This window comes from Rhinoderma darwinii, chromosome 3 (genome assembly GCF_050947455.1).
Source record: "Rhinoderma darwinii isolate aRhiDar2 chromosome 3, aRhiDar2.hap1, whole genome shotgun sequence".
NCBI classification, from domain to species: domain Eukaryota; kingdom Metazoa; phylum Chordata; class Amphibia; order Anura; family Rhinodermatidae; genus Rhinoderma; species Rhinoderma darwinii.
The window spans coordinates 193,487,280-193,555,132 of NC_134689.1; the positions used below are offsets into that span (position 1 = coordinate 193,487,280).

Below are 67,853 nucleotides of genomic sequence, written 5' to 3' on the forward strand. Positions count from 1 at the left end.
AAATCAGTGTCTCTGTGAGGAGCTCTGGGATCAAGCGACAATCACTCAGCACGGCTAGCTCCGCCCCCAATCTAAAGTTTCTTGATGAGGGAGTAGTCAAGAATTTTTCCGCAGCTCCAGAGATCACAAAAGCTAGACAGGATTCGTTAAAGGACCTGAAACCCATGGTGGCAAAAACTTGTCATCGGGGAAAGGAGGTGTCAGGCCTAAGGTGATCTCCCCACCCTTACCAAGGCCTTGACGTTTTCTGGCTTCACAGGACGAACAGGACAGTTGGCACGAGGATGACCTTTTTGTCCACAGCAGAGATATTCTAATATTGGGTCAATGATTTCTGCCTTCCTGAGATAAGGCTGTGCGACTCAATTGCATGGGCTCCTCTGCAGTGGGAAGGTTATTAAAGTTTGGAGCCAAGAGAGGATACCGGTGGATTATCTACCTTTTTTGAGACCTTTCCAGGAATTGGAGATCCACTCTGGATGTTAGAGAAATTAGGTTAGGGCTTGGGGAAGATCACGAACGGCCAGTTCGTCCTTAATGTGGCCTGACAGTCCTTTTAAGAAAGCTGCTACTAAAGCGTCATTGTTACATGCCAACTTAGATGAGGGGTGTGGAACACTGATGCTGCCAGCTGAGAAGAGAAGGAAAGCCGTGTCTGTATCCAAGGGCGCCCGTCTGCATTTTGGAGCAGTGGAGGAAGTGTCCGGTTGACTAGCAACTGGACACAACCGTCGCTAGAATCCGTGGCCACGTGCCAAGATGTGGCGCTGGAACGTGTGAGGTGAGTAACACCAGTTTTTAATTCCTTCATTTTGCAAATCCACTATTTTAAGGATTGAGAAATTAACATTTGTCCACAGTGGCATAACTTGAAGTTCTTTAAGCCCCAAGGCAAAATCTGTAACAGGGCCACTACTATGTGCCATTTATAATACTGGTGTCTTATGTGGCAGAAGGGCTTTTGGGCTCCTCCAGACACAAAGACCTGTGTGTGACTGCTATCCTATATATACGCCCCTAGTTAGGCAGCACAGTTACAACTAAACCAGTTATCCAGCATGAAAACCCTGACAGACCGATCCACTTATCTCAGCTTCCTAGACCTCTATCAGTAAATTTTGTGGCCAATCTTTCACTGTTCTCTGATCGTTCAAAAATGATAGGTTATTAATAACTCTATTTCCTGAATGAAGTCCACTAGAATAATTTAAGGTCGTAATTTTTACACAGAACTATGCAAGAAAAAAAGCCACCATCCTCACTATAAGGAGAGAATAATTAGTTTAATTACAAGAACAGAGGAATATCTTTGTAAATGTACTATGGTTATTGAGATCTCCAACAAAACTGATTTTGAGGCAAGATTTAGCAAATTCATATAAAAATGTCAATTGATTGGCTTACTATGAATAGATTAGACAATGTGTGTGTGTGTGTGTGTGTTCCTATTTCTCTTCACTTTGATTTTACATATAAAAATGCTAAAATGACTGTACGAATTTGGCACAACAAACTAATAGCAATGGTTATTACATTTCAAAGGCCCTTCAGTTGCCATAAAAATACCCCTACAGGTAGCATACATTTGTATATCAAGCCTAACCAAGTAGCACTATTGTAATGTTAATCAATTATGTGTGGATATCCTGGCCAGTTTGAATTTAGCCCAGTGTTTGTATACTGCCTGAGTGTCATGCTGCATTTTCTAATATAATCACTATAACTTGTGCTTTACACTGCTGACTACATGGAAGAACCTTTACATCACCATCAGTGGTGACTAAGTTGTGTATGAAAGTTGCTGGTTGCATATTTAGAATATAGCTCATTTTTATTTTCCATGCTCATGCAGTGAGTTTGCATGGTGGTGTAATGCAGCTTATCAAATCTAATAGTCCACTGAACTTATTATAGCCCTAGGCTCTTCATAAGGGGCTAACATGACTTGCTTTGGTGGTATGACTGAAATGATATCTTCTGATTCAGGTGAGGATCGATCCCTATCTATAAGAGTAGTTACATGTTCCTCTCTGTCCTCATATAAAGTGCTTATGTGGAGCAAGGGATGAGTCGGGTTACGGTTGAATACACTCATTGGCTCAGGCTTCACCTGACTTAGGGTTACACTTGACGTGGAAACTGCACCGCTCCCCATGTGACTGCCACACGTGAGAAATGTCCCAGATACTGAAACATCTATACAGCTTTCAGATAATGGCTGGTTTTCTTTCTCAAGAATTTTAGTAGCTTTTAATGCATCTGTTAAGATAAGAAGAAACACATACATTTTAGAATGCAAAATACTCATTTTTACTCATTGCAATGGTTTCAACAATATAGAACACATCTGGTTATGAGAGATTATAAGTAGTTCATCATCCTTGTTTTTTGTAGTTTCCTCCATTAAAGTGGGCCTCATTTAGAATAGTTGCCCCGAGGAAATCTTTTAAACTGCTATATGGAACATCTTATTCTTTTGTTTTATCTTTTTTTCTTACCTAAATAAATTGGGACTAATACATAAAAACTAATCTAACCACAAGCATGCATGTTATCCATAGCAACCAATCAAATGTCAGAATAATGTTTTTAGAGTAGGTTTGAAAATCAAAGCAGTGATTTGATTGGTTGCTGTGTATTTATGCCAAGGAAACGTCACTTGAAAATATGATTTAAGCCAGTGCAATATGTCAGGTGCCAGTTGGCTTCCGTCCCCAGGAGTTCCTGTGGTGCACTTGTGTATGCTCATGGCGCAATTAGGAAATCACAGACACCTTACAGTTTAATAACCACTGACTAAAAATGTTGTGCAACATTGTTATAGTGCAACCATGCAGTAGTTTGTCAAGAAAGTTTGGAAAGCAGTCGTTACTACTATCGCTTGTCCCCATACGTTATCATGTCGGCAGCGCGTCACCCTGCTTACACAGGGAGATGTGCTACCGACAACGATAATATTTTTCACTTTTAAAATGATATGATCAGCAGATGAACGAGCGTTTGCTCGCTGCCCTAACCGTAAGAGAGCAATAATTACAATGTTAACACCAAGTCAGCAAGATTATGGAAAACCCTATTTTCTGTGTGAATGTCATTCAAGGTTCAAGACATTGCTACATAAACCTACCAGCATCATTACCAATGATAACACCACAATTAGAAGATACTTTCAGAAGTTATATGCATAGAAACATAAACATATACAGCAAGGAAAGCATTATCAATAACATTCAATTAAGCAATAGGGAAGATTAGTTACAAAGAATGCAAAGGGGTGGAACAATTAACGTGCACCTCCAATGATCTACTTAAAAACTTATAGTCTATGCAACCCATGTAAAAGTTAAAATATCAAAAATTTTGAATCTGGAAATTAAGTGCTCTATGCTGTTTTGTAGCTTCATTGATTTGCAGACTGCACACTGTCAATTTAAATATGGGGCAGAGTAGGAGAAGACTTGAAAAAAGCACTCCTTTTTGGCTTCATGGCAATGCATTGAGAGCCTGAGTTCTAGTTTTCTCAAAAGCAGTGATTCCAGACCAGGTCAGCATAAAGATCACATGAGCGGCGCTGGAACCGAAAATGGCGTGATGCACGGATCGGTAAGTATTTCTGCACACAGCACCCCATTGAAACACCAATGTACAAATGGAGGGGGAAATAATAAAAAAAGTGGAGTGCTTCTTGATGTACCAGCCCCACACACTCCAACTTGTAGACAGCGCTACACCCCCTCCCTGTAGATAGCTCCATTGGGGCTCCCTCTATGAGTAGAATCCCCCAGCCAGAGCATTGCCGACACTCTGGCCGGGAATTCTGCTCCTAGAGGTGGCCTTTGACGTCACTGTCCATATATGGACAGTGACGTCAAAGGCTTCTACAGGAGAGAAATCTCTGGCCAGAGCGGTGGCAATGCCCTAACCGGGGATTCCGGTCCAGGAGGAGCCCCTGACGGGATAGTGATAGTGAGGGCACTGTGGCATTATCTACAGAGGGCACTGTGGCACTATCTAAAAAGGGGCTGCTCAATCTTGACATACTTGTGTCTGCCATACGCTGCCAACTTAGCAGCCAGACTGCATTTAGCGACACTTACACTGGAAAACTGGATTGTTAAAATAAGCACGTGACGTAAACTCGCAAATTTCCGGTAAATTTAAACCTAGCGGTATTATTATGGTAATGTAGTATTGTTATAGTAGATTAAATAACGAATTAATTAACATTAATATTGTATTGTATCAAATTTGAAAGGAATGCGGCCCGTCAACTTCAAACTTTTTCTATGTGCGGCCCATTTACCCGGCCAAGTTTGAGACCCCTGATATAAAGATATATAGGTAAAATAATTTAAATATCTTAGGCTCTTTTAACATCTTGTCAAAGCCTTCTGTCAGAGGTATATGTCGGTAGTATTCTTGACGTATACCTCTGACAGAAGGCTCTGACGTATGCTACTATATGGTCATACAATGGAATACATTGGCCATAGGCTCCAATGTTATAAAAACGTCCACCATGTGTATATATTCTTTTACTATAGTAAAAAAAAATGGTATGCTGATGCAGACCAGTCCGACAAAGGACACTTTTTTTGGCCTCTGTCAGGGGAAGGAGGTCCATGGATATATCCGGCGCTTTCCCGGTGTATACGCTATATGTGTTCACATCAAACAGGGAATTGCAAGCTGTTTGTGTGTCCATAGAAAGAACTTGCTAATTAATAAAATCCTGTGATTACAGCAGCCTCCACACTGATTCCAATAGTGTGCAGTGGTGTGCTAACAAGGGATGAGGGGGAAGTGTAATTTGAGCTAGCAATCTTGTAGACAGAGCGACCATGATTGAGCTGCAGCTCCACTGCATATTATGTTGCACGTACAGTCATTCGAAGTAGTGAAGAGAATAGAAATTTGTGTCCCAAAATTGTCTGTACATATAGAAAGGATTAAAATAAATAATTTCCTCTGAAATTTGGTTACATTAATTAAAATCCAGGCAATAAGCTGCTGACAAATAGCGGCTCCGGCTCTGATGGACCTAAATAGTTCATGCAGTACATGTATTCTCAAATTTTGTGCTCTTGTGTTACATATACACTACCGTTCAAAAGTTTAGGGTCACTTAGAAATTTCCTTATTTTTGAAAGAAAAGCAGTTTTTTTCAATGAAGATAAGATTAAATTAATCAGAAATACACTCTATACATTGCTAATGTGGTAAATGACTATTCTAGCTGCAAACGTCTGGTTTTTAATGCAATATCTACATAGGTGTATAGAGGCCAATTTCCAGCAACCATCACTCCAATGTTCTAATGGTACATTGTGTTTGCTAACTGTGTTAGAAGGCTAATGGATGATTAGAAAACACTTGAAAACCCTTGTGCAATTATGTTAGCACCACTGTAAACAGTTTTGCTGTTTAGAGGAGCTATAAAACTGACCTTCCTTTGAGCTAGTTGAGAATCTGGAGCATTACATTTGTGGGTTCGATTAAACTCTCCAAATAGCTAGAAAAAGAGAGCTTTCATGTGAAACTCGACAGTCTATTCTTGTTCTTAGAAATTAAGGCTATTCCATGCGAGAAATTGCCAAGAAACTGAAGATTTCCTACAATGGTGTGTACTACTCCATTCAGAGGACAGCACAAACAGGCTCTAACCAGAGTAGAAAGAGAAGTGGGAGGCCCCGCTGCACAACTGAGTAACAAGACAAGTACATTAGAGTGTTAGGGATCTGCCAGGTACTTCATCTAGCTATACTCCTGGGATTAATCAATCCACACCTGAGGCCAGACCTGCTCGACTGACACCATCTCCCACCAACCAGGGTGGCAGGCTCAGGAGTGGGAGAGCCTATCGCGGCCTGGTCTCTCGGAGTTAGCTCCGCCCCCTGCCCTTTATTACCTGCCCTGTGCTCTCCCTCAGTGCTTGTAATTCTTTTGGATTCCTGGCCCCACTGCTGCTTGCTCCAGCCTGCTTCTGCCGTGCTTCTGCCTTGCTGCAGTTCTGCTTGACCTGCTTGCTTGCCCTGGCTTGCTTCTGTCTCCGTGCCTGCTCGGGTGTACTCACTTCGTCCTGGTCCTGACTGTTCGTTCGCCGCCCCGTTTCCTCGTGGCGTTCCGTGGCTACTGCCCCTTCCCTTGCGTGTTCCCTGTTTGTCTTCCTGTGCACTTAGCCAGCGTAGGGACCGCCGCCCAGTTGTACCTCGTCGCCTAGGGCGGGTCGTTGCAAGTAGGCAGGGACAGGGCGGTGGGTAGATTAGGGCTCACTTTCCCTTCACCTCCTTCCTGCCACTACATAATTACAAGCCCTTACCTAGTCTACCATTTCTCCTACGCTGACGCTATCATGGACCCCCTTGAGACCCTGACCCAGCAGATGCAGGGCCTCTCCCTACAGGTCCAGGCCCTGGCCCAAAGGGTCAATCAGGGTGACGCTGCTTTAGTAGTACCCCTCACCTCACCTCTAGAACCCGACCTCAAGTTACCTGACCGGTTTTCAGGGGACCGTAAGACGTTTCTCTCCTTTCGGGAGAGTTGCAGACTGTATTTCCGCCTAAAGCCCCACTCCTCAGGTTCCGAGAACCAGCGGGTGGGTATCATCATATCCCGACTCCAGGAAGGGCCCCAAGAGTGGGCCTTCTCCTTGGCTCCTGACGCCCCTGAACTTTCCTCTGTTGATCGTTTTTTCTCTGCCCTCGGACTCATTTACGACGAGACTGACAGGACTGCTTTAGCCGAGAGTCAGCTGGTGACCTTACGTCAGGGTAGGAGACCGGTTGAGGAATACTGTTCTGATTTTAGGAAGTGGTGCGTAGCTTCTCAGTGGAACGATCCGGCCCTAAGGTGCCAGTTTAGGTTAGGATTATCTGACGCCCTGAAGGATCTGCTGGTTAGCTACCCCTCGCCTGACTCCCTTGACCAGGTTATGGCCCTAGCAGTACGACTTGACCGACGTCTCAGGGAACGTCAGCTAGAACGCTTCAGTGTGCTCCCCTCTGACTTTTCTGCGATTCCCCCCGAGGTCCCGTCTCCTCTCCCCTCCACGGAGGACTCGGAGGTACCTATGCAACTCGGGGCCTCCATGTCCCCTCGACAACGTAGAGAGTTTCGCAGAATGAATGGTCTCTGCTTCTACTGTGGGGACGACAAGCATCTACTGAACACCTGTCCCAGGCGCAAGAATAAGAAGCCGGAAAACTTCCGCGCCTAAGTGATCATCGGGGAGGTCACTTGGGCGCACAGGTATTTCCCGTTAATGTGAAACGCAATAAAATTTTGCTTCCCTTTCAGGTCTCGTTTGCTGGCCGGTCTGCCACGGGCAGTGCTTTCGTGGATTCTGGCTCATCTGCTAATATCATGTCTGTGGATTTTGCTATGTCTCTAAAGATGCCTTGTATTGATTTACCTTATCCCATCCCTGTAGTAGGAATCGACTCAACCCCCCTTGCTAATGGTTATTTTACTCAGCATACTCCTGTTTTTGAACTCCTGGTTGGCTCCATGCATTTGGAGCAGTGCTCTGTACTGGTGATGCAGGGATTATCGTCTGATCTGGTATTAGGTCTTCCCTGGTTGCAGTTGCATAATCCCACATTTGATTGGAATACTGGGGATCTCACCAAATGGGGTAATGAATGTCTTATGTCATGTCTTTCTGTTAACTCTATTTCTCCCCGGGAGGAGGTAAACACGCTTCCTGAGTTTGTTCAGGACTTCGCCGATGTGTTTTCTAAGGAGGCCTCCGAGGTGTTGCCCCCCCATAGAGATTACGATTGCGCTATCGATTTGGTGCCTGGTGCCAAGCTTCCTAAGGGTAGGATATTTAATCTTTCATGTCCTGAACGTGAAGCGATGAGGGTGTATATCCAAGAATGCCTGGCCAAGGGTTTCATTCGCCCCTCGACTTCTCCTGTAGGTGCTGGCTTCTTCTTCGTGGGGAAGAAGGATGGTGGTCTTAGGCCGTGCATTGATTATCGTAACCTGAATAAGGTCACCGTAAGGAACCAGTACCCACTTCCTTTGATTCCGGATCTTTTTAATCAGGTTCAGGGAGCCCAATGGTTTTCTAAGTTCGATCTACGGGGGGCATATAACCTTATCCGCATCAAAGAGGGGGATGAGTGGAAAACTGCGTTCAACACACCCGAGGGTCATTTCGAATACCTGGTCATGCCCTTTGGGTTGTGTAATGCCCCTGCTGTCTTCCAGAATTTTATTAATGAAATCCTGAGAGAGTACCTGGGTAATTTTCTTGTTGTGTACCTTGATGACATACTGGTCTTTTCCAAGGACTGGTCCTCCCACGTGGAGCATGTCAGGAAGGTGCTCCAGGTCCTTCGGGAGAATAATCTGTTTGCTAAGACTGAAAAATGTGTCTTTGGGGTACAGGAGATACCATTTTTAGGGCAAATCCTCACTCCTCATGAATTCCGCATGGACCCTGCCAAGGTTCAAGCTGTGGCGGAATGGGTCCAACCTGCCTCCCTTAAGGCGTTACAGTGTTTTTTAGGGTTCGCCAACTATTACAGGAGATTTATTGCCAACTTCTCGGTCATCGCTAAGCCTCTTACGGACCTTACCCGCAAGGGTGCCGATGTCCTCCATTGGCCCCCTGAGGCCGTCCAGGCCTTTGAGACTCTCAAGAAGTGCTTTATCTCGGCCCCCGTGCTGATTCAGCCCAACCAAGAGGAGCCATTTATTGTGGAGGTTGACGCTTCCGAGGTGGGAGTGGGGGCCGTCTTGTCCCAGGGTACCAGCTCCCTCACCCATCTCCGCCCCTGTGCTTACTTCTCTAGGAAGTTTTCGCCCACGGAGAGTAACAATGATATTGGTAACCGCGAACTTCTAGCCATTAAATGGGCTTTTGAGGAGTGGCGGCACTTCCTGGAGGGGGCCAGACACCAGGTAACGGTCCTTACGGATCACAAGAATCTGGTTTTCCTAGAATCGGCCCGGAGGCTTAATCCTAGACAAGCTCGGTGGGCACTATTCTTTACCAGATTTAATTTCTTGGTTACCTATAGGGCTGGGTCCAAGAATATTAAGGCTGACGCTCTGTCACGTAGTTTCATGGCCAATCCTCCTTCCGAGAAGGATCCCGCTTGTATTTTACCCCCTGGTATAATCGTCTCTGCCACGGATTCTGATTTAGCTTCTGATATCGCGGCTGATCAGGGTGCAGCTCCCGGGAACGTCCCTGGGGACAAACTGTTTGTTCCCCTGCAATACCGGCTGAGGGTACTCAGGGAAAACCATGACTCCGCTCTATCTGGTCATCCTGGCATCTTGGGCACCAAACACCTCATTACCAGAAACTATTGGTGGCCTGGGTTGCCTAAAGATGTTAGGGCTTACGTCGCCGCTTGTGAGGTTTGCGCTAGGTCCAAAACCCCTAGGTCCCGACCTGCGGGCCTACTACGTTCCTTGCCCATTCCCCAGAGACCTTGGACCCATATCTCCATGGATTTTATCACCGATTTGCCTCCATCTCAGGGCAAGTCGGTGGTGTGGGTGGTAGTCGACCGCTTCAGCAAGATGTGCCACTTTGTGCCCCTTAAGAAGCTACCTAACGCCAAGACGTTAGCTTCTTTGTTTGTGAAACACATCCTGCGTCTCCATGGGGCCCCAGTCAATATCGTTTCTGACAGAGGGGTACAATTTGTTTCCTTATTTTGGAGAGCTTTTTGTAAAAAGTTGGAGATTGATCTCCTCCGCCTTCCATCCCGAAACTAATGGCCAAACGGAAAGGACCGACCAATCCCTGGAACAATATTTAAGGTGTTTCATCTCTGACTGTCAATTCGATTGGGTCTCATTCCTTCCCCTTGCTGAATTTTCCCTGAATAACCGGGTCAGTAACTCGTCAGGGGTCTCCCCGTTTTTCTGTAATTTCGGGTTTAACCCAAGGTTCTCCTCCGTCTCCCCTGGTTGTTCCAATAATCCTGAGGTAGAGGAGGTTCATCGGGAACTGTGCACTGTCTGGGCCCAGGTTCAGAAGAACCTAGAGGCGTCCCAGAGCGCACAAAAGATTCAGGCGGATAGTAGACGTTCTGCTAACCCCCGGTTTGTCGTCGGGGATTTGGTCTGGTTGTCGTCCAGGAACTTGCGCCTTAAGGTCCCGTCCAGGAAGTTTGCTCCCCGATTTATTGGACCTTATAAGATCATTGAAGTCCTCAACCCTGTATCCTTCCGTCTGGAGCTCCCCCCATCCTTTCGCATACATGACGTCTTCCATGCCTCCCTCCTTAAACGCTGCTCCCCGTCCTGGTTCCCCTCGAGGATACCTCCTGTTCCCGTTCTCACCCCTGAGGGGGTGGAATTCGAGGTGGCCAAGATTATGGACAGTAGGATGGTCCAGGGCTCCCTCCAGTACCTGGTCCATTGGAGAGGATACGGGCCGGAGGAGAGGACTTGGGTACCTGCCCGTGATGTTCACGCTGGGGTATTGATCAGGAGGTTCCACCTCCTCTTCCCCACTAAACCGGGTCCCCTTAGTAAGGGTCCGGTGGCCCCTCATAAAAGGGGGAGTACTGTTAGGGATCTGCCAGGTACTTCATCTAGCTATACTCCTGGGATTAATCAATCCACACCTGAGGCCAGACCTGCTCGACTGACACCATCTCCCACCAACCAGGGTGGCAGGCTCAGGAGTGGGAGAGCCTATCGCGGCCTGATCTCTCGGAGTTAGCTCCGCCCCCTGCCCTTTATTACCTGCCCTGTGCTCTCCCTCAGTGCTTGTAATTCTTTTGGATTCCTGGCCCCACTGCTGCTTGCTCCAGCCTGCTTCTGCCGTGCTTCTGCCTTGCTGCAGTTCTGCTTGACCTGCTTGCTTGCCCTGGCTTGCTTCTGTCTCCGTGCCTGCTCGGGTGTACTCACTTCGTCCTGGTCCTGACTGTTCGTTCGCCGCCCCGTTTCCTCGTGGCGTTCCGTGGCTACTGCCCCTTCCCTTGCGTGTTCCCTGTTTGTCTTCCTGTGCACTTAGCCAGCGTAGGGACCGCCGCCCAGTTGTACCTCGTCGCCTAGGGCGGGTCGTTGCAAGTAGGCAGGGACAGGGCGGTGGGTAGATTAGGGCTCACTTTCCCTTCACCTCCTTCCTGCCATTACATAGAGTCTCTAGTTTGAGAAATAGACGCCAACTGGCAGCTTCATTAAATAGTGCCCGCAAAACGCCAGTGTCAACGTCTACAGTGAAGAGGCGACTCCGGGATGCTGGCCTTCAGGGCAGAGTGGCAAAGAAAAAGCCATATCTGAGACTGGCTAATAAAAGGAAAAGATTAATATGGGCAAGAGCACACAGACATTGGACAGAGGAAGATTGGAAAAAAGTGTTATGGACAGACGAATCGAAGTTTGAAGTGTTTGGATCACACAGAAGAACATTTGTGAGACGCAGAACAACTGAAAAGATGCTGGAAGAGTGCCTGACGCAATCTGTCAAGCATGGTGGAGGTAATGCGATGGTCTGGGGTTGCTTTGGTGCTGGTAAAGTGGGAGATTTGTACAAGGTAAAAGGGATTTTGAATAAGGAAGGCTAACACACCATTTTGCAACGCCATGCCATACCCTGTAGACAGCGCGTGATTGGTGCCAATTTCATCCTACAACAGGACAATGACCAAAAGCACACTTCCAAATTATGCAAGAACTATTTAGGGAAGAAGCAGGCAGCTGGTATTCTATCTGTAATGGAGTGGCCAGGGCAGTCACCAGATCTCAACACCATAGAGCTGTTGTGGGAGCAGCTTGACCGTGTGGTACGCAAGAAGTGCCCATCAAGCCAATCCAACTTGTGGGAGGGGCTTCTGGAAGCATGGGGTGAAATTTCTCCCGATTACCTCAGCAAATTAACAGCTAGAATGCCAAAGGTCTGCAATGCTGTAATTGCTGCAAATGGAGCATTCTTTGACGAAAGCAAAGTTTGAAGGAGAAAATTATTATTTCAAATAAAAATCATTATTTCTAACCTTGTCAATGCCTTGACTATATTTTCTAGTCATTTTGCAACTTATTTGATAAATATAAGTGTGAGTTTTCATGGAAAACACAAAATTGTCTGGGTGACCCCAAACTTATGAACGGTAGTGTAGATGCACTTGGAAATAATGTTGTCATTAACATGTGATTAGGCTCTGGCTGTTGGTGCTCCCACAATTCTCAAATACAGGCGGTTTCTACTTCCCATAGTTCTGCATACTTGCACAGCAATTGAAGTTAATGGGAATAATGGAGGTTTCTCTGCTATTTTGGAGGTTTCTGTAGCTCCTATTTATTTCAGTGAATGAACAAAAATGCACTGCCACCTGTCCCCTGAGAATGAGGAAAAAGCCCCTTACATTTTTGCGATCCCTGGGCATTCCTATAATTGGACCCCTTTTACTTGACATGCTATAAAAACTTTCATGCCTGGAACATTTATCGTGAATGTTAGCTTGATGCCAAGGCCCTTAACAATCTTGAGAACGGGGGTCCTGTGTTAACCCTACATGTCCATGTAAGATACAGATTGGTGATCTCGTGGTTAGTGGGGTCCCATAGACCAGACTCTTACCAGTCTAATGTGTATAATCTATCCAGGGGATGGGTAATGAATATTTCAAGTTGGACAATTTAAGAATTTAAGAGGACATTTTTATAGTTTAATTGCGTTCTTGTTTTTCATTTCCTTAGATAGGAAAGAAGAATTGCAGATATAATGTTCTCCAAAGCATATACATTTTGAAAGTACCTGTTAACATGTTAAATAACTAACTTTTTCAAATCTCAATGTAATTAAGAAATCTAAACAGAATTTTTTAAACATAGCTGTCAGAAAATATAAATATTAAAAACTTTACCAGTACTTAGGTTTTTAAATGCTAGTTAGAATATGCAAATAATAGTTCCTGCTTACCTTCAAAAATAAATAAATCCAGTTAATAGGCATGTAAGCCGATTGGCATAAGTGTAGCCTTCAAAATACCCTGTATATCTTATTGCTAAACAGGACCTGTCACCTCTCCTGACTTGTCTATTTTAGTAAATACTTGTATTCCTCATGAAATAACAATTCTGGAACCTATTGTCTTACATATCTAGGTTGTGCTGTTCCTCTGCTATTCCTTCTAGATTTCTCATAGCTTCCCGAATTGACAACTGGGTGTTACCATTCCGCTTGCCAAAGGAGCGTGCCCCTGCACAGTGTCACTTCCAGAACTGATCGGACAGTGTCAGACTGTGTAGGAACACACCCCTAACTGGTAGCACCCAGTTGTCAATTTATTAATACATTTCTAGGAGGAATAACAGAAGAACCGCACAACGTAGAGTAATAAGAAAAGATGCTCTAGAAATGTTATTTTATGGGTAATACAATTATTTACTAGAACAGACTTGTCCGGAGAGGTGATAGCTCCTCTTAGCCATGATACTGGCAGTCAGACTGCAAGCACAGTCTAAGAAAGACCAAGACACAAGATCTTCATATATGATTTTCAGCATTATGATATATTTGTGTTGGCATTGGCATTTTGCACTACAATATGACACAAATGGTTTGAAGCCTGGAGCCAATACACACAACCATTGTAACAACTGTTGCAATGCTACTATCTTGGGCCTCATGCACACTAACGTAAAAACGCCGTAATTACGGGCCCATAGACTTCTATTGGCTTACGGGAAGGTGCCTGGGCCGTTGAAAAATATGGAACATGTCCTATTTCAGGCCGTAATAACGGCACGGGCAGGCCCATATAAGTCTATGGGGCTCCCGTAATTACGGGTGGCTACGTGTGTGCACCCGTAATTACGGAAGCATTGCTAGGCAACGTCAGGGTGCTGAAAGAGTTGACTGATAGGCAGTAACTCTTTCAGCACCCGGGACAGTGACTACCGCTGGAGTTAATAGTATTAAAAGTTAACTTACCTGCTCCTTCCACCAGTCCGGCCTCCCGGGATGACGTTTCATCCCATGTGACCGCGGCAGCCAATCACAGTCTGCAGCGGTCACATGGACTCATCCAGGGAGGTCGAACTGGATCTCAAAAGAGGGACGCGTCACCAAGACAACTTCTTTTACTTACAATCGCTGCATTCCGCTGCGGAAACTCTGCCCGAAATGGGTGCCCCTTCTCTCTAACCACCACTGATAGAGAGAAGGGGCTGATGATTAGCGCAATACAATTTTGCATAAAAAACAGGTCCATAAATACGGGTGGAATACTGGTGACAAAGTACCCATATTTACGGGAGGAAAAAAATACGTTCGTGTGCATGAGGCCTCACGTGTTATTTTTTATGACATTCTTGATTTGTGTAGTTCATTGAGTATTTTAGTGCTATGAGGTCTGCTTTGTTCGTACTCATCAATATGTAGTAAGAACTCTGCATATCAAGAATCAATATAGCAGTGTTTTATGCTTGTTGTATGTAGTTACTGAAAATTAACTTACTGGAAGTAGTCCACAAGCAATCACAATATATGACTATGAAGGCCTTACCTTTGACAGAGACCAACACATGTGTCATCACACCTTCACTGTGGGTTAAGAAACCATTCTCTTGGCTTTCAGATGTTGCAATAGGAGCCGTTTCCTGTGTCTCTGGTTTAGGCTTTTTATTGCTAAGAACATATGGTTGGACATCTAACGAGAAGTGCCGAGAATGTTTCTTTTCACTGATAATGCTTGACATGGTGCTGGCATCACTCTTATGACATAAAGGCTGGGGTGAAGACTTAGATGAAGCTTCTAAAAGTGGAACAATTAAAGTGTCTGTAGCCGTTTTCCTCCTAACTGGCTTTGGCTTTTCCGGCTTACTATTTTCAATCTTCATTATGGCTAATTGTTCCTTAAAGGGTTGGGGTAAAGGGTTGCTACTTGGGATCCACTTCATTTTCTTTCTAGGTCGCTTTATAACAAGCTGTTCATTGACATCAATATCAGCTGGATCTAGACTAGGGTCCACAGTTTGAATCCCACAATCTCGCATTGTGGGTGTAGCATCATAATTAGACTGAGCTAGTGCTGCAAGTAGTTGGCGAACCACATTGTCATACATAAGGTCGCTTTCATTGGTTATGAAATCAAGGCGGTTCAAAGATTTGATATGGTCACGGTTTTCATTACAAAACAGGGCAAGAATATTTATATCACAAAATTGGGATTTTTGCCATTGCTTTTTAGTCTTTATTCCAACTTTATTTAATTTGTCAAAAATAAAGTTGGACTTTCTCACAATGAAAAGGTGTATTAAATTTATAAGAATTATTAAATTCATGAAACTAAGAAGAAAAATATCTACTGCAGCAATAATTCTTTGGAGTTGAACAGATGGCAACTTGCAATTTACCCTTATATGTAATTTTGAGCTACTGGTTTTTAGATGGGGCTCTCCAAGTGCACATGTGAACTCATTCTGCTTCTGCGTAGCATAATAGGTACTTAAGTAAGTCATTGGTATGATACTTAAAAATATAATGAGCAAATGTCTTGCTAAATATAGCTTAGCCAAAAAGTTACTCCGACCTCGTCTTTCTAGATATTTTTCAAATAGGTTTTGTTCAGGGCTCTTTTCCTTTTCTGCGTTTTCTATAATCTCACGCTTCTCTCTTTCTGTAATACCTGGACCCTTTGATTGAATTTGCTTTTCGATTTTGGGTGCTCTTCCCTCTGCTGCTCGGTGGTAGCAGTTGTCAATTTCTTGAAGTAGGAAGTTCAACTCTGAAGTCAGTCTTGTTGAGGCAAGGAACTCCCATCCTAGGGCAGGAATATACATAATACCAGCAAAGGCCAGAAGAGCATATGGCAGGAACTTGTGTTCAAACAATGAAGGCCATTGACTGGCATTCACACCTGGAAGTGCATCTTTAAGTTCTGTCCAGCAATATCCCCTGGCATATAATGCTTGGTCACGGGTGAAGTTGTGAGGTGTGTAGCAATATATAGGTTCCTCTGTATAACAGAGAGAAAAGTCACTGCTGTAGTTTTAACCTACAAAAGAAGCTCTGAAAAATAAATACATGTATAGTGATAGAATGTGATACTATGTGAATAGTATATGTGAACATGTCCTGACGCATGAAAGTGCTGAAGAAGTAAGGAGTAATCATAATACCAAATACTGATAAATCAGAGCGCAAATATACACCTTTGTACTAATAATAAATAATATACTGGAATATGTAGGTAAAAGATAAAAAGATACATTTAAAGTTATGTTGATAGACATAAAAATATGTAAGTAAATGGTTTGAATGCTGCAGTCCCATAAACAGAAATCATATTAGAACCATTTTGCCCAATATCATTTAAAATAATAATGAATTAATGTGAATTTAAGATTATTAAAAAAAAAGGTGAACAGTGAAAAAACAAAAAAACAAAAACATTTTATTCCCCAAAAAGTGGTTTTATTTTGTAGAAGTGTAAAAAATAAATAAGAAATACATTTATATCGTATCGCGATTGTAATGACCTGAACAATAAAGCTAACATGTTAGTAAAACCATAAATAGAATGGCATAAAAAAACAAAAAATAATGAACAGAAATTATATTTTTCCACCCCCCCAAAAAAATAATAAATGTTGATAAATACGTTTCATGTACCCCAAAATGGTGCCAATGAAAACTACATCTCGGCCCGCAATAAAAACCAACCTCATATGGCTACACTGGAATGCGGCGATGCAAAAATAAAATCTTTTTGTTTAAAAGTGTTTTTATTGCACAAAAGTTGTAAAATGTTAAAAAAGATACATATTTGGTATCGCCGTAATTGTACCAAGATGGTACAATATGTTGTTGATGGTAAAGGTCAATGTTATTTACGATACACGGTGAACTACTTAAATTGAAAACACAGTGAACAATGGCAGAACTGCTATTTTTTTAAATTTCTCCTTAAAATTTGTTAATAAAAGTTAATAAAAAAATTATATGTAACCCAACATGGTGCCATTGAAAAATACAACTCATCCTCATACAGCTGGCTGCTGACACAAAAATAAAAAAAAGTTATACCTCTTTGAATACGATGATGAAAACACAGAAAAAATTGCTTGGTCATGGAGGCATTGAATAGACTGTTTACAAAGGGGTTAAGGGCTGCGCCTCTTTTACAGATTTTCCCTGTGCAGGGAACTATAACACAGCCCTATTCACTAAGTTGGAGCTCTGTTAGGGCAAAGCCACACGTGGCGGAATTGCTCTTGAATTCCGCTGCGGACACTCCGCAGCGTTAATCCGCAGCGGAGCCGTTTCTCCATTGACTTCCACTTCTATTTAGTAGGGTTCGTTTAGACGAAGCGGAAAATTCCGCTGCGGAGCATAGGCTGCGGTGCGGAATTTGGTGTCCGCAGCATGCGATGGATGTTGCGGAGTTGTGGCGGACTGGTTGCGGACTCATGGCGGAATTTCTCCATTGACTTCAATGGAGATTCTAATTTCCGCAATGAAGTCCGCAGCTGTCATGCACATGTTATGTGTGCTGCGGATGCGTCTTGCTTTTTTGACATGACATTTCTTCATTCTGGCTGGACCTATGTATTTCTAGGTCTACAGCCAGACTGAGGAAGTCAATGAGGCTCCCGTAATTACGGGAGCGTTGCTAGGAGACGTCAGTAAATAGTCACTGTCCAGGGTGCTGAAAGAGTTAAGCGATCGGCAGTAAATGTTTCTGCACCCTGGACAGTGACTACCGATCCCAATATACATCAACCTGTAAAAAAAATAGAAGTTAATACTTACCGAGAACTCCCTGCTTCTGTCTCCAGTCCGGCTTCCCAGAATGACGTTTCAGTCTAAGTGACGGCTGCAGCCAATCACAGGCTGCAGCGGTCACATGGACTGCCGCGTCATCCAGGGAGGTCGGGCTGGATGCCGAAAGAGGGACGCGTCACCAAGACAACGGCCGGTAAGTATGAAATTCGTTTACTTTCACTAGGGAAAGTGCTGTCCCTTCTCTCTCTCCTGCACTGATAGAGAGAAGGGAAGCACTTTTACCGCAGTCCGCAGCAGCTAGTCCGCATCAATTTACTGCACATTTTGGGCAGATCCGCCGCAGAATCTGCAACGCAGATTCTGTGCGGCATTGATGCGGACAGTTGCGGAGGAAATCCGCCACGTGTGGGCATGCCCTTACAGTGGATCTCTGGGAGTACCGCTATGCAGGAGAAATACTAAAGAGACCCATGTCCCTTCATTCTCAGGATTGAGGGGGATGGGTCCCACCTTTATGCTATTTCATTATCAGATGGGAATACCCTTTTAAGCTTGACAATCAAAGAGTAAGGGCCCTTTTACACAGGCCAATTATCGGGCAAATGAGCATTCACAAAATGCTTGTTCCCGATTATTGCCTTGTGTAAACGGCAACGATCAGCCGATTAACTCATCGGCTGACAGTATCGTTTACGCAGCCTAAAATATTATCGTTGTCGGCATCACATCTCCCTGTGTAAACAGGGAGATGTGCTGCCGACATGATAAAAATGTATGGGGACGAGTGATCGGAGTAACGAGTGCTCGTCCCCATACATTACTGATAATAGCTCAAAAACAAGCGCCAATCAACAAGCTGTCTCCTTGATCGGTGCACATTTACACGGCCCCCGTCAGGCTGTGTAATAGGACCCTAAGTTACATCACAATCATTATAGCGCATCTGGAAAAGGAATGGTATAAGATAATGAAATAATTCAGTACTTGCCATCACAAGCAGTGTCACCGGTCCGTATAATACACTACTGAAAGCTCTGAATATGTAGTTCCCACATTCACAGTATAAATAGACCAAACATCTTCCGGATGAAACAGACCTAGCTGACATCAATGGATTTGTGGTTCTCAATCTTAGATTTTGATCAGGCATCACAATGAGTGCATGTTTTGTAGATCTTCTAACGTGAACATAAGAGTAAATCATTATTTTAACTTTGTGTTACCATGATTAGCTCTATAATGTAATACCGTGCTGTAGTGATGGTTGTCAGGCTCTTGTTATACTGCTTTGACGTAATGTAGTGTCACACAAATGTATGCGTTGTTGTAATCAGATAAGACATACTAGACCTATAAATATGTCGCATGGCCAAAATGTAATTATAACCAGACACAGATGGTGGAGAATTCATTTGTCAATCTGTACATAAAAAAGAGACAAAAGGGTATTTATTTTCAACAAATAATATACATGCATGAGAAGTGTGCCATCTGCTCAACTAATGAAGGCTTTTCGTTTGGAAATATAAAAAGCATTTATTTGTTTATGTTATGAATTACATCAGAATCTTTAACCCCTTCCCGCAACAGCCGTTTTGGTCTTTCTGACGCAGCGGTTTTCTAAGAACCAGAAAGTTTTTTTATTTTTCCATTAAGGTAGCCATATGAGGGCTTCTTTTTCCTGGAAGAGTTGTACTTTCTAATGGCACCATTTTGGGGTACATATAACTTCATTAGTTCTTTTTTTTTTTTTATTAAATGGGGCATATCACATGATTTTATTTTTCTTAAAATAATTGAAGGGGTTGTACATGATTAAAAAACATGGCTGCTTTCTTAAATAAATAAAAAAGTGCCACAAATGTCCACAGGTTGTGTGTGGTATTGCAGCTTAGCCCAATTTACTTCAATACAGCTGAGCTGCAATACCAGACACAACCCATGGACAAGTGTGGCACTGTTTCTGGAAGAAAGCAGCCGTGTTTTCTAATCTTGTACAACCCTTTTAGGAAAGCTACCACCTCTACATTATAACTTATCTATTTCATCATTTTGTTTGCTTTGGAGTACCAGGTTGTAACACTAATGTACATGCCTGTGTATTTTATCACTGTAGATATATATTGTATATCTACAATACCTACTTATTCAATACAGCCATACAACATTTAGATCATTGATTCAAGTGTGTCCCCAGGTATTCAGTGTAAGGCTGGATTCACACGAGCATGTTACGTCCGTAATGGACGGAACGTATTTCGGCCGCAAGTCCCGGACCGAACACTGCAGGGAGCCGGGCTCCTAGCATCATAGTTATGTACGATGCTAGGAGTCCCTGCCTCGCTGCCGGACAACTGTCCCGTACTGAAAACATGATTACAGTACGGGACAGTTGTCCTGCAGCGAGGCAGGGACTCCTAGCATCGTACATAACTATGATGCTAGTAGCCCGGCTCCCTACAGTGTGTTCGGTCCGGGACTTGCGGCCGAAATACGTTCCATCCATTACGGACGTAACATGGTCGTGTGAACCCAGCCTAAGGGCAGTATTGTTGAAAAGCGTGCGATAAAGGCCATAACCTTCTATTTAAATCAAGGCTATTGAAATAGGAGTGTATTTACTGAACACTTGTTCAATACAATAATTCCAATAAAAAAAATATTAGAAAATGTTGAATAAACATAGAGAATATGTATATACTGAAAGATTAGTACCAGACCACTTAGGCTGAGTTCACACTGAGTTTTTCGCAGGCATAAAATTCTGCCTCAAAATTCCTTTTCGAATTTTGGGGCAGATTTTGATCTGCCTGCACGCCTTTTGCCGCGTTATTCGCTGCGTATACGCTTACGTGAAATACGTTTTCTCTGCCTCCCATTGATGTCAATGGGAGGTCAGAGGCATAAACGCCCGAAGATAGGTCATGTCGCTTCTTTTTCCCGCGAGCGTTTTTTACTGCTCGTGGAGAAAAAACGAGTCCGCCTCCCATTAAAATCAATGGGAGGCATTTTCACCCATTTTTTGGCGCGTTTTCCGATGCGGTTTCCGCATCAAAAAACGTGTGAAAAAACTCTGTGAACTGGGCCTTAGGCTTCGTTCACATCTGCGTCAGGGCTCCGTTCTGGTGTTCTGTCGTAGCCAATTATGGTATTGATTCCATCAAAATGATGAAACCCTTGCACAACGTAGACAAACGGAAACCATTTGCACCGGATCCGTCACCATTGAAAGAAATGATGATGCAAACGGTTTCCGTTTGTTTCAGTCAGGGTTCCGTTCTGATGGGGAGCTCCAACGGAACGCCTGAACGGAGCCCCGACGCAGATGTGAACGAAGCCTAAGGAAGCAAACACTATCACAACACACATAAATGATATACAGCTAAAAGAAATGCATGACGTTCCTTTTCATAAATCAATGAACTGATGCCACTTCATACTGTAGATGAATGGTACTGGAGATGTCTGGCAGCTGCTTACCCCTTCTCCATTCATATAAATAATGTGTTGTTGTTGTTATTAATATTATATGATTACCATCATATAATCTGATAAAGTGGTACTTCTCTATTCCTCTTTTTGCCAGATTATAAGACTGTTTCCAAGCATTCCTATATAAATATAGCATTAGAGACCCTATCATGGCATTTGGACATCATCTATTATTCGAGTGAAGAGCCACTGATAAAAGACTCGTTGTGAACATGTATTATATGGTCACCCATTGTTTTCAACTGGAGCCATGTAATAGTATATTTCCCTTTGAGCATTGCCAGCAGATTTCCCCATCCCCCTGATAACAGCGATTTGCAGCGGTGAAAGCAGCAAAACCCTTAGCAATCGGGGTAGGGGCTGCATTTGCAAGGACTGAACCCAAAATAAAATTATAACTAAAATGTTATACCAATGTAAAGATAGTAAAAATGTTGATAGAGTCTGAAAATATTTGACCTTAAAGTGTGGATAAACATTTGACAAACTTCTGAAATGTCATAGTGACATGTCAGAAGTTTGGATTGGTGGGTGTTCGAGCACTGAGACCTCCACCAATCGCTCGAACTAAGAAGCTGAAGCACTCGTGTGAGCGCTCATGCGCTTTGTGTCTGTTCTGCTTTTTCCAGAAAGCCGATGTATCAGAGTACGGGCTCATAGACTTTCTATTGAGTCCGTACACCGATACATTTATTTATTTCCGGCAAAAGCCAGACACAAAGTGGAGCGCTCACACGATCGCTTCAGCTGCTTTGTTATAGCGATTGGTGGGGTCTCAGTGCTCGGAGCCCCACCAATCCAAACTTCTGACATGTCACTATGACATGCCAGAAGTTTGTGAAAGGTTTAGCTACACTTTAAAGGGGTAATCTGGGTTTTCAAAATTGATGGCCTCTCCTTAGATAAAGTAAACTCCTACACCTGATTCCCCCCCCCCATTTCAAACCCCCTCAACTGTCAGCCTATCTCTTTAACCAATGCCCTTCTACCTTTATTCACCCAAATGCTCTCTCTATTTTTCCTCACCTTACCCTCACAGACACCCCAGTGTCAGTGGCAACGTGGCCAGCACCATCTTCCCTATCCCTAAACCTGCCACCACCATTATTTTTAGCTATTCCTAAACTAACTCTGACCTCTGTACCGGAGTCCACATGGTCCTTTCTATGGCTTTTCACAAGAATTAATCCCACTTGTGGCGCTTTTCGCTAATTAGAAAATTGAGAATGCACAAGATAATTTAATTTTCTCAGTCCATTTTATACGACAGTATGTTTAAACTTGAGAGTTTTAAAGAAAATGTGCTTGTCATGCCTTTTTTGTTTTTATCATGTTGCTATCTCAACCATATTTAGCTGCTGACATTGTAAATATTAGGGACAGTACAGTAGTGGCCTGCATAAAACATAAACAAAGGTGTTCAATAAAACCTGGTGAGTCCGCAGTAGGATGACAACACTAATGTGATTATTCTATCCATTTGTTTGTCTTATCTTCCCCCCACAAACATCCTTCGATCATGAGATAGCAACCGAAGTAACCTTAGGCCTTATTCACACGACAGTGAAAAACACATGGCCGTCACATGGCCGTTTTCAGAACAATGATGTTCTATGGGTGTATTAACATTGCCATTTTTTTAACGGCCCATGAATAATGGCCGTCAAAAAATAGGACATGTCCTATTTTTGTCCGTTTTCACGGCCAGACGGCCCCATAGGAGTCAATGGATCAGGTTTTATGTCAATACATGTAACAACCGTTAAAAACTGATCTGTGGCATGGGGATTGGCAAGGGAACTACTAGTTCCCTTGCTGGCTATCAGCGGCATACTCACCGATGCAGCGCTGTCTTCTACAATTGTGGTCTCTCATCTTCACGGGTTCTGCAAAGGCTATGCGAGAGACCACACGTGAAGAAGACGAGAGACGGCGCTGCATCAGTGAGTATGTAGGGCATTGTTGCGCTCACAACAATGGTAGTGTGGTGCTAGTACAGAGGGCATTGTTGTCAACTGTAGTAAATTTTTCGGGACTGTCCTGAATTTACAGAGACAATCCTGGAAGATTACTACAGGGAGGGGAGAGGGGAGTGTGGTGCTTTCTCCAGAGAGGTGTGTGTGGCATAATCTACAGGGGGGCTGTGTGCTATCATCTACTGGGGGGTTGTGAAACAGTCATGACAATGACCTTCCTTTGGGTGTTTTCAGGGGGTTGGGACAAAAAAAGCCTGACAAATGAAATTCATCTGGTTTTTTTAACGGCCATGAAAAACGGATGCAAAATGGATGTCAAACGGTCATTAAAAATGGACAGACGGACTGGAAATGGATGAAAATTTGGAGACACGCTGATGCAAAACGGCCATGAAAAACTGACCGTTGATCAGCTTTTAATGGCCATTTTTTTTCATTGTCGTGTGAATATAGCCTTATGAGAAAAATCAGCAACAATTGAAGTTATCATAGTGTTGCTATCTCGTGATAAAGAGCAGCACTGGAGGTTATCTATCATTGATCTCTTCTACCAGGACAGATGTCTGCCATTTTGGGACAAAACCAGGAATCTGGTATTATTATTTTTGTAGTGCATCTCATCATCCAGTGGTCTATCTGTACTTATACCAAGGTCCTGGTGCTTGAGGATGTTCAAAGTCACCTTCACCAGATTAGAGCACGGCAGTACTATGAGCAGTGCAGATGTAAAGGATCTGCCAGGCACAGCTTCGGGGTTAACTCCCAGAACTAATCAGTCAGCACCTGAGAATACATCCCTGAGACTGACTCCAGCTTCCACCATTCAGGCTGGCAGGCTTAGGAGTGGGAGAGCCTATCGTAACCTGGCCAGACTCAGCTAGCTCCCGCCCTCGGTCTATTTAAGCCTGCCCTTCCTGTCCCTCGGTGCTTGTGATTTCTTTCCTTGTGGTTTCCTGGCCCAGCTACAGCTCCTGCTATTTTTGATCCTGCTCCATACAGACCCTGGCTTACCGACTACTCTTCTGCTTTTCGTTTTGTACCTCGCACACTCCTGGCTTGACTCGGCTCGTTCACCACTCTGGTTGCTCACGGTGTTGCCGTGGGCAACTGCCCCTTTTCCTTGCTTGTGTTCCTTTGTATGTTTGTCGTGTTTGTCGTGCACTTACTGAGCGCAGGGACCGCCGCCCAGTTGTACCCCGTCGCCTAGGGCGGGTCGTTGCAAGTAGGCAGGGACAGAGTGGCGGGTAGATTAGGGCTCACTTGTCCGTCTCCCTACCCCTGCCATTACATAATCACAAGCCCATACCTAGTCTACCCCTGGTCCCTGACACCACTATGGATCCCCGTGAGACCCTGGCTCAGTAAATGCAGGGTCTCTCCCTACAGGTCCAGGCCCTGGCTCAGAGGGTCAACCAGCCTGATGCTACCCTGGTAGTTCCCCTTACCGCACCTCTTGAACCCCACCTCAAGTTGCCCGACCGGTTCTCAGGGGACCGGAGGGCTTTTCCCTCCTTTCGGGAGAGTTGTAGGCTTTACTTTCGTTTAAAGCCTCATTCCTCAGGTTCTGAGAGCCAGCGGGCGGGTATAATTATGTCCCGGCTCCAGGAAGGGCCCCAAGAGTGGGCCTTCTCCTTGGCTCCTGACGCCCCTGAACTTTCCTCCGTTGACTGTTTCTTTTCTGCTCTCGGACTTATTTATGACGAGACTGACAGGACTGCCTTTGCCGAGAGTCAGCTGGTGACCTTAAGTCAGGGTAAGAGACCTGTTGAGGAGTATTGCTCTGACTTTCGGAAGTGGTGCGTAGCTTCTCAGTGGAATGACCCTGCCTTAAGGTGCCAGTTTAGGTTGGGTCTGTCGAATGCCCTGAAAGACCTGCTAGTTAGCTATCCCTCTTCTGACTCCCTAGACCAGGTTATGGCTTTAGCGGTACGACTTGACCGACGTCTCAGGGAACGACAACGTGAACGTTTATGTGTTTTCTCCTCCGACTCCCCCATGATGCCTCCCGAAGCTCCGTTGCTTCGTTCCTCCCCGAAAGATTCAGAGATACCTATGCAACTCGGGGCCTCCGTGTCCCCCCAACAACGTAGAGAATTCCGCAGGAAGAATGGTCTCTGCTTCTACTGTGGGGACGACAAGCATCAAGTGAACAACTGTCCTAAGCGTAAGATTGCAGCCAGAGAACTTCCGCGTCTAAGTGATCATCGGGGAGGTCACTTGGGCGCACAGGTATTTCCCGTAAATATGAAACGTACTAAGATCTTGCTTCCCTTTCAGGTCTCTTTTGGTGGTAGGTCTGCTACCGGCAGTGCCTTCGTGGATTCAGGGTCTTCTGCTAATATCATGTCTGTGGAATTTGCTATGTCCCTTGCTATGCCTCTGATTGATTTGCCTAAACCTGTCCCGGTAGTGGGTATCGACTCCACTCCTCTTGCTAATGGTTATTTTACACAGCATACCCCGGTTTTTGAACTCCTTGTTGGCTCCATGCATTTGGAGCAATGCTCTGTACTGTTGATGCAGGGATTATCGTACGATTTGGTTCTAGGTCTTCCCTGGTTGCAGTTGCATAATCCCACGTTTAACTGGAATACTGGGGAGCTAACCAAATGGGGTAATGAATGTTGTACGTCATGTTTTTCTGTTAATTCTATTTCTCCCCCTAAGGAGGCGAATACGCTACCCGAGTTTGTTCAGGACTTCGCTGATGTTTTCTCTAAAGAGGCCTCCGAAGTGTTACCTCCTCATAGAGAATACGATTGCGCTATCGAATTGGTACCAGGAGCTAAGCTTCCTAAGGGTAGGATATTTAATCTTTCTTGTCCCGAACGTGAAGCTATGAGAGTGTATATCCAGGAATCCCTGGCCAAGGGTTACATTCGCCCCTCTTCTTCTCCGGTAGGTGCTGGCTTCTTCTTCGTGGGGAAGAAGGATGGTGGTCTTAGGCCATGCATTGACTACCGTAGCCTGAATAAGGTCACGGTAAGGAACCAGTATCCCCTTCCTTTGATTCCTGATCTCTTTAATCAGGTTCAGGGGGCCCAATGGTTTTCTAAATTGGATCTACGGGGGGCGTATAACCTTATTCGCATCAAAGAGGGGGATGAGTGGAAGACTGCGTTTAACACGCCAGAAGGCCATTTCGAATACCTCGTCATGCCCTTTGGGTTGTGTAATGCCCCTGCGGTCTTCCAGAATTTCATAAATGAGATTTTGAGAAATTACCTGGGGATTTTTCTGGTAGTGTACCTTGATGACATACTCGTGTTTTCCAAGGACTGGTCCTCCCACATTGAGCATGTCAGGAAGGTGCTCCAGGTCCTTCGGGAAAACAAACTGTTTGCCAAAACCGAAAAATGTGTGTTTGGGGTACAGGAGATTCCATTTTTGGGTCAAATCCTCACTCCTCATGAATTCCGCATGGACCCCGCCAAGGTTCAGGCTGTGGCGGAATGGGTCCAACCTGCCTCCCTGAAGGCGTTACAGTGTTTTTTGGGGTTCGCTAATTATTACAGGAGATTTATTGCTAACTTCTCGGTCATCGCTAAGCCCCTTACGGACCTCACTCAAAGGTGCTGATCTCCTCCACTGGCCTCCTGAGGCTGCCCAGGCTTTTGAGGTCCTTAAGAAGTGCTTTGTCTCGGCCCCGGTGCTGGTTCAGCCCAACCAAATGGAGCCATTTATCGTGGAGGTTGACGCATCTGAGGTGGGAGTGGGGGCTGTCTTGTCCCAGGGTACCAGGTCCCTCACCCATCTCCGCCCCTGTGCCTACTTCTCCAGGAAGTTTTCGCCAACTGAAAGTAACTATGATATTGGCAACCGCGAACTCTTAGCCATTAAATGGGCATTTGAAGAGTGGCGCCACTTCCTGGAGGGGGCTAGGCACCAGGTAACGGTCCTTACCGACCACAAGAATCTGGTTTTCCTAGAATCTGCCCGGAGGCTAAACCCGAGACAAGCTCGATGGGCGTTATTTTTTACCAGATTAAATTTTTTGGTTACCTATAGGGCTGGGTCTAAAAATATTAAGGCTGATGCACTGTCGCATAGCTTCATGGCCAGCCCTCCTTCGGAGGAAGATCCTGCTTGTATTTTGCCTCCAGGTATAATCATTTCCTCGATCGATTCTGATTTAGTCTCTGATATTGCTGCTGATCAAGGTGCAGCTCCCGGGAACCTTCCTGAGAACAAGCTGTTTGTTCCCCTGCAATTCCGGCTAAGGGTACTTAGGGAAAATCATGACTCTGCACTATCTGGCCATCCAGGCATCCTGGGTACCAAACACCTCATTACCAGAAATTATTGGTGGCCTGGGTTGCCTAAAGACGTTAAGGCCTACGTCGCCGCTTGTGAGGTCTGTGCTAGGTCCAAGACTCCCAGGTCCCGACCAGCGGGCTTACTGCGTTCGTTGCCTATTCCCCAGAGACCTTGGACACATATCTCCTTGGATTTTATCACCGATTTGCCTCCATCCCAAGGCAAGTCGGTGTGTGGGTGGTGGTGGACCGCTTCAGTAAGATGTGCCACTTTGTGCCCCTCAAGAAACTACCCAACGCCAAAACGTTGGCTACCTTGTTTGTCAAACACATCCTGCGTCTCCATGGGGTCCCTGTCAATATTGTTTCGGACAGAGGGGTACAATTTGTTTCATTGTTTTGGAGAGCCTTCTGTATGAAGTTGGGGATTGATCTGTCCTTCTCCTCTGCCTTCCATCCTGAAACCAATGGCCAAACGGAGAGGACTAATCAATCTCTAGAACAATACTTAAGGTGTTTTGTCTCTGACTGTCAATTTGATTGGGTCTCTTTCATTCCCCTCGCCGAATTTTCCCTTAATAACCGGGTCAGTAACTCGTCAGGGGTCTCTCCTTTTTTTTGTAATTTTGGGTTTAATCCACGGTTCTCCTCCGTTTCACCTGGTAGTTCCAACAATCCCGAGGTAGAGGTCGTTCATCGGGATCTGTGCACAGTCTGGGCCCAGGTTCAGAAAAACCTAGAGGTGTCCCAGAGCGTACAAAAAACTCAGGCTGATAAAAAACCTTCTGCTAACCCCGTTTATGGTCGGGGATCTGGTGTGGTTGTCGTCTAGGAACTTGCGTCTCAAGGTTCCGTCCAAGAAGTTTGCTCCCCGGTTTATTGGGCCGTATAAGGTCATTGAGGTCCTCAATCCTGTCTCCTTCCGGCTGGAGTTACCCCCGTCTTTTCGGATACACGACGTGTTTCATGCCTCCCTCCTCAAACGCTGCTCCCCGTCCTTGGATCCCTCGAGGAGACCTCCTGTTCCCGTCCTCACCCCTGAGGGGGTGGAATTCGAGGTGGCCAGGATTGTAGACAGCAAGATGGTCCAAGGCTCCCTCCAGTACCTGGTCCATTGGAGAGGATACGGGCCCGAGGAGAGGACTTGGGTACCTGCCCGGGATGTTCACGCTGGGGTATTGGTCAGAAGGTTCCACCTGCGTTTCCCCAGTAAGCCAGGTCCACTTAGAAAGGGTCCGGTGGCCCCTCATAAAAGGGGGGGTACTGTAAAGGATCTGCCAGGCACAGCTTCGGGGTTAACTCCCAGAACTAATCAGTCAGCACCTGAGAATATATCCCTGAGACTGACTCCAGCTTCCACCATTCAGGCTGGCAGGCTTAGGAGTGGGAGAGCCTATCGTAACCTGGCCAGACTCAGCTAGCTCCCGCCCTCGGTCTATTTAAGCCTGCCCTTCCTGTCCCTCGGTGCTTGTGATTTCTTTCCTTGTGGTTTCCTGGCCCAGCTACAGCTCCTGCTATTTTTGATCCTGCTCCATACAGACCCTGGCTTACCGACTACTCTTCTGCTTTTCGTTTTGTACCTCGCACACTCCTGGCTTGACTCGGCTCGTTCACCACTCTGGTTGCTCACGGTGTTGCCGTGGGCAACTGCCCCTTTTCCTTGCTTGTGTTCCTTTGTATGTTTGTCGTGTTTGTCGTGCACTTACTGAGCGCAGGGACCGCCGCCCAGTTGTACCCCGTCGCCTAGGGCGGGTCGTTGCAAGTAGGCAGGGACAGAGTGGCGGGTAGATTAGGGCTCACTTGTCCGTCTCCCTACCCCCTGCCATTACAGCAGATATGTGATGGCATAGGATGATAATTGCTTAATAATGTAGTAACACAAGCAAGAGGGAGACGGAAAGCAATAGAGAAAGGGAGAGATGCTATACAGTGTGAAGTCATTGGGCATAAAGATTGTGGAGACCTTAATGCAGATTTTGCATTGGGGACTCAATTTTCATATTACACCTATCTTATCAGTAGTGAACTACAGCTGTAGTAACGTTGGGAATTCAAACCTACTACCACCTACTATGTTTTTGTTTAATTGGGTTATTTGCAACTGTTTTAAAATGTTCTTTAACCTGTAAATAGCTTATAAAAGCTAGATTACGAGTCAACTTTGAGAACCCTCAATAAATAATTACAAAATGAATATTTTCCCCTCTAGCATAATATGTGATACATATACATAGTCGAGTCACATTATTATGACCACCTCCTACCTTTGACATTGATGTGAGGTGAACGTTGGCTATGAAAGTGCAAAAGGGCTGAACGACATGCTACAGTGGAGCAGCTCACTGTGAAAATCGGCCAGGGGGCTACCAGATGTGTGTCTAAAACAACAGTTCAGCGAACCCTACTGCGTATTGGTCTCCGAATCAGACGGATGGTCACTACTTCTATGCTAACAAAGGTGCACTGGAAAAAAGGCTTAAATTTGCACGGCATTATTGGACATGGACCACCGATGATTGGCAAAGGGTTGCCTTCTCCGATGAGTCACAATTTCTGCTTCATCAAACAAATGGCTGTTGGCGTGTCAGGCGAGAAACATCAGAGAACAAACAACCTGCAACCTTTGCTGGAAGAACACAAGCTGGTGGCGGCAGCGTTATGGTCTAGGGAATTATTTCATGGCAATCTCTGGGCCCACTCATCCATGTGGAAGGCACTCTGAACCGATTTGGGTATGAATCCATCGATGCAGATCGCGTTCACCCATACATGCTGTTTGTCTTCCTTGGGGCAGATAGAATCTTCCAGCAAGACAATGCGACATGTTACATGGCTAGAAATGTCCGACAGTGGTTGGAAGAGCATGACCAAGACTTCCAAGTACTTCCCTGGCCCCCTAATTCGCCAGACTTGAACCCAATTGAGCATCTGTAGGACCACCTCGATCGTCTTGTTTGCTCTATGGATCCTCCCCCACGCACCCCCCAGCGAATGTAGGATGAACTGCAGTCAGCATGGCTTCAGATACCTGAGACAACCTACCAGCACCTTATTGAGTCACTCCCAGCCCGTCTAGCTGCTATCAGTGCTGCACACGGTGGTTACTCCGGATATTAACTGGTGGTCATAATAATGTGACTCGACTGTGTATATGTATAACCCCAACTGCATATGACTTTGATCTATAACACAGTGCTGCATGACAGTGCGCTCTACCATTATTGAACTCTGCAGAATTAAATTGCTTGTTTAAAATATCAATTCTAAATAATGCAATATTGTGCTTTGAAGGAAAACTTTTATATCACTGCAGGAAAATATAAACACTGAAAAGAAGATTAGCGGCAGATTGGGCCATGCAGTCAGAAGATGTGCCAAATTTATCACAGTAGTGCACGTTGTATGATAAATATGGCGCATCTTGCTTGGCGATAGGCCATTTTCACTTCCTTATACTACCCCTTGGTCGACTTACTTAATTTTTTCGTTTTTTTGCGTCAGATTTCGGTTCAGGTTTGGCGCACGTCAGCATGCTTAAAGCCACGTTTACTTCCTGCTAAGCCAGGCTCTTTTTTTAGACTGTAATTCCTGTGTGCAGGTTGGCTCTCTGATCGGGATTATCATCCACGAACCCATTGACTTACACTTGTGCACTTTATATTTATTATCAATGGGAAGAAGGAAAGAGGCTGGCACTACCAAAACCGCACAGTCGGAATAGGAGTTGAAATATGGCTTGCTTACTGTTGGATAATTGCAGGTAAATTGCCACGGAGTTGCTCTTCGAAAGAATAGCACAAAAAGCTGGATATATATGTAGAAGAATGATCGAGGCACTCACCGAAGCTGGCAAAAAATTCGTTCTTTATTACAAAAGAGGATCTAGGTCAGGATGTGGAAATGCCTACGGCCGTTTCACGTGCTGGTACACGCTTTCTCAAGGCCCTAGCGTCACTTCCTTCACCTGCCTTTTTATACACAAATTAGTACACATTGTTACATAACAAAAAATTAAAAAAGACAGGGAAATGCACAGTATACTTAGATGGTTCATACAATTAGTACATTCTAATCTTAGAATATCAAAATTACAATACAAAAATTCTCTAAAAACAAATAAGGTTCATGTTAAAAACGAACTCAGATCATTCCGATCATTGAGACCGAGCGGTCCTAGTGCACCTGTCAGAGAAATAATCTCTGCCTCTCTCTGCAGCAGAGATTTGTGTCTGTCTCCTCCTAACACCAATGGCTGAATGTGAACAATACCCACAAATCGCATACATCGAGCGTTATTTTCATGTTTCTCCTGCATATGTTGTATCAACCTAGGGCATCCCTCACATGTATTTAGTGATCTTATATGTTCACGAAATCTTACATACATAGGTCGTATAGTTTTTCCTATATAAAATCTACCACAATCGCAAATTACTGCATAAACAACATATTGAGTCCTACAGGTTATTAATCCATTAATTTCAAACGTAATGCCCCCTAAATTCAGGTTCCTTGTACGTATTATGGAATTGCAATAATTGCATTGACCACATCTGTGGTTACCCTTTGGACTATTAGCTGTCAGCCAATTTTCTTTGCACTTCTCTTTTTGGGAAAAACGTCCCCTGACTAAAATATCTTTTAAATTTTTACATCTACGAAAGGATACAATTGGTTTCCTAATTGCGACTTCCATAAGTAATGGATCATTCTCAATTAGGTGCCAATTGTTTCGAATACTTGTTCGAATAACATCACTCATTGGGCTATAACCGAAGGATAGAACAAATCTCTGATCTTTTTTCATAGGAGTTTTTCGACTATGTTTTTTATGATGGAATAACGATGTTTGTTTAATTACACTAGCTCTATTTAAAGCATCTTTTACCAATTGTACCGGATAACCTCTTGCTTCCAACTTTTGACTCATATCATCTGCCTGTTTATAAAATGTCAAGTCACTACTATTAATTCGTCTTAGACGCAAAAATTGAGCATAAGGTAAAGATTTAGTTATATGTCTAGGGTGATAACTATCATACCGCAACAATGTATTAGTGGCTGTTGGTTTTCGATAACCTTTAGTCTGAATTACTCCCTCCTCTATTGTTACATATACATCCAAAAACTCAATTTCTTGATTACCAAATTTATGTGTAAAGCTCATATTTGACGAATTTGCATTGAGGTATTTTACAAAGTCTAGAAACTCCTGCTGGGTACCAGACCACACTACAAAAATGTCGTCTATATAACGTAGGTATAACTGTAGGTATTTGGCATAGGGATTCGAAAGATTGTATATCATTTGTTCTTCAAAATCCGCTAAAAATAAATTCGCAAAAGTCGGAGCTACGGGAGTACCCATCGCCGTTCCTGACTTTTGTCGATACCAGATGTCATCAAATTGTGTATAAAAAGGCAGGTGAAGGAAGTGACGCTAGGGCCTTGAGAAAGCGTGTACCAGCACGTGAAACGGCCGTAGGCATTTCCACATCCTGACCTAGATCCTCTTTTGTAATAAAGAACGAATTTTTTGCCAGCTTCGGTGAGTGCCTCGATCATTCTTCTACATTTATATTTATTATAATGATCGTGGGTCTGTCCTGGTTTTTGATGGTCCTCTTATTACTTTGGGTTTTACACGTTGTTATGTTTAATATTGGTATATCTACGGTAATTATTCATATTTAGTCATTTTATATGGAACAATAGGTGATGTAGTGTTTAATGATGGTTTTAGTTATGTATGTATAAAGATTTGGACATAGTATTTAGCTATTGAAGTATTTATACAGTCATGGTGTAATGATAGGGGTAGGGAAACGGACAAGTGAACCCTAATCTACCCGCCACTCTGTCCCTGCCTACTTGCAACGACCCGCCCTAGGCGACGGGGTACAACTGGGCGGCGGTCCCTACGCTCAGTAAGTGCACGAGACAAAACATACAAGGGAATATAAAGCAAAGGGAAAGGGGCAGTTGCCCACGGCAACACCATGAGCAACAGAGTGGTGAACGAGCTAAGTCAAACCAGGAGAGCACGAGGTACCAAACGCAGAGCAGAAGAGTAGTCAGAAAGCCAGGGTCAGAATGGAGCAGGATCAAATTGTTAGGAGCTGTAGCTGGGCCAGGAAACCACACGGAAAGAATCACAAGCAAGGAGGAAAAGGAAAGGCAGGTATAAATAGACAGAGGGCGGGAGCTAGCTGAGTCTGGCCAGGCTGCGATAGGCTCTCCCACTCCTAAGCCTGCCAGCCTGAGTGGTGGAAGCTGGAGTCAGTCTCAGAGAGATAGACTCAGGTGAAGACTGATTACCTAAGGAAGTTAACCCTGAAGCTGTGCCTGGCAGATCCTTTACACATGGATTGGATATTTATTTATTTATGCATTTTTCTAGAGCTCTTTTTAGCATTCCCATATTATGGGTAGATATACAGTGAAGGAAATAAGTATTTGATCCCTTGCTGATTTTGTACGTTTGCCCACTGTCAAAGACATGAACAGTCTAGAATTTTTAGGCTAGGTTAATTTTACCAGTGAGAGATAGATTATATTTTAAAAAAAAACAGAAAATCACATTGTCAAAATTATATATATTAATTTGCATTGTGCACAGAGAAATAAGTATTTGATCCCTTTGGCAAACAAGACTTAATACTTGGTGGCAAAACCCTTGTTGGCAAGCACAGCAGTCAGACGTTTTTTTGTAGTTGATGATGAGGTTTGCACAAATGTTAGATGGAATTTTGGCTCACTCCTCTTTGCAGATCATCTGTAAATCATTAAGATTTTGAGGCTGTCGCTTGACAACTCGGATCTTCAGCTCCCTCCATAAGTTTTCGATGGGATTAAGGTCTGGAGACCGGCTAGGCCACTCCATGACTTTAATGTGCTTCTTTTTGAGCCACTCCTTTGTTGCCTTGGCTGTATGTTTCGGGTCATTGTCGTGCTGGAAGACCCAGCCACGAGCCATTTTTAATGTCCTGGTGAAGGGAAGGAGGTTGTCACTCAGGATTTGACGGTACATGGTTCCATCCATTCTCCCGTTGATGCGGTGAAGTAGTCCTGTGCCCTTAGCAGAGAAACACCCCCAAAACATAATGTTTCCACCTCCATGCTTGACAGTGGGGACGGTGTTCTTTAGGTCATAGGCAGCATTTCTCTTCCTCCAAACACGGCGAGTTGAGTTAATGCCAAAGAGCTCAATTTTAGTCTCATCTGACCACACCACCTTCTTCCAATCACTCTCAGAATCATCCAGATGTTAATTTGCAAACTTCAGACGGGCCTGTACATGTGCCTTCTTGAGCAGGGGGGCCTTGCGGGCAGTGCAGGATTTTAATCCATTACGGCGTAATGTGTTACCAATGGTTTTCTTGGTAACTGTGGTCCCAGCTGCCTTGAGATCATTAACAAGTTCCCCCCGTGTAGTTTTCGGCTGAGCTCTCACCTTCCTCAGGATCAAGGATACCCCACGAGGTGAGATTTTGCATGGAGCCCCAGATCGATGTCGATTGACAGTCCTTTTGTATGTCTTCCATTTTCTTACTATTGCACCAACAGTTGTCTCCTTCTCTCCCAGCGTCTTACTTATGGTTTTGTAGCCCATTCCAGTCTTGTGCAGGTCTATGATCTTGTCCCTGACATCCTTAGAAAGCTCTTTGGTCTTGCCCATGTTGTAGAGGTTAGAGTCAGACTGATTAATTGAGTCTGTGGACAGGAGTCTTTTATACAGGTGACCATTTACGACAGCTGTCTTTAATGCAGGCACCAAGTTGATTTGGAACGTGTAACTGGTCTCGAGGAGGCTGAACTCTTAATGGTTGGTATGGGATCAAATACTTATTTCTCTGTGCACAATGCAAATAAATATATATAATTTTGACTATGTGATTTTCTGTTTTTTTTTTTTTTTATAATCTATCTCTCACTGGTAAAATTAACCTAGCCTAAAAATTCTAGAATGTTCATGTCTTTGACAGTGGGCAAACTTACAAAATCAGCAAGGGAACAAATACTTATTTCCTTCACTGTAGGTATAATGATATATATTAAGTTATTTTGTATCCATGTATATGGGTTTTTGGCGCTTTACAAATCGATATCACAGATGACACTTTACCTCTATTGATAATATGCTTCTTGTTCTACTCACTGGGTACTTGATGTGAGCGCATGCGGGTCGCGTGATTTCTTATGCGCCGGACCGGAAGTTGTCAATCAGGTTTGAGAACGAGTCCTGGTTTCCAGGTAAAACTTCCGGCCATGACGCGGATGGTCTGGCGCATGGAGATGGGCGTGATCTGTCATGCACCAATTAACATCATCTCATTTGAGCCTGTACTTAAAGAGGGGAAACAACTAGCATATTCACCTCCTGACGAAGGAAGCGAAACGCGCGTCGAGGTGGTCCTCGGATTGGGTAGCTTTCATCATGTCCACCCTAGGTAAATAAATAGCCAATTCAGATATTGATGTGGCTCTATATATCCACATATGTGAAATACTCATGCCATAGCTAGTTGATCATTCCAGATTTCTGATCTTCAAGCAATACTTTATAGCTTTACACATTGTAACATTTCATGGCTATTGTTATGGGATATGTTGGACAACCCAATCTGGGGTGTTTTTAATTTTCTGTGTTTTAAATGTATGTATTTTGGGGGTAATGTTTCCCTTATGGGATAATAAAGATTTATATTTGTTATTTCGTTGTCTATCGACGTTATTTTATATCAGGTATATTTTTGGTATTCTGTTTTTTTAGACACTTTAAAAAAAAAAATCTGTTCTTTTTGACACATTCTTGTAATAAATGTCTAAAACGAAGTGTGACATCGTGCGCCAAAAATGCACTACATTTTGGCACAAGATACGACAGAAAACAGCCACAATAGCAAATCTACCCCAATATGAAGTATTAAGCCAGTATGACTTACACAGTTTTGGTGCAGTTTTTGGCTTTGGCTCAGGAAACAGAGCAAAAAGATGCATGTAAACTGTGTGTGTGTGATCCTGGCCATATAGTGTTTATACTTTGCAACATGTGCCACTCTTTATTCAAAACACATATGAAGACTGTGAGGGTGCCCGACCGATCGCCACACATCACACCTGATGAACCGACGGACCCACTCGTTCCCAGTTCTTGCTCTGTTGGCAGTCAAGCACACACATTCGGCTCTTCTATAGGGCCAGCTGTTGCTGCTTGCACCAAGTACCCCACCATTTAGCCGTTGGTCGTCCAGACTAACCTTCATGACAATCCAGGCTCAAACAATCCTGGGGGACCTGCAGTACAGTTTGAGTCCACCCACTGTTGAGAAACCCAACTGCTCGCAATGACTACAACAACATACAATATCGGGTGGCAAATATGTGCCACATTTTGGTGCAAAATACGACAAAAAACAACCTCAGCCACAATAGTAAATCAGCCCCAATATGTAGTATTAGGCCAGGATGCCACACAGTTTTGATGCATTTTTTGTTGCTCAGTTTTTTGAGCCAAACACAAGAGTAGACACGAAAAAAAAGGAAATGCATCAGTCTTTTCTTCATACTTTCCTTGTTTTTGGATCCACTTCTGGCTTTGGCTTATAAAACTGTGCAAAAAACGATATAAAAACCTGTGTGTGTTTGATCCTAACCTTATAGTATTTATGTTTTGTACCATGTTAGCATTAGGTATCGTGCAGATGAGTGGTAAAAGTACATCAATTAGGACTATCACTCAGGCCTTGCGGTCATCTATTAAACCACTGCTCAGATGAACAGTGGGGTGGGTGCTTAATTATTTCATAAATTTGTGTTTATACAGTGCAGTTTTGCTGCAGTTGTTCCATGGATTTATTTATTTTTATCAACAAAGGATATATATATCTTTTTTTTTTTTTTTTTAAAACCATGAGTACCTTATTTTTTGAACTATAGGATGCACCCATCTATAGACAGCAGAAAATATATATAAAAAAAAAATTAAAAAAAAAATCCTGGTAGCCTGAAATAGTGGATAAGGTTACTCTCTGGTGGTTTAGGGTAGTGCCCCCTTTCTTAGTGGTCTAAAGTAGAAGAGGTGTTCATATTTTATTCCCTGGTTGTCCAGGGTAGAAGTCGGGTGGTCAATATTTTATTCTGGATTAAAAGTTCATATCCTGTCTAAGGTATATAAGGGGGGTCAATATATTGTTCCCTTATGGACTAGTGTAAAAGGGGGGGGGGTTTATACTTAGCGGTGTAGTGTATGGGGGAGTTAATATATTATTCCATAGTAGTCTAATGTAAATAGGAGGTTTAGACCTGGTGGTCTGGTGGCCAGCAATGATTCCTGCTGTGTCCTGTCAGGAAGCTGAACGTGATGTGATGTGCAAATTGCATTCAACTTTCCTTCCCGCACTGCTCTGGTCATACACATCAGTGCTGACGAGGGAGAACTGTGCTCTCTATGATTAGGCAGAGAGCTTTATGAGCAGTCACACATTTCTTTCTTTAATAGGAAGATGAATGTGATTAGTTAAATTGTTCTCTGCATAATCCGTAAGAGCACTCTGCAGGATCATTAAGTAAATGGTCAGGTCCGGTACCGCAAAGCCCCCAAAGTGCAAACTATGAGGGTCCTTTTACACTGGCCGATTTTGGCCGTAACAGCGAGCACCGACCAACGAGACAACTCGTTGATTGGCGCTCGTTTGCTTCTTTAATAAGGAGCCATGTATGGGGACGAGCACTTGAAACTAGGATCACTTGTCCCCATACATTTCTATCATGTCGGCAGCACGTCTCCCTGTTTACATATATATATATATATATATATATATATATATATAGGGTCTTATTAATACATAATGCTCAGATTAGGCCGAGGCCAGTACATCTGGATTAAATTCAGAGAATTCTCTAGTAGTTTATACATGGCGCACGCTGTATTATAACTACTGTTTAGACAAAATACTAAAACAAACAGTTTTAAGAGGGGCATGTTTAGAATGCTAAACCCCAGCAGTATATTGACATTCCGGTGGTTTAGTGCCCTAAAATCTAGTGGCAGGATCCCTTTAAGGAATATTTTCTCATAGTGGTTCAACCGTCTCAAAGTAAAGTATTGTGTTACCTACAGGCTGCTCAAAGCTTCTGGAGGCTGAAAAATGCATACACTGCACTCCTTCCCGCTCCACATCAGACCCATGCACCATGATAGTTTTTCTAACTGTTTTAGACAGCCAGTATAGAACATTGGAAAGGCAATGACATGAGTTTGCATGTTAGTTACATTGTCATTATTTTACCTTCACATAGCATTTGCCATTCTATTAGTCAGCATTTGAATTTTAGACGTTCTTAGGATAGATATCTATCCGTGCAACGCTTGAAGTTGATGTTGATATGAAAGAGAAATATATTTTTTTAAAACTAATTCAAAACGAATTAAAAAAGATTCCCACCAAAAACGTCAAAATGACCATATATTAGTAAATCAGTAGTTAGAACAATATAAAGTTTGGTAATTATGTTATAGTTACATACTGAAATATTGGCTTTTTTTTAAAATTGAGTTGCGGCAGCCATTTTAGCAGAAGTGACAACAGTAAGTGCAGCCATATTGTTTGCCACTCATGAATTTGCTTTTTAGAAACTGATCAATAAGATAATGACAGTTTTAACATCAGTTTCTAAGAAAATCCACCCTGCAATTATCTAGTATCAGCTAGTCATTGGGCTATCTATCTATGGCAAAGTGGTCATCCAAATTGGAGGATCCATCCCGGCATATTTCTGCACAAGTCTTGACTGTGAGCTTGTTTAATGATTTGTACCTCAAAAACCTATCTAATGATAAGCAGCTTGGCTAGAATGCATTTTCCTATGCCACTGCATTACCATCCAAGCGTCTTTTTTCATAGGATTACCAAAAATAATGAAAACCATGATAATATTTTCAAGGAACACTAAATACTTATGCTGAGCTACTCTCCTGATCACTACTCTTTATTTCTCCATACACTCAAGGCCAGTTCACACACAGACATTTTTAAAACATTGACGAACAATCCATTATCTGAGGCTGCTGCGGACTGTCATTGTTGCCTAGCAAAGACTCTTTCAAGAGCCATGACCTCAGCAACAATAGCTATTGCAATTGTCACTACGGGCAACATTTACAGATCATGCCACCGATCATTTTTACAGTCTTATAATTTATTGTTGATCTTTCTCTGCATGCACACCTGCAAATTATTGTTGAGATTGCTGAGAAACAGGCGAATCATGATGATAATAAACTCATGGGCTGCTGATTTACCCTTATCTCTATTCCTCCTGCTCCTGTCTTCTTCCTGGCTGACAGGTGACATTCTTATGACCCAAACACGGATAAGAAAAAGCTTTCAACCATACACATTAAAGCATGTCAGGTTCTGATTTCCACTGCCTGACTATCTGTAAATATATAGATATTAAAATGATGATATTAGAAAAAAATCATTAGGGCGGGTTCACACATAGCGGAATTTCACTTAAATTCCGCTGCGGACACTCCGCAGCGTTAATCCGCAGCGGAGCCGTTTCTCCATTGACTTTCACTTTAATTTAGCAGTGTTCGTTTACACGATGCGTACAATTCCGCTGCGGAGCATAGGCTGCGGAGCGGAATTTGGTGTCCGCAGCATGCTCTGTCTGTTGCGGAGCAGTGGCGGACTGGTTGCGGACTCATGGCGGAATTTCTCCATTGACTTCAATGGAGAGTCAAAATTCCGCAATGAAGTCCGCAGATCTTATGTGTGCTGCGGAGCGTATTGTTTTTACTACCATGACATTTCTTCATTCTGGCTGGACCTATGTATTTCTAGGTCTACAGCCAGACTGAGGAAGTCAATGGGGCTCCCGTAATGACGGGAGCGTTGCTAGGAGACGTCTGTAAATAGTCACTGTCCAGGGTGCTGAAAGAGTTACGCGATCGGCAGTAACTGTTTCTGCACCCGGGACAGTGACTACCGATCTCAATATACATGTATCTGTAAAAAAATAGATAAGTTCATACTTACCGAGAACTCCCTGCGTCTGTCTCCAGTCCGGCCTCCCAGGATGACGTTTCAGTGTAAGTGACGGCTGCAGCCAATCACAGGCCAAGCACAGGCTGCAGCGGTCACATGGACTGGAGCGTCATCCAGGGAGGTCGGGCCGGATGCCGAAAGAGGGACGCGTCACCAAGACAACGGGCGGTAAGTATGAATTTCTTTGACTTTCACTAGGGAAAGTGCTGTCCCTTCTCTCTATCCTGCACTGAATAGGGAGAAGAGAAGCACTTTTCCTGCAGTCCGCAGCGGCCAGTCCGCATCAATTTTCTGCACATTTTGTGCAGATCCGCTGCAGAATCTGCAACGCAGATTCTGTGCGGCATTGATGCGGACAGTTGCGGAGGAATTCCGCCATGTGTGGTCATGCCCTTACTGAAATAACAAAAACTGGAAGATTATTCTGCAATATCCTCTAAGGCCTAGTTCACACTTTGGTTTTTTTATGCCGATTTTGACGAGGAAACCGAGTCGGAATCAGCAGCGAAAAACATGCGAAACTGCCTCCCATTGATTTCATTGGGAGGAGAAGGCATTTTTTTTCCGCTGCGCTTTTTAGCCGCTCGCGGTAAAAAAAAGCGGCATGCTCTTTCTTGCTGCGGTTCCGCCTCTGACCTCCCATTGAAATCAATGGGAGGCAGAGAAAGTTTTTTTTGCAGCGTTTTTTGCCCACAGCACTCAATGGCCACCCGCGGAAATAGCAGCACGAATTTGCAAGCAGGTTGAAATCTGCCTTAAATTCCTGAAGGAATTTTGATACAGATTTTTTTGCCTGCAAAAAAACTCTGTCTGAACAGGGCTAAATAACAATAAAAAAAATTCACACTAGTAAAAATTATTTTTTGTGATAATATACAATTTTTTGATCAGATAATAGATACAGGGTCTTACAATAGGTGAACTTAGCAACTTATTGAACACAGTACATTATTCTTAAATTGGACCTGTCACCTCATTTAGTAAATACTTGTATTGCCCATAGAATAATATTTCGGGAACATATTTAATTACAACTCTGCATTGTGCTGTTCCTCAATTATTCATATTAGAAATGTTTGAAATGAACAACTGGGTGCTATCATTCCCCTTGTCAAAGGGCGTGTCCCTACACAGTCTCACTCTTTTCAGCACTGATTGGACAGTGTCAATCTGTGTAAGGACACACCCCCAACTCGTAACACCCAGTTGTCAATTCATTTCTAAATTTATAGGAAGAATAACAGAGGAACGAAACAACGTAAAGTCTAAGAAAATATGTTCCAGAATTGTTATTTTCTGGGGAATACAATTATTTACTAAATCAGACATGTCAGAAAAGGTGACAGCGCCATTTTAAAAAAGCAGTTTAATTCAAATCTATATGTGAAATAAGAGATATTTTACTGAGTCTTTCTCTTCTTTCAAGCTGTTTAAAATTCAGTTCAGCTGTAACTATTTCTCGGTGGCAACCACAAATACTGCCACTGCAGAGGTTGTCACCCAGCTTTTCCACATCTCAGAATGACTAATCTGCCTAGTAGTATATCCCTAGTTCCCCCTTAAGGCTATGTTCACACGGGGTATTTTGCCGAGTTTTTTGACGCGGAAACCGCGTCGCAAAACTCGGCAAAAACGGCACGAGAACGCCTCCCATTGATTTCAATGGGAGCCGTCGGCGTCTTTTTCCCGCGAGCAGTAAAACTGCCTCGCGGGAAAAAGAAGCGACATGCCCTATCTTCGGGCGCTTCCGCCTCTGACCTCCCATTGACTTCATTGGGAGGCAGGAGAAAGCGTATTTCTCGCTATTTTATGCCCGCGGCGCTCAATGGCTGCAGGCGAAAAACGGTGCGATAATTGCCGCGAAAATGGGCGTGCAGGGAGAGGAATATCTGCCTCAAAGTTCCAAACGGAATTTTGAGGCAGATATTCCTCCCCCAAAATACTCCGTGTGAACATAGCCTAATGCTGTATAATGATATGCACAGTTGCTATTTTGTGTAAGGCCGGGTCCACATATACCGGAATTACTACGTAGTATATATGTATATTTGCGCAGGTAAAATCTGCTGTAGATTACAGTATCGGACAAATGGATGAGATTTTACAACATTTTTAATTTGTCACTGAGCATGACCCTTTAGAGATTTTCCTAAGGGTTTGCATGGAACTCAATCGTAAACAACTCTGTATGCCTCCATGTAAAATTGGAGGCACACAAAGGTATATATGGGTCCATAGCAGTATGGGTGCCATAAATTCAGGATTACTGTGATAGGGCTCCTGAAAAAGGCAATGTGCATGAGTTCCAGTTGTGGAAGCAGATTAACATTACTACTGCAATTACTGAAACAAAGAAAAGCCAGCAAGCACTGATTTTAACTATTTAGCAGCTGACATTTGCACGTTATTATGTTAAGACTGGACGTTTGCTTTCATCATAAGAAAACATAAGGGTATGTGCACACACACTAATTACGTCCGTAATTGACGGACGTATTTCGGCCGCAAGTCCCGGACCGAACTCAGTGCAGGGAGCCGGGCTCCTAGCATCATAGTTATGTACGATGCTAGGAGTCCCTGCCTCGCTGCAGGACAACTGTCACGTACTGAAAACATGATTACAGTACGGGACAGTTGTCCTGCAGCGAGGCAGGGACTCCTAGCATCGTACATAAGTATGATGCTAGGAGCCCGGCTCCCTGCACTGTGTTCGGTCCGGGACTTGCGGCCGAAATACGTCCGTCAATTACGGACGTAATTAGTGTGTGTGCACATACCCTTAGAGTTTGCTTTGTTTCCAAGGTCACTTTTGAGCATTTAAAGAGGCTCTGTCACCAGATTCTCAAATCCCTATCTACTATTGCATGTGATCGGCGCTGCAATGTAGATAATAGCAACGTTTTTGTTTTTTAAAAACGTTCATTTTTGGCCAAGTTATGAGCTATTTTATATATATGCAAATGACCTTTGAAATGGACAACTGGGCGTTTTTTTTTTCGTTATGTCCAACTGGGCGTGTATTGTGTTTTTAACTGGGCGTGTTTATGTGTATGACGCTGACCAATCCGTGACCAGTCAGCGTCATACACTCCTCAACATCTGCACGCTCCTCTCCTGAAATATTCTGTGCTGCTGTGAACTCTGCTCTTACCATTTGGTAGCTCTCAGTCTGTTACCTCTCCTCCATTCCTGTCCTCAATAACACCTTCACATGATTGGCAAGTCACCACCCCGCACAAGATCCTACTGCACGGCTGACAGCCGTCAGCTGTATAGCTAACAGTACGGTTGTGTTGGAAGCGCGCCCTGCTGTGTCTCAGCCTGACCTGTCCACGGAGTTTAAGGCAGCACAGAGTATTTCAGGAGCCGCGTTCTGCTCCCGTAGGTAAACGGGGTAGCAGCACTGCGAAGACCGCACGGAGAATTCACCGGCGGTCAGGATAGAACGTAGCAGCTAGATGAGGGGAACACACCCAGCTGCTAAGTGAGACACAGCAGAGCGCGCTTCCAACACAACCGTGCTGTTAGCTATACAGCTGATGGCTGTCAGCCGTGCAGTAGGATCTTGTGCGGGGTGGTGACTTGCCAATCATGTGAAGGAGTTATTGAGGACAGGAGTGGAGGAGAGGTAACAGCCTGAGAGCTACGTAATGGTAAGAGCAGAGTTCACAGCAGCACAGAATATTTCAGGAGAGGAGCGTGCAGATGTGCAGATGTTGAGGAGTGTATGACGCTGACTGGTCACTGATTGGTCAGCGTCATACACATAAACACGCCCAGTTGGACATAATGAAAAAACGCCCAGTTGTCCATTTCAAAGCTCATTTGCATATATATAAAATAGCAAAAACTTTACTGTTATCTACATTGCAGCGCCAATCACATGCAATAGGAGATAGGGGTTTGAGAATCTGGTGACAGAGCCTCTTTAAATGTTTCATGTTTTTTGGTCAAAATATAGTGTTTATATAGTCGGGTGGATGAATTAAATCCGGTAAAAAAAAAAAGGGAAGCAGTTGCTCAAAGCAACCAATCACATTCCAATTTTCATTTTTCAGAGGGCCTTTTTTTAAATGAGAGGTGTAATCTGATTGGTTCCTATGGGTCATTGTTCTACTTTTTGCAACAGTTTTAATAAATCTCCGCAAGTGTACCTACAATGCTCATAATCCTTTTGTATCCTTAGGTCAATTCACTTCTAAGGATGTGTAAGCATATTGATAGGGTAATAGAATATAACAATACAGTTTTTCTAAACTTTCTCATCCCACTAATAAAAATCACATTTACAAGACAAGACACGTTTCTGCACATAATACCTTCACTTCATGTGCCAAACACACATTCAGCAAGGAATGCACCAATTCATCTAGTCCCCATCACAAAATGTAAAATCAATAGCAGATGACAAATGGACTGCGGTGGTTTAGTTGAACTTTTGAAAGGGACTGCTATATTGGACTGCTGCATTCAAACCATACTATGTTTTAATAAAAATATGACCATTCAATTTTTAGGGAGGAATTAGAAACATCATGTAGGAAGCGGCTGAATTAGTGACATCACATTTGACTTACCAGCAAAGTTTTTTGTGAATACCAAGGTCACGAGGAGTATGGGGATAAGAACTGTGCCAATAATAACCACTCGGTCAAAGGGCAGCTCCAGCTTCAGCTGGACCAGGAGAGCTGCCAAAGATCCAGTTTTATCATCCTGCTGCCCCGGCAGGATCAATTCTTTCAGCTTCTCCCCAGCTAGCAAAGCAGTAGCCATGTCTGGATGGTTATCAATGATATGTTGCATAAGCTTTTATGATTTTAATTGGAGGCTTTTCTCCTTTGCTTTCTTTATATGTTGTCACCAGTTACTGAGATAACCAGTGTTGGTTCCGAGAAGAAGTCAAGTCTGTATAAAAATACATGCAGTACATATAAATAGTATGTAATGAATTTATAGCAAATGTTATCACATCATGCCTTTTTCTATTTATAGAGTGCAAATGCGTGCATTGAATGATGTATAAATAATATAAAGGAAAGGATAGAAACAAATGAAAAGCATAATTTTTTAATAAAGACTTCTGTAATTACAAGCAACATCTGCATTCAGCTGCAGCGCCACTGAAGTGCATGGCTGCTAAATAATTAACAGAAATCCTTATATATATATATATGTGCGCAGCTATGTTTATATTTACCTGCTGAATATCCCCTGTGATGCAGAAAGGTGATGTGCAGGGAAGCTGCCATCTACAGATTTCAGGCAGACTGAAAACTTACATTGCATGTCCCTGCAAGCCGGCAAACATTCAAATGACAATGAGTGAAGTGAGATTGTCATTCGCCTGGAAACCTGTCCCTAATGTTGCAAGATACGGCTGCTGGAATTTCCTACAATCTCAGTGCATCCTGATTAAATAGAGAAAGCGATATCTCCTGGATGAAGAAGTGGTAGTAAATAGGTATTCTTGTCAGCCATATGAACAGAGAAGAAAAGATACATAGCTATTCCATTCACTGCAGGGTACAGAAAGGAGGTGGGGTCTCTTGCTGTGGTGAAGCATTACAAGCTTCACTGCTCTATGCAACAATATGTGTTCTTTCTTCCTCCCAGAGACAGGATCAGATAGGCCATTCATTAATATTTGACGTTGATTTTTGCTTTTTCCTTAATTCCTAGTGTCTACAGCAAATTTAAAAACAGCATCCACTCTTCCTGCAATGCAGCTCTGTGATTCTTATTATAGAGCATGTATGTGTGCATTTATGGAGGCAATAATCTAATAATATAACTGAGCTGATGTTTTAAACCGGGACATCCAAATATTTCACAGTATATGTGGAAGAAGTAATGAAATCTACCTACATTTGCAGATCTGGACTTTAATAGGACTTGTCCTTGAGACAGTGAGTGGATGGGAATCAGAATATATATTGTAATGCGGCACACAGCCAGAGCCAATTCTAGCTTTTCTGCAGCTCAAGGCGAAAATTTAATTGGTGCCCCCCAGATTTTGATTGACATCCCGCTTGCTGTTCTACATCACTAACCGCCTCCTCTAACTCTTGCGGATGCGCCGTTGACTTGTACTGGCATTATCGGTGCAGCCGGGCAGAATACACCTACCTGCATGGTGTGTGCCAAAGTAGTACAAGGCAATAGTGCATCAGAGAAAGTTGGAGGTGACTGGTAGTGATGTAGAACAGCCAGGGAGATGTCAATCAAACATGGAAATTTGGGTCTGGAGGCAGGACTATATTACTCTTCAGGATAGCGGCACTGCCTCCATGACCCTTTAATGAGTAATTAGCATATAGCGTGCGTCTTTTTAAAAGTTGATTTTATAGATTTTGCTGCATGTTAAAAAAACATATAGGGGAATGTTTGGAAATATTGTCAAGTCATGTATTACCGCATGGTGGCAGTTCAAGGGGTTAAAACTACCTGACAGGTTCCCAAACATACAATGAATTGAAAACAATTCTATCTGCCCTGCAATTTTGTTATTATGAATATATTCTATATAATTACAGCTCCAGAACAAAGCTCATGCATATATACATAACCAGAACCGAGCTCAGTATATATATACAGCACCAGAACAAAGCTCAGTACATATATACAGCACCAGAAACAAGCTTAATACAAAAAAATACAGCACCAGAACCAAGTTCAGTGTCACGGCCTGTGGGTATGTGGAGCCATTAGGCCGCACCGCCATAGCGGGGAGGCAGCTGGTTAAACAACAGAGCACTCAAGCAATACAAAGTCCCGCACTTGGGTACCTGAATAGTCCAGACAGTGGCCAAGGCTTTAGCATGGATGGAGGTGGGTGCATCAGGTTACGCCAGACGTGGCAGATGACAGCAGGTGCAGCAGGTTGCGCCAGACGTGCCGGATAACACTGGACGTGCCGGATGACACTGGACATGGCAGATGACACAGGACATGGCAGATGACACTGGACGTGGCAGACGACAGCAGGTGCAATAGGACACGACACAGGCTCAGGAACAAGAACACAGCATGGGATACAGGTAACAGGGCACGGGTAACAACAGGACCAGGATAACACTAAGGGACCATTTGCAAGACTGACATGGGAAAACTAACAATGCTCAGGCAATGAGCAAAGGGACAGGGCCTTCTTATAGTCCAGGAAATCATGGGCCAGTTGATGATGATTTCCCATGTGCGCACGCTGGCCCTTTAAAGCCGGGCACGAGTGTGCGCGCGCACCCTACGGAACACAGCGGACTGGAGCGGAAGTGAGCTCTGGCGTCTCCTGCGAAGGAGAAATGCGAGCCAGCGCCCACAGAGCCATGGCTGCGGCCGCCGGGGTGTGAGTAATCCTGACGGTCCGGGGCCATGAACGCTACACTAAGTACATATACACAACGCCAGAACTAAGCTCAGTACATACAGTGAAGGAAATAAGTATTTGATCCCTTGCTGATTTTGTAAGTTTGCCCACTGTCAAAGACATGAACAGTCTAGAATTTTTAGGCTAGGTTAATTTTACCAGTGAGAGATAGATTATATTTTAAAAAAAACTGAAAATCACATTGTCAAAATTATATATATTTATTTGCATTTTGCACAGAGAAATAAGTATTTGATCCCTTTGGCAAACAAGACTTAATACTTGGTGGCAAAACACTTGTTGGCAAACACAGCAGTCAGACGTTTTTAGTAGTTGATGATGAGGTTTGCACACATGTTAGATGGAATTTTGGCCCACTCCTCTTTGCAGATCATCTGTAAATCATTAAGATTTCGAGTCTGTCGCTTGGCAACTCGGATCTTCAGCTCCCTCCATAAGTTTTCGATGGGATTAAGGTCTGGAGACTGGCTAGGCCACTACATGACCTTAATGTGCTTCTTTTTGAGCCACTCCTTTGTTGCCTTGGCTGTATGTTTCGGGTTATTGTCGTGCTGGAAGACCCAGCCACGAGCTATTTTTAATGTCCTGGTGGAGGGAACGAGGTTGTCACTCAGGATTTGACGATACATGGCTCCATCCATTCTCACATTGATGCGGTGAAGTAGTCCTGTGCCCTTAGCAGAGAAACACCCCCAAAACATGTTTCCACCTCCATGCTTGACAGTGGGGACGGTGTTCTTTGGGTCATAGGCAGCATTTCTCTTCCTCCAAACACGGCGAGTTGAGTTAATGCCAAAGAGCTCAATTTTAGTCTAATCTGACCACAGCACCTTCTCCCAATCACTCTCAGAATCATCCAGATGTTAATTTGCAAACTCCAGACGGGCCTGTACATGTGCCTTCTTGAGCAGGGGGACCTTGCGGGCACTGCAGGATTTTAATCCATTACGGCGTAATGTGTTACCAATGGTTTTCTTGGTGACTGTGGTCCCAGCTGCCTTGAGATCATTTACAAGTTCCCCCCGTGTAGTTTTCGGCTGAGCTCTCACCTTCCTCAGGATCAAGGATACCCCACGAGGTGAGATTTTGCATGGAGCCCCAGATCGATGTCGATTGACAGTCATTTTGTATGTCTTCCATTTTCTTACTATTGCACCAACAGTTGTCTCCTTCTCATCCAGTGTCTTACTTATGGTTTTGTAGCCCATTCCAGCCTTGTGCAGGTCTATGATCTTGTCCCTTACATCCTTAGAAAGCTCTTTGGTCTTGCCCATGTTGTAGAGGTTGGAGTCAGACTGATTGAGGAGTCTTTTATACAGGTGACCATGTAAGAGCTGTCTTTAATGCAGGCACCAAGTTGATTTGGAGCGTGTAACTGGTCTGGAGGAGGCTGAACTCTTAATGGTTGGTAGGGGATCAAATACTTATTTCTCTGTGCACAATGCAAATAAATATATATAATTTTGACTATGTGATTTTCTTTTTTTTTTTTTTATATATATAATCTATCTCTCACTGGTAAAATTAACCTAGCCTAAAAATTCTAGACTGTTCATGACTTTGACAGTGGGCAAACTTACAAAATCAGCAAGGGATCACATACTTATTTCCTCCACTGTAAATACGACACCAGAACAAAGCAAAGCACATAAATACAGTACCAGAACCGAGCTCAGTACATAAATACAGCTCCAGAACCAAGCTCAGTACATAAATACAGCTCCAGAACCAAGCTCAGTACATATATACAACACCAAAAACAAGGTCAGTACATATATACAGCATCAGAACCAAGCTCAGTCTATATATACAGCATCAGAACCAAACTCAGTACATAAATACAACACCAACATAAATACAGCTAAATTTAGTACAACCCCCGCGGTATAGGTTTGTACGGAGTAAAACTACAGCTCCCAGCATGGTCTGAACAATGGTAAGGATATGCTGGGAGTTGCTGTTTCACAAAAAAACATAAATCATACCACCCATCATCTCGCTGCAAATCATACAGTGACTACATCACTGATTAGAGGCAGAATAAACATTTAAATTAAGTGACTTACTGGTGACTATCTCAGATTCTAGTTGTTGTTTTTCTCTTTTCTTCTCATCCGGTCCAGACCTCTATGATGACTTCTCCCGGCCACGGCTCATTTCTGCAGTTTTCCACACAGTTGTCTTCAGCTTCTCACTTTTCAAACATTTCTGCACCTATAAATGAAGATAAAATTCTCATGATGCCACACACTATGCCCTAAATATAAAAATAATAGTGCCATACATTGCACATCTAATTATAATAGCACCATACACTGTGTCCCACATAGTGCTTTCTGTAGATAGTGCCCCCATAGAGCCCCCTGTAGATAGTGTCCCCCATAGACAGTGCCCCCCCATAGATAGTGCCCAACATAGATCCCCCTATAGATAGTGCCCCACATATAGCTCTCCCTGTAGATAGTGTCCTACATATAGCCCCTCTGTAGGTAGTGCCCCACATATAGCCCCCCTGTATATAGTGCCCCACATATAGCCCCCTGTAAATAGTACCCCACATATAGCCCCTCTGTAGATAGTGCCCCACATTTAGTCCCCTAAAATAGTGCCCCACATATAGCCCCCTGTATATAGTGTCTCACATATAGCCCCATGTATATAGTACCTCACATATAGCCCCCCTGTATATAATGCCCCACATATAGCCCCCTGTATATAATGCCCCCATATAGCCCCCCTGTATATAGTACCTCACATAGCCCCCCTGTATATAGTTCCCTACATATAGCCCCCACTGTAAATAGTTCCCTACATATAGCCCCTTCTATAGATTGTGTCCAACATATAGCCCTCCCCTCCTGTAGATAATGCGACGCACACTTTTTAAAGAAAAAAACAACTTTACATACCTTGATCCCGTTCCCTCGCCGTCCTGTGTCAATGCAGGCCTTCTCTCTTCTGAGCAGGTCTGCTGGGGCTGAACGATGCAAGCGACACGATGATGTCATCGCAAACTTGCATCGTTGAAAGGTGCTGATTGGCAGAGCAGAATGACTTGCCCCGCCAATCAGCGACTTCCAATAACAGTAAAGGTGCGATGACATCATCGTGCCGCTAGCGTCATTGAAAGGCCCTGATTGGCAGGGCAGCATGACTTGCCCCGCCAATCAGCAACTTTCAACAACGGAAGCGGCGCGTGTTGTCGAAAGGTGCTGATTGGTGGGGCAAGTTATTCTGCCCTGCCAATCAGCGTCATTGCATATAATTGTACCTGCGTTCTATGGGTGGGTACAATTTGTGCAGGCGGGGGTGGTGGCGGCTGCTTTCAATGGCGCCGCTGCCCACTCAGAGAGGCAGCAGGCCACCGAGATGCTCATCTCGCCTCATGCACGGTGCGGCCCTGCACATAAAAATTTTCCTGTCTGTCATATGTTATAAAATTACAAACTTCTTTCACCGGGGCTTTGTTAGAAGCCCTTTCCATTGACTAGGTTATATTTATGCAGTTGTGCTTACACCTTTAACTTTTTCTTACCTTATTGCAATGAATTATAAACTCTCTAAGGCCAGGTCCCATGGGTCGGATACACTGCGTAAAAACTACGAAGCGTATCCAACCTGGAACCCGCAGCACATTCTGTGCAAAAAACAACACGTCTTTCGGCCGGATTTTCCGCTGCGGTAACCGTTGTCATGGTGACGCGTATCTCCTTTGCCGTCCAGACACTTGGCTTTCTGTTGCGGGTGCATCCCCATTGAATTCAATGGGAAAAAACAGCAACAGAATAAAACGCAGAACAAATTGACATGCTGCGGATTTAAATTCCACACCGCAGGTCAATTTATGAACGTTTTCGCTGCGTCTTTTTTCCTCAGCGTAGGCATGAGATTTTCAAAATCTCATCCATTTTGCTGCTACTGTAAATAGTTACATAGAGATTGGTTCGGAATGCACTAGATCAGAGTAGGTGCACGAATAGGGTCCCAACCCAATCGTATTGTGAAAAAGTATTCGGCACACTGAGTCGTAAGTATCAATTTCTTGAAATTTTTATTATAATCGATGCCAAGGGTTTGGTGCAACGTTTCGGTCAAAGGTCCTTCGTCAGGCACTCGTTTCCCTGGTTACTGGTATGTCCAGATGATCGGCGCTGTGTGTCAGAATGGCGGGTTTCCGCTCCTTTTGGCGCTGTTTGTACGGTTGAAAACAGACACATGTCCATCAAGTTCAACCAAGGGATGGGAAAAGGGAAGTAAAAAATTTCTACACATGGGAGCTAATATATTTTTGTTCTAGGAAATTATCTAACCCTTTTTTAAAGAAATCTACTGTCCCTGTTGTGACCAGCTCCTGCGGTATTTATTCCATAAATTCACTGTTCTCACAGTAAAGAAAGCTTGTCGCCTCTGCAGGTTGAACCTTTCTTTTTCCAGACGGAGGGAGTGCCCCCATGTTTTTCGGAATTTCCGCACAGAATTCCGTTACCGAAATTCTGCAGCATTTACGCTACGTGGGAACCCAGCCTAAGGGTATATTTAAAGTGCAGATAAAACCACACCAAAAAAACACATCCAAAATCCACACCTCAATAACGGCATCTGAATACAGCCTTCGGCTAGATTCACACAACCGAGTGCAAACTCGGATATGAAAAACTGCAGTATTTCATGTCCCAGTTGCACCAGTGCGGGAACCCTTTTCACAGATCCCTCATAGTCTTGAGTCCATTAAGTGATCCATGAAAACTGAAGAAAATAGGATATGTCCTATTTTTCCACTAACCCTTCACACGGTCCATTAAAACAATGGCCGTGTGAACGGCCCCATTGAATACATGCGTCCGCATGTGCATTCCTGCACTCTAACGTACTATTGCGGCGCAGACATAAACTGTCACAACCAGTGACATATCGGCGATAGAACAGAGATGGTGGCTGTCATGGACAGCTGACCATCTCTGTCATCGGCCGTTGGACCAATAAGGGCGGTCCCATGCCGGCGATCGCTGTTATTGGTCTGTAAATTATGACAGGCCAATCACAGCACTTCAGAAGCGATAGAATACTAAACTGTCACTGTTAGTGACAGATTACTAAATGAGACAGTGATGGTAGCTGTCATAGACAGCTGACCATCTCTCAAACCAGCCGGGGGAACAATCAGAGCGGTCCCATGCCGGTGATCGCTGTGATTGGTGTGTCAATTATGACAGGCCAATCACAGCATTTTCGAAACGATATGCTAGTAATCTGTCACTGTTAGTGACAGATTACTAAATGAGACAGTGATGGTTGCTGTCATCGACCGCTGACCATCACTGTCATCAGCCAGGGCACTAATCAGAGCGGTCCCTTTGCTGGCAAATGCTGTGATTGTTCTGTCATTTCTGACAGACCAATCACAGCACTTTAGTAAATAAAGAATAGTAAACTGTCACTGCTAGTGACAGAATAGCAATAAGACAGTGATGGCAGTTATCAGAGACAGCTGACCATCTCTGACATCAGCCAGGGCACCAATCAGCGCGGTCCCTTGCTGGCAAACGCTGTGATTGTTCTGTCATTTCTGACAGACCAATCACAGCACTTTAGTAAATAAAGAATAATAAACTGTCACAACTAGTGACAGAATAGCAATAAGACAGTGATGGCAGTTGTCATAAACAGCTGACCATCTCTGTCATCGGCCAGGGGACCAATCAGATCGGTCCCTTACTGGCAAACACTGTGATTGGTCTGTCAGTTCTGAAAGACCAATCACAGTATTATTTAGTAAAAATAAACTGGCTGGATACAGTAACCAGCTCTGATCTCCTCATTGTGTGACAGAAATCTGAGGAGATTAGAGCTGTTACCTGAAGAGCCTGTGAAAAAAAAACAGTTATCCTATACTGTGTCCCATCCATTACCCTTTGAATCCCTCACTGATCCCTTTCACAGCCCCACTGTGATCCTTCCTTTTTTTGTTTGAGTAAAAAAAATAATATATAGTTTTAGTTAGTTCGTTTGTGATAGTTAGGGATTTTATAGAAAATACCCCTAAAAAACAGTTAATATGTCTCGCCGCCTACATACCGCCGAGGAGGCGTATGCTATTGTCTGTTCGGACACAGACACAGACAGTAACGAGGATTTCCAATTTTTTTATCATCTTCCTCCACTGATAATGAGGATATTCAGGAACCTCCTCAAAGGCGCAGAAGAGGTGGCGTTGAGAGTCAGCCTACCGCAAGCCACACCATCTGGCTGCTCCCTCTATGTATACACCCCATATTCCTGATTTTGTTGCGCATTCAGGAATAAAAGTGGACATCATGGGTAACAGGGAAATAGATTTTTTTAGAATTTTTTTTTCTTCTGAGTTAGTTTATCTAATAGTTGCGCAAACCAACTTATACGCAACGCAGTTTCTTGCCACTCGTCCCAAATCCCATTTTGCCAGGACCCAGAGATGGGAACCTATAGATTCATTTGAAATGATGAAATTCAGGGGGCTTCTGCTAAATATGGGCCTAATAAAGAAACCCACAATTAGGTCATATTGGACTACAGACGTCTATCATACCCCAATGTACCAGGCTGTAATGCCCAGGAAACGTTTTGAGGCCATCTTAAAATTCTTACACTATAGTGATAACTCCCTGTGTCCCCCCCAAAATGACCCTAACTTTGACCGGCTAAATAAAATAAGGCCACTGATACATTTTCTGATCATGAAATTCCAGGAGAAATATATCCCAGAGAAAAATATATGCATCGACGATTCCCTAGTCCACTTCAAAGGGAGGCTACACTTTCACTAATATTTACCTAATAAAAGGGCGAGATACGGAATAAAAATGTATAAACTCTGCGAAAGTGATTCCGGATACACCCACCGATTTAGAATATATGAGGGGAAAGATTCGCAAATAAATCCCCCAGACTGCCCCCCTTCTCTGGGAATAAATGGACGAATTGCGTGGGACCTCATACATCCACTTCTAAATCAAGGATACAACTTGTACCTTGATAACTACTACACCAGTATGTCACTTTTAAATGCCTCCAAGACAAAAACACGGTAGCCTGTGGCACAATTCGCCGCAATCAGAGAGGCCTCCCAAAACCATTTATAGCTGCTAAATTGAGAGTAGGGGAATGCAGAGCATTGTGCAGCGATCAGATCCTGCTCATGAAATGTAGGGACAAAAAAGACGTCCTGATGCTGACCTCAATTCATGGCGATGACACCAGCCCTGTCCAAATACGTGGGGCGAGCACCACAACCTCCAAGCCTGTCTGCATACAGGATTATAACAAGAATATGGGTGGAGTTGACCTCGCCGATCAAATGATGCAGCCATATAGTGCCATGAGAAAAACCAGTCATGGTACAAAAAAACTAGCTGTTCATCTGGTTCAAATGGCCATGTACAATTCTTTTGTACTTTTTAAGAGTGCCGGCAATCAGGAAACTTTTCTTGGTTGCCAAGAAAAAGTCATAAAATGCCTTATTTTTGGAGATCAGGAGGAAGCGGGAGCAAGCAGGGCTACTAGTGAGGTCACCAGGATCGTACCAGGGCAGCATTTCTCCAGTGAAGTGCCTCCTACTGCAAAAAAAAAGTAAACCCCAAAAGCGATGTCGTGTCTGTTCTAAGAGCGGAATCAGGAAAGATACAACGTATCAGTGTGACACATGCCCTTCTAAACCCGGCCTCTGTAAGAAACAATGCTTTCAGATTTATCATACCTCCCTTGATTACTCAAATAAATTAAAATTATTTACTAGTATACCCCTTTAACTATTTTGTCCATTAAAAATTATATCTTTTTAAAAATTCTAAACTATTATTTCTATTATCAAAATGCCCACAGATAAATTGGCTTTCCACCAAAATACCAAACAAAACAAAAAAATTCTCATTATACCCATAGATGAATACTTTGGGGATGTAGTTCTCTAATTCGTTTCTGGTGAATGCTTCTATGTTCTGGCACCTGAGGGCTAATTTAAAAAGAAGGAATTCAAAATTCTATCTCCAATTTCGTATTCATACCTCAAAAAAACAACAAAAAAACGGTGGGTCAGCATGATGACTACACCCCTTGATAATTACTTTGAGGAGTGTACTTTCCAAAATAGGGTTACTACTCAGGTTTTTTTTATTTTACCTCGGAAAAATGCAATTATGGACCAATACTGTGCAAATCACAAAATTACACCTAAAAGTGCGCATGTTGCTCTTTCACTCCTGAGTCCTGTCATATGTTTAAGCAAAAGAGGAAAAGTTGTATGTCCAGGCACCTCAAAGACTTTGCAGATGCAACATGTTGCCCAAAAGCCATTTAATTTAAATCTGTGCTTCAAAAGCAAAACGGCGCTGTAAGCCCTTCTAAGCCCTGTCGTGTGTCCAAACAGCAGTTTATTACCACATATGGGGTATTGCTGTGCTCAGGAGACTTTGCTTTTACAAATGTTGAGATTTTTTTATCCTTTATCTATTGTGAAAATGAACAAATGTGAGCTAAAACTACATTTTATTGGAGAACATTTTCATTTTCATTTTTCCAGGCCTAGCTCCAATAAATTCAGCAAAACACCTGTGTGATAAAAATGCCCACTATGCCCCTAGATAAAGTCCTTGAGTGGTGTAGTTTCAAAAATGGGCTCACTTTTGGGGGGTTTCCACTGTTTTGGTCACTCCAGGGCGTTGTAAACACATGACACTGAAAACCATTCCAACAAAACCTACGCTCCGAAATCCAAATTGTGCTCCTTCCCTTCTGAGCCCTGCTGTTGGTCCAAACAGCAGTTTATTACTACATATGGGGTATTTTCGTAATCAGGACAAGATGCTTTACAAATGTTGGTGTGCTTTTTCTCCTTTATTCCTTTTAAAAATGTCTATGTTTTTTCAGAAAGAAAGTAGATTTTCATTTTCACAGACTAATTCCAATAAATTTAGCAAAAAACCTCTGTGGTCAAAATACTAACTATACACCTACATAAATTCCTTGAGGGGTGTAGTTTCCAAAATGGGGTCACTTTCGAGGAGTTCCACTGTTTTGGCACCACAAGAGATCTTCAAACCGGATATGGTGCCTAAAATATATTCTAAGAAAAAGGAGGCCCCAAAATCTACTAGGTGCTCCTTTGCTTCTGAGTCCTGTGCTTTAGTCCATTAGCACACAAGGGCCACATGTGGGGTAATTTTAAAACGCAGAATCTGGGCAATAAATATTGGGTTGCATTTCTGTGGTCAAATTTTCTGTGTACAAAAAAAATTTATTACAAATGAATTTCGGCAAAAAAAAAGGAAATTTGTAAATTTCACATCTACTTTGCTTTTATTCCTGTAAAATGCCTAATGGGTTAAGATACTTTCTGAATGCTGTTTTGAATACTTTGAGGGGTGCCGTTTTTAAAATGGGGTACTTTATAGTGACTTTCTAATATATAAGGCCCTCAAAGCCACTTCAGAACTGAAATGGTCCTTGAAAAGATAGCCTTTTGAAATTTTCTTGAAAATGTGAGAAATTGCTGCTAAAGTTCTAAGCCTTGTAGCGTTCTAGAAAAATAAAAGGACATTCAAAAAATGATGCTAGCATAAAGTAAACATATGGGGGATGTTAACTAATAACTTTTTTGTGTGGTATTGCTATCTGTTTTACAAGCAGATACATTTAAATTTAGAAAAATGCTAATTTTCTCTAAATTTTGGTGTTTTTCACAAATAAATACTGAATTTATCGACCAAATTATTTCACTAACATAAAGTACAACATGTCACAAGAAAACAATCTCAGAATCGCTTGGATAGGTAAAAGCATTCCGACGTTATTACCACATAAAGTAACACATGTCAGATTTGAAAAAATCGTCTGTGTCTTGAAGGCCAAAACAGGCCAGGTCCCGAAGGGGTTAAAGGGGTTATCTGCGTTATAAAAATCCTCAGGATAGGCCATCATATTGGATCGGTGAGGGTCCAACTGCCAGAACCCCCGCCGATCAGCTGTTTGAAGGCACTGCGGTGCTCGTACGTGAATGGGACAGTGGTGAATGGGACAGTGGTGCAATACCTTGCATGGTGGCTACAAATGTAACAATGCGTGCAAGTACAAACAGAAACAAGACCTATGTAAACAATAAAGCGGCACAAGCACCGTGGCCCCTTCAAACAACTGATCGGCGGGGGTGCCAACAGTCAGACCCCCACCAATCTATATTGATGGCCTATCCTTATGTACGATGCTAGGAGTCCCTGCCTCGCTGCCGGACAACTGTCCTGTACTGAAAACATGATTACAGTACGGGACAGTTGTCCGGCAGCGAGGCAGGGACTCCTAGCATCGTACATAACTATGATGCTAGGAGCCCGGCTCCCTGCACTGTGTTCGGTCGGTCCGGACGTAATGACCTCGTGTGAATCCAGCCTTATTCAAATCTCATCTACTTTTCTGCTACTGTATTATGCTGCGGATTTTCTGCAATTAAATCTGTTGCGGAAAATCCGCAATATTTACGCTACATGTGAACTTACCCTAAGGGTTTTTTACAGAATTTAAGATTTGATGCCTATCCTAAAGACAGATCATCAATGTTTGATTGGTCCCCAGGACTTCAACGATCAGCAGAAAGAATGGGGCTGAGCTGCAGTACAAGGCAAAGCCACATGCACAGTGAGTGTCGATACTGCAGTGAAGTGTCCTGTTCTGCTGTTTGATGGTGATGCCACCATTCGCACATGTATGTTTTTTTGTTCCTCAGCATTCCTGTGGATTTTAAAATCTGCAGCATGCTCTGATTTCCATGTAGAAAATGTTCCACAGCAAGTGGATAAGATTTGTTCATATCTCATCCACATGGCTGGGACTGTAACCCGCTGTGTATTTTCTGCACTAAACATCTGCAGCATTTCCGTTTCATGTGGATCCGGCCTAAATGAAAATTTAACCAGTTAGCAGAATTGGTTTCTTATATCACCCCAGTCCTGATAAAGGTTTATATCAAGCTGACGAACCTTGCAACTGTTATCTTACTGATTGATTCTTTTAGGTCTTTTTAGAGTTTGCCATAATAAAAGATTGGTGTTGGATCCTGACAAAGGGGCTAGTTCTGTCCCAATACACATTGATCTTGTACACGTCAAATAAAATAAATGAAAGTTCATAGAACATACTTTGATGCAGTGGCGAGCAACTTCCCAGTTTTTATCTATTTCTGTTACTCTTTTGGATATTTGATCCAGCTATAGATGTAATAGGGATGAAATGACATTGCTGGCTATGTTCATACAGGCTGTACTGCAATGAAATTATGCTCTGGAAAGGTTGTAGATTACCTGCTGATTTAATCCTTGCCATACAAAAGGGTAATGTCTGCTCTTAAATTTGCATCAAAATCTGCATGAGTATTGTGCAAATTTTCAATGAAGATTTTGTTGGGGATTTGCTGCAGAAAATCTGCCCTGTGTGAACATTGCCCAATAGTTTGTTTTCTTCTCCCTGATAAAGGTTAAGATAACACCGCAAGTTAAAAGGGTTGTCCACTACCAGATAGGTCATCAGTATACGATCGGTGGGGGTCTGACACCCGGACCCCACACTGATCAGCAGTTTTAGCTGCCTCCGTGCACCGGACGTCCATGCCGGAAGCAGATGGCTCCGGTCACGGAATAGTGGCCAAGCTGCAGTACTGCAGCTCTGCTTATATTCAAGTGAATAGGAGCAGAGCTGCAGTTCTGTAGCACGGCCGCTATGCAATGTACGTGGCAAACTGCTTCCGGCTCCGTACATTGCGGGGTTCAGATATCAGACTCCCACTGATAATATACTGATGACCTATCCGGTGGATAAATTATCAGTTGTCCTGTAGTGGACAAACCCTTTAACCCGCAGTCCTATGTAAAACCACCGATAACACAAAGTGATTACAAAAAACATTATGCCGAAGGGCAAACTCAACTTTCAATATTTATTGCCACAAATGTTATCCTTATGTCCTAACCTTGGATTCTATTTTGTATTATTACGTTTTCTCTGGCGAGAGAGTGTCACCAACGGCGCACACCTAGAACCACAGCGCAACCGCCCAGAGGACGCAAGAGAACGGTTCTTGAGCTCAGGGTGGCGGGTAACCACGTTTCTGTAACATACAAGTTAGCCTTTCTCCAGCTTGAGAAAGACTCACTTGTATAGAGCCAAAACATCACCATGTTTTGTATGCACCTGTTACTGGAATGAATAAATAGTGATCTTTTCACAAGAAGGTGTTGTCCACTCCATTTACTGTTTGACTATTTTAGACGGCATGCACCACAAGCTACAAGGGAGGGGTGTTTCTGTTACTAATTTCTACGTTTTGGATGTATTTGATCCTGACTTGTTTCTGTACAGTATTGTTGTCTTTAGTACACTCTTCATCACAAGGAAACTGTACTTGCTTTGATTTTTGTTATCTCAAATTAAGATGGACACAGACATAAAGGAAAAGTCATTGTAAAAATGAGCTGTACAAACATGAGCGTAACTACAGCCATTGTATATTTGCGGAGTCGCTCTTTGCAGGGTGGGTTCTCTGCCAGGGTAAATATAAGTGTCAATCAAGAAATAGATCGAACCTTCAGCCTTGACACGTCTCTTGACACAAATGCCATGGTTAAAATGAAAGGTTTTCCCTAGACATTTATTATACTAGAAATTCAACATTAATAACTCATCACAGTTTTGTAAGAGATAACCTTTTTATGACTCTGAATCACGCACACCTTTTGCCTTGGTGTCTTTTTTCTTCCTAATATTTTTTTTCTGTGATATAGGTTTAGTAGTTCTGTCTGTTTAAAAAAATGTTTTTCTAAAAAAGATAATTGAGGCTGTCTTTGCTTTTCACTAATAAGTTGTAGAGACTGTTCTTGAAAGAATTCTGTGAGAACTTCGCTTTGTTTTAGTTTTTTTTCTGTGTATGGTAGAAGATCTTGAAATAGGATCATTACAGCTATTGCTGTGCCTGATGTTTTATTAGGATTTTCACTAGACTTTTGTAGCATCCATGGACGCGGGCCGTCCAGTTTACTTACCTCCCGACGGCCGCAGCCATGGATCTGTGAGTGCTGGTCCCCATCTCCTTCCTAGGAGACGCCAGCGCTCACTTCCGCTCCGGTCCGCTGTGTCCCGTAGGGTGCGCGCGCACGCTCATGCCTGCTCTTAAAGGGCCAGCGTGCGCACATGAAAACAATCATCATCATCAACTCACATGATTTCCTGGACTATAAGAAGGCCTCTGCCCTTCTGATCCTTGCCTGAGCGTTGCTTGTCATTTCCTAGTTTGTCTAAGTAAATAGTCTCCTAGTGTTTTCCAGTTCCAGTGTTCCCTGCTCCTGTATCCCTGCTCCTGTATCCCATGCTATCCTATTCTAGTGCCATGCTGTAGTCGTGCTGTGCTGTATCTACGCCTGTCCTGCTGCTCCACGCCTGACGTCTACCCGCTGCCTAGTCCCAGCCGAGCCTGCCTTGCTACTCTCCGAGCTGCCACAGGTACCCTATACGAACTATAGACTGTAAACTGCGCCCTGTTGGCCAGCTGCCATACCGCCAAGGCGTGACAACTTTTCACTACCCATTGGAACCTGTGGGTAAAATCAAGAACATTGTCACGAACTTGGCAGGGCAGATGGGATTCCATTTTCACCAGCTTCTAGTAGCGCTTAAAAGCACTGAGGTGCCGATACTAAAATATTCCCCGATCTTCACCAGGGACTGCCGCAAGGCTGTTTGGGTTTCGTTACGGGGAATCTGCAGATCGCGTCCCAAGCCGCCTTGAACCGTGCAGATGTTTTTATTAATGCAGTACAGGATCAGGATACAGTAGCATGGTCAGGAATAGCCGAAGTCAGGGTCACAGGCACAGATGCAGAGGTCAGAGATACAAGCAGAGGTCGTTACATGGGGAGTCAGATAAGGCATGGTACAATGCTTGAGTTAGGTAAAAATTACCTGATACTCTGGCACCTGTTGGTGCTTAGAGAGAGGCTTATGTGGGCTGTCCTATAGTTAGGGGTCATGTGACATCAGGGGGGAGTCTACAAGAATTGTAGGTAATGCCATGTACTAGCCACTAGAGGAAGTTCCAGATTGTAATTTAGCATTCCAGCCACCCCTCTAGTGAAATGTTGCATTCCAGCCCCTAGAGGGAGCTCCTGCCCCGTCACTGGAACCGTCTGCCCAGGTAAGTATGGACTGAGCGTTGTTTTGTGACCGTACCTCCCTTCTTAGGAGTGGGATCTAAACACTCCAAAACCGGTTTGTGGGGAAACTTCTTATGAAATTCCTTCAAATTTGAGGGACATGCATTTCTGAATGTTTGATCCAACAGCGCTCCTCAGGAACGTAGCTTTTCCAATTAACAAGAAAGCGCAAGGTCCCCTTCGGATACCTTGGAGTCCAATATTTTGTCCACTTTATATTCCTCATGCTGATCCACAGAGATGGAACTGGGAGGTGCTCGAGAGGACGAGAGTCTGTTGAGGACCATAGGCTTCAGGACAGAGACATGAAAGACATTTGGGATGCGTAGGAACTGAGGCAGAGACAAGCGGTAGGCTACTGGGTTTATTACTTGGGATATAGTAGAAGGCCCAATGTAATGTGGGGCAAACTTCATACATGGCATTCTGAGTCGAATAAAATAAGCCAATAAGGCGCCTGGGTAAGATTTTATGCTGGGCGTACATCTGACAGGCTGACATGAAGTCTCTGACATCCCGGGAGAGAGTGGGCCACCAGTAATCTCTGGATAGTTGCTCGAACGTCTTCTTGACTCCTGCGCGTCCGGAGAATCGGGAACCGTGGGTCCCAGAGAGAAGTTTAGGCCGAAACTTAGAAGGCACAATGGCTTTACCAGGAGGAGGAGTTGTCAGCACCCTTGGTGTGTCTGCCAGGACAATATTTTTAGGGTCAATTATGAGCTCTGCCTCACAATGAAACTCCCGGTCTGAGGCACCAAAGGAGCGGGAGAGTTCATCCGGATTGATGTTCTTAATGAACCTCGGTGATGAGTTTATTGAACCACGAGAAAAACAACGACCATCTGGCTTGACGGGGCTTCAGACGTCGAGCAGAGTGTAGGTACAGGAGATTTTTATGATCGGTATAAATCGTAACAGAATGTGAGGCTTCTTCCAGTAGGTGCCTCCATTCCTCCAAAGCTAGCTTGATAGCTAGGAGTTCTTTGTCCCCGATCCCATAGTTCTTATCCGCGGGAGAGAACCTTCTGGAAAAGAACCCACAGGCATGCATTTTTACCGAGACCTGCAGCAAGGACAGAACAACTCCCATAGCAAAGGAGTAGGTATCCACTTCCAAAAAGAATGGAAGAGATGTTTGGTTGGTTGAGGATTGGAGCGGAGAGGAACTTTGCTTTTAGCTAAATGAAGGCTTGGTTGGCCACTAGAGTCCACTGTTTGGGATCGGCCGACTTATGAGTGAAGGCGGTAATCAGGGCTATCAAGGAGGTGAACCCCTTTATAAACCACCGGTAATAGTTGGCGAACCCCACGAACCTCTGAATGGCCTTAAGCCCAGGATCCATCTTGAGTCCGGTGCCTGACAGAATGTATTCCAGAAACAGAACCAAGGATTGCTCGAAGAGACACTTCTCCAGTTTACAATAAAGTTGATTATCTCTCAGTCAGATTAGGACTTGGCAAATGTGGATGCGGTGATCAGAAAGTGAATGAGAAAAGATCAAGATGTCATCCAGATAAATGACAACGAAGTGGTACAGCATTTCCCAGAAAATCTTGTTTATGAAACTCTGAAATACTGCGGGTGAATTACTCAGGCCAAAGGGCATGACTAAGTACTCGTAATGGCAATACATGGTGTTAAAGTTTGTCTTCCATTCATCGCCAGGCTCGATGCGGATGAGGTTGTAAGCATCTCGCAGATTGAGTTTAGTGAACACCGTTTCACCACTAATCCGGAGATCAGAGGGAGCGGGTACTTATTATTGACCGTGATCTCGTTAAATACTCGATAGGGAATACATGGGCGGAGACCACCATCTTTTTTTTTTCCACAAAAAAGAACCCCGCTCCAGCTGGAGAAGGGGAATGTTGGATAAACCCCCATTCATGATTGTCCTGGATATATTCAGAAATCGCTTGAGTTTTGGGTAGCGAGAAAGGGTAGGTGCTCCCACGAGAAGGACTTCTATTGGAAAGCAAGTTGATAGCGCAGTCCCAGGGACGATGGGGAGGAAGTTTCTCCGCTTGAGACTTGCTGAAGAAATCCGTGATTGAAGAGTACTGCGGAGGGATGATACCCTCAAGCTTAGAGGTGCACAGAGGAATCAGTCGTCTGAGAGGTGTCACCTTCTTTAAACAGGACGGGTGACACTTAGAGCTCCAAGATACAATTTCCCATGTTTGCCAATCGATATGTGGGACGTGACTTTGCAACCATGGTAATCCCAAGATAATTGGACTGTAAAGGATTTGCCAGACACAGCTTCTGTGTCGACGCCCGTGGGCAATCAGTCTGCACCTGCTCCTATGTCTGTGAGACTGACTCCATCTTCCACCACTCAGGATGGCAGGCTTAGGAGTGGGGGAGCCTATCACAGCCTGGCCAGACGGAGCAAGCTCCTGCCCACTGTCTATTTATACCTGCCTTTCCTGTTCCTCCTTTGCCTGTGATTCTTCTATGCTTGTTTCCTGGCTTGCTGCTGCTGCTTGTACTACTCATCCTCTGCTTGTTATTGACCTTGGCTTTCTGACCACTCTTCTGCTCAGTGTTTTGGTACCTCGTTTTCTCCTGGTTTGACTCGGCTCAAGTGAACAACTGTCCTAGGCGTAAGAATGAGCAGCCGGAAAGACTTCCGCGCCTAAGTGATCATCGGGGAGGTCACTTGGGCGCACAGGTATTTCCCGTAAAGATGAAACCTAATAAAATCTTGCTTCCCTTTCAGGTCTCTTTTGGTGGTTTTGGCGCAAAGGGAATGCAAATGGATTGTCATGCTGGGATCCATGACACCACGGGGATTGAATGAGAATCTCAGCTTTGTTCCATTTCTATAAGCTTATCCCACAATCTCTACCGTCCATTCGGTTTTATATTTGTATTTTAATTATGTGTTGTTCTATATGTCCCTTTTTATTAGGTATTATGTGTTATATGTCAAGCACCCTCTACTTTATTCCTTGGAATTGGCCTGAATCTTATGAATCCTCGCGGGACAATTATATACAGCAACTATATCTTCATTTTTGCTGTATGGGAACTGTATTTGTTTTTGCTGTGGTAGTGTTTAAATATGTCATTGGCCACTAATATGTGGCTACTATTTATATATTTGTCTCTCTGTATTTATTGACTTATTTGATGTATATTTCATTATTTTTATATATGGGTGTCTTTCTGAGTAGATCTTATCTGGCAATAAGGTATGGTTAGTATTTATTTATATATTTACCTTCCTGTAATTATTGATCTATTTGATTCAACATTTTAATATCTTTGTATTTGAGGTGTCTTATTTATTTATTTATAAAAAATTCCTTGGGTTTATTTATTTTGTTATTCTTTATTTTTTATTAATTTATCTTTTTACATATTTGGGTCACTATGTACTTTATTTATTGCATGTATTCACTGTGTTAATCTATACTCTTTATGTGTGTATATATATATATATATATATATATATATATATATATATATAATATTTCACTACCTTTGTATATGTGGTGGTTTACCCATATATTTTGGGTTATTATGTACTTTATTTATTTATTATAAATTTGTATTTAATGACTTACTTAATCATTATTATATTTTTGATATATGGGGCGCTTTATTTATGTATTTGGGTCACTAATGTAATTTATCTATCGATTTCTCTGTATTTATTGATTGGGGTTAGCAATATCTATAGTTATATTATTTTTATATGTATTTGAATACTTTTGGTGCATTTTAGGGTGTTCTATTTATTTCCCTTTTATATTAATGTTCTGTGTCATCAGTCTGCTCTTTATAACACGGGGTGTTTTGTATATATGTATTTGGGTCACTGTGTACCCCTTAATAATAATTTTTTATGGCTATTCTTGATTTTTTATTTATACACTGTTTGTTGCGGACTCTTCTTTTTTCTTTTGAATTTCATTACTTTTCTTTTCCCTTATACATAATCTCGACACTCACTCGTTTTTAGTCCATACACATCATGGTAGTCATAAAAGCAGATTAATTTGTCCCACACTGGGACATTCTAATACTGTATGTTCACATAGTTGCCCCCCCCCCTTTTTTCTAGTTTTAGATACACTTATGGAAATTAAGACACCAATTACTTTCTTTTCTTTTTCAATATATTTGTGGCTATTTGGTTACGATATAGGCCCTTGTAAATTCATGTCTTATATGCACTTTATTAGGGAGAGACACTTTAGTGGACTTACTAATATACACATTGTTAATACAATCCATAGTGAGAGGATAGGGAGATTGTCTAACATAAGTACATCGATTCAGGCTCCAATAATCTTGATTTGGTGGTGTTGTGCGCATGTCCGCTGTGATGGCTGCCTGCGATGCACTCCCCCGTCGCCTCCTTGGGCGCACTGCGCATGTCCGGAACTCCTGTTACGCGTCGGGAATCCGGACGCGTGCTGCCGTGCCTGGAGCCGGATGTGGGGCTTGCCTCACTTCCGGCCGTTTCAGCGGTGATGCGCCGCTGTACATCATCATAATCAGACGGTCTAGGCATTATATATGGGTAGCGATGGGACACACACTATTATACATCCCCTTGAGGAAGCATACGTGGCGAAACGCGCGTCGGGGTTTATACGGTGGAGCAGACACTTTTCTACTCTCTGTTGCTACTTATGGGTAAGTCCATGATTTGACTAGCTAACCTTGTTCAAATGCACTGTCTTTGGTAATACATTTCTGAAATAGATGTCTGTCTAATATATCCATATGTTTGCCCATAGACTATAGCTAGCAACAAGTTTGTGTGCGGTCTCCGACTGTTATACTAGAGTCATATCTTTCTGTTGATTTTAACTTGTATGGTGTTTGTTTAAAAAAAATTAAAACTTTTATATATATACATTGGCGTCAAAGGCTCTCAATTGTTTCTCTGTGTTATATAGATTAGTACATGGAGCCGCCTAGATGATATGGGGGGACAGTGGTGGTTCAAACAGTCTCCAGCCTCTACTATAATTTTGTTGGGAGTCTACATATTGATCCTATGTCTGTGAGACTGACTTCATCTTCCACCACTCAGGATGGCAGGCTTAGGAGTGGGAGAGCCTATCACAGCCTGGCCAGACGGAGCTAGCTCCTGCCCACTGTCTATTTATACCTGCCTTTCCTGTTCCTCCTTTGCCTGTGATTCTTCTATGCTTGTTTCCTGGCTTGCTGCTGCTGCTTGTACTACTCATCCTCTGCTTGTTATTGACCTTGGCTTTCTGACCACTCTTCTGCTCAGCGTTTTGGTACCTCATTCTCTCCTGGTTTGACTCGGCTCAAGTGAACAACTGTCCTAGGCGTAAGAATGAGCAGCCGGAAAGACTTCCGCGCCTAAGTGATCATCGGGGAGGTCACTTGGGCGCACAGGTATTTCCCGTAAAGATGAAACCTAATAAAATCTTGCTTCCCTTTCAGGTCTCTTTTGGTGGTACGTCTGCTACCGGCAGTGCCTTGGTGGATTCGGGATCTTCTGCTAATATTATGTCTGTGAAATTTGCTATGTCTCTAGCTATGCCATTGATTGATTTGCCTAAACCTGTCCCGGTAGTGGGTATCGACTCCACTTCTCTTGCTAATGGTTATTTTACACAGCATACCCCTGTTTTTGAACTCCTTGTTGGCTCCATGCATTTGGAGCAGTGCTCTGTAATGGTGATGCAGGGATTATCATCCGATTTGGTTTTAGGCCTTCCCTGGTTGCAGTTGAATAGTCCCACGTTTAACTGGAATACTGGGGATCTT

At 43.5% G+C, this 67,853-nt stretch overlaps 1 protein-coding gene across 1 annotated transcript; it reads right to left on the reverse strand.

Annotated features, from left to right (window-relative positions):
• Positions 1-1,258: 1,258 nt before the first annotated feature.
• PANX2 (pannexin 2) lies at positions 1,259-46,011 on the reverse strand. The gene is made up of 4 exons (XM_075857198.1): positions 45,681-46,011; positions 45,061-45,388; positions 14,484-15,935; positions 1,259-2,259 (listed from the first exon to the last, which is right to left on the reverse strand). The coding sequence occupies exons 2-4, from the start codon at positions 45,284-45,286 to the stop codon at positions 1,889-1,891; spliced, it is 2,049 nt and encodes a 682-aa protein (XP_075713313.1). The 5' UTR covers positions 45,287-45,388; positions 45,681-46,011; the 3' UTR covers positions 1,259-1,888.
• Positions 46,012-67,853: the final 21,842 nt, after the last annotated feature.

Excerpts from the sequence above, each read along its gene's own strand:
- PANX2 (XM_075857198.1), bottom strand. The coding sequence starts at position 45,286 with ATGCAACATATCATTGATAACCATCCAGACATGGCTACTGCTTTGCTA. Across the intron at positions 15,936-45,060 it reads ATTCACAAAAAACTTTGCTG|AGGAACCTATATATTGCTAC; the intron begins GTAAGTCAAATG and ends TCTGTTATACAG. Across the intron at positions 2,260-14,483 it reads TGTGTTGGTCTCTGTCAAAG|ATGCATTAAAAGCTACTAAA; the intron begins GTAAGGCCTTCA and ends TTATCTTAACAG.